This window comes from Rutidosis leptorrhynchoides, chromosome 8 (assembly GCF_046630445.1).
Source record: "Rutidosis leptorrhynchoides isolate AG116_Rl617_1_P2 chromosome 8, CSIRO_AGI_Rlap_v1, whole genome shotgun sequence".
Classification (NCBI taxonomy): domain Eukaryota; kingdom Viridiplantae; phylum Streptophyta; class Magnoliopsida; order Asterales; family Asteraceae; genus Rutidosis; species Rutidosis leptorrhynchoides.
This window is the reverse complement of record NC_092340.1, coordinates 75,868,451-75,940,539: the sequence shown is the minus strand read 5'-3', so window position 1 is coordinate 75,940,539 and position 72,089 is coordinate 75,868,451.

Genomic DNA, 72,089 nt, shown 5'->3' with positions numbered 1-72,089 from the left:
TTTTAAGGCATATTATTTCACTCGCAATGTAATTATGTGTAACGTATATAATTTTGAATCTAATATCACTTCATTAAACACACTTTTTTAAATCATTAATTTGCGCCGCCAGATGGAGTACCATTTGGCAGCGCATAACCTTCGGTTTCAGATTCTGCTGAAATTCTCAAGATCACCCTAAAACGGCCGAACGACCAAGACTCTCAGAACGTGCCTGCCATTTGAGGTCGTCTAGATTCCTAAAAAGACATATTTCCTCGTAAATTCGCACCACGCACCAAACACGACTGACGGTTCGTGGCGCTTGGTGTTTTGTGTCTTTGGCCAAAATGTTAGATCTATCGTATCTTTTGACTCGTAGCTCCGATTTAGTCACTGTTTTTTTAGATCGTGTATTTTTTCGGGATCAATCCATTGCCAAACTGCCGTAGGCAGTTTGTCCCAAATATTTTTCGAAACGGGACCTCGAAAGCCTTCAATTTTGCCTTTTTTTGATTTTGTCCGTTTTGAATTTCTTTCATATCCATTGTTTATGCATGGTTTAGCATGGTACATATTGTTTTAAGGCCTATTAATTCACCTACAATGTAATTATGTATAACACATATAATTTTGAATATAACGTCACTTCATTAAATACGCTTTTTAAATCACTAATATGCGCCGCCAAATGGAGTAACATTCCGTGGCCCATAACCTTTGGTTTCAGATTGTGCTGAAATTCTCGAGATCACCATAAATGACCATAACATTAAGACTCCTGGATAGTGTCTTGACATTCGAGGTTTTCAGGATGCCGAAAAAAGATATTTTACTCATTTTTAATGTTCTCTTTGAACGTTTTCAATTTATATCGTATTATTAGTTTTATGTATGCATGACTTAGCGTGGTATATATAGTTTTAAGGCCTATTATTTCACTCTCAATTTAATTATGTATAACGTATATAATTTTGAATCTAATGTCACTTCATTAAACACACTTTTTTAAATAATTAATTTGCGCCGCCAGATGGAGTACCATTTGGCGGCGCATAACCTTCGGTTTTAGATTGTGCTGAAATTCTCAAGATCACCCTAAAACGGCCGAACGACCAAGACTCTCAGAACGTGCTTGCCATTCGAGGTCGTCTAGATTCCTAAAATGACATATTTCCTCGCAAATTCGCACCACGCACCAAACAGGACTGACGGTTCATGGCGCTTGGTGTTTTGTGTCTTTGGCCAAAATGTTAGATATATCGTATCTTTTGACTCGTAGCTCTGATTTAGTCACCGTTTTTTTTAGATCGTGTATTTTTTCGGGATCAATCCATTGGCAAACTACGGTAGGCGGTTTGTCCCAAATATTTTTCGAACCGGGATCTCGAAAGCCTTCAACTTTGCCTTTTTTTGATTTTGTCCGTTTTGAATTTCTTTCATATCTTTTGTGTATGCATGACTTAGCACGGTACATATTGTTTTAAGGCCTATTATTTCACTTACAATGTAAATATGTATAACACATATAATTTTAAATATAACGTCACTTAATTAAACACGCTTTTTAAATCACCAATATGCGCCGCCAAATGGAGTTACATTTGGCGGCGCATAACCTTTGGTTTCAGATTGTGCTGAAATTCCCGAGATTACCCTAAAATGACCCTAACATCAAGACTCCTGGATAGTGTCTTGACATTCGAGGTCATCAGGATGCCGAAAAAAGACATTTTACTAATTTTTAATATTCTCTTTGAACGTTTTCAATTTATATCGTATTATTAGTTTTGTGTATGCATGACTTAACAAGGTATATATAGTTTTAAGGCCTATTATTTCACTCGCAATGTAATTATGTGTAACGTATATAATTTTGAATCTAATGTCACTTCATTAAACACACTTTTTTAAATCATTAATTTACGCCGCCAGATGGAGTACCATTTGGCGGCGGATAACCTTCGGTTTCAGATTGTGCTGAAATTCTCAAGATCACCCTAAAACGGCCGAACAACCAAGACTCTCAGAACGTGTTTGCCATTCGAGGTCGTCTAGATTTCTAAATAGACATATTTCCTCGCAAATTCGCACCACGCACTAAACACGACTGACGGTTCGTGGCGCTTGGTGTTTTGTGTCTTTGGCCAAAATGTTAGATCTATCGTATCTTTTGACTCGTAGCTCCGATTTAGTCACCATTTTTTTAGATCGTGTATTTTTTTAGGATCAATCCGTTGGCAAACTGCCGTAGGCGGTTTGTGTTGGGATTTAACAAGTTTCATGATACTTAAAACCATTTAAGAACCAATTAAAAGCGGAAGCATGTAATTACCATTTTAAAACATGTTAATCTTTAACCAATTAAAGTTAAATCCCAATTAGGATCAAGTTGAGAAATAAGCTTACAAACTACAAGCAAGAATAAGATGTTATACCTATTCCAAGCTAGTTGAAAGTGATGAAGATGATGATGTTGAATGGAGCTTCAAATGGATGAAACCTCAAGTTGTTATACCCCAAGCTTATCACCAACACCTTGTACTTTGGTTAGGATTTATTGACACTTGAATTTAGCTTCCAAAAACCAAATTAAGAACCCCTTGTTCTCCCTAATACCCCACGGCTTTTTCAGCAGAATTGGAGGAGAAGAATGCAGTTTTTTTGATTACTTTTGATGTGTATGTGCAAGAGTGTCTTGGAATAAATCAAGTCTTGCATGTTATAGAAGTATGGCCCTTGTAATTGACCAAGAAAAGGGATCTTAGCATGTGTACAAGAGTCCCAATGCCACTTCCATTCAAGTATTATTAATTAAGTTTTATAAAATGGGAGGATTAAATTTTATAAAACTTTTATAATACTTCCATATATATATTTGTTATGTACATTTATATTTTTATAAAACCAAACTTTATAAAATGTATCATAACAAAATCAATTTATTTACCTATAAATAATTTAAACTCTTGTTATATATATAAATTAATCCATAATTTATATATATATATACACATCAAGTAATATTTCAGAAAACCATTTTTCTTGAAGTTCAAGTGTCGCGTATTTGATCAATGAACCAATCGTTAAAATCAAAGACGAATAAGGTGTCGGTAAGTTTGTTATTGGGTATGACCCGACTTGGATCATAATATATTAGCCACATTAATTAAATATGTCTCTCGGGCATACGAAATACCTTCAATCTCCCACTTGCACGAGAAACATAAGAAATTAATGCAAGTGATGGATACAGCCTAACACACCGTCCATCACCCCTAATATGTTATGACTTTGTGCCATTCAATAACATCATCCCTTTCGAGTTCCCATCTCGAATATGATTAGGTGAATCTTTCATTATTTCCTTTCGTCCTAGATGTCATGTTAAATCCAAGAGATACAGAGTAATCACTCTCTTATAGATTTAACTTTTCAGGCCTTAGACATCTGACTCTCAACGAATAAGAGGGACAAATTCCATCTTGACTACATACGTCCTAGATATACACTTTGTAATATACCTGAGTTCTTCCTTATGTACTACCATGTTTCAGAATAGCGAAGGAAGGAATCAAGGCACAGTACTAGGTGAATATCCGAACCCAATATGTATCTCAGGTCAGAGGATACAATGATATTCGCCTTTACTCAAGATTACATGTGATCAACCACAAAGGCTCTATACAGTAATTCTTGAGAGCGGGTCTTCCAATATTTGTGTCCCACAAATATCTATGAACCTTGGTAGCAACCTTGCCCCACATTCACCATTTGAATGTTAACCAATCCAAGTTCATAATAGTCTAGACCTCACACTTGTTCCCATAAATGTGATCAACTACGGAATTTAGAATAATGGTTTATTCATGGATAAAATATGCAAAATTGGAACATGACTCATAAATAAATTAATACCATAATTATATTAATGAGCTTGAACTAATTCGTTCCGTTACAATACATAAATAGATCAATTCCAATCACTAGAATATCGAAGCCCTAATGCACAAACATGTCCCTCATGTTTTGGCCCATGTAAAAGCTTCGTGAGTGGATCCGCAACATTATGATCTGTATGAACTTTGCGAATACATATCTTTCCTTTTTCAACTTCATCCCTTATGTAGTTGAATCTCCGCTCAATGTGACGAGTCTTTTGATGGGCACGAGGTTCCTTGATTTGAGCAATCGCACCCTCGTTGTCACAAAAGATCTCAAGAGGGTCCTGAATGGAAGGGACCACTCCTAAGTCGTCGATGAATTTCTTCATCCATGCAGCTTCTTGAGCTGCCAGTGAGGCGGCAATGTACTCCGACTCTGTAGTGGATAACGCAACAACCTCCTGTTTCGAGCTCTTCCAAGAGACCGCACCACCATTTAACATGAAGACATAACCGGATTGTGATCGAGAGTCATCTCGATCAGTTTGGAAACTCGCGTCCACGTAACCTTTTACAGCGAGTTCCTCCTCACCAGACCCATATATTAGAAACATATCCTTAGTTCTCCTAAGGTATTTCAATATACTTTTAACAGCAATCCAATGACTGTTTCCTGGGTTGTTCTGGTATCTACTTGTCAAGCTTAGAGCGCATGACACATCCGGTCTAGTACATATCATTGCATACATGATAGACCCAATAGCAGATGCGTATGGGACTTTCTTCATTCTCTCTTGTTCATCTTTCGTGGTAGGACACTGAGATGAACTGAGAACGGTTCCCTTTTGAATAGGTACCAAACCTCTCTTAGAGTTTTCCATCTTGAACCTTTTCAAGATTTTATCAATGTATGTACTTTGACTTAAACCTATCAATCTCTTGGATCTATTCCTATAGATCCCTATCCCCAAAATGTATTGTGCATCTCCAAGATCCTTAATGGAGAAGCAACTCTTTAGCCAAGTTTTGACTCCTTGCATTGTGGTAATATCATTCCCAAATAATAATATATCATCCACATATAGTACAAGGAATATGATAGTGCTCCCACTAGCTTTCTTATATACACAAGCTTCATCACCATTTTTAATGAAGCCAAATTTCTCGGCTTCCTCATTAAAACGATGATTCCACATTCTCGATGCTTGTTTCAATCCGTAGATTGACTTCTTTAACTTGCATACACTTTTAGGATATTTTGGATCAACAAAACCTTCAGGCTGGACCATATAGACATCTTCCATAAGATATCCATTTAGGAAAGCGGTTTTGACATCCATTTGCCATATTTCATAGTCGTAGTGAGCAGCAATGGCAAATAATATCCTAATAGACTTTAGCATTGCCACAGGCGAGAAAGTTTCATCATAATCAACCCCTTGAGTTTGAGTGAAACCTTTTGCAACAAGTCTAGCTTTATATGTATCCAAGTTTCCATGTATGTCGGTTTTCTTCTTGAAAAGCCACTTGCAATCAACTAGCTTAAAGCTAGGAGGTTGCTCAACAAGTTCCCAAACTTGGTTTTCATACATGGATTGCATCTCGGCGTTCATGGCTTCCTGCCATTTATCTTTATCAATCCTTGATAAAGCATCTTTGTAGTTTGTCGGTTCATCCAAATCAACCGTATAGCAACCTTCCACGAGAAACCCATATCTCTCGGGAGGATTACTAATCCTACTAGATCTTCGAACGTCTTGTGTACCTTGATCATCTATTTGATCATTTTCAACATCCTCATGTTGAGTACTAGTGCCAACCAATTGTGTATCATCGGCTTGATCTTGTACCTCTACAAGATCTATCTTCCTTTCACCATCACCTTCCATAAGGAACTTGGTTTCAAGGAATTCCGCTTTCCGAGCAACAAATACGGTTTGCTCGGATGGATCATAGAAGTAATATCCCATGTCATCTTTGGGATATCCTATGAAGATACACTTTGTGGATCGAGTATGTAGCTTATTTGCTACATAACGCTTAGGATAAGCTTCACATCCCCATACTTTCAAGTATGAAAGAGAAGGAGGTTTTCTAAGCCACATCTCATGAGGAGTTCGTTCCACCTTCTTGGTTGGGGCCATATTTAAAATACGAGCCGCGGAGCTTAGACAATAACCCCAAAATGATAGAGGCAACGAGCTTCTTGCCATCATAGATCGAACCATATCCATTAGGGTTCGGTTCCTCCTTTCGGATACTCCATTAAGTTGGGGTGTTCCGGGTGGAGTAAGTTGTGAGATAATCCCACAACTCCTAAGATGATCTTGGAAGGCATCGCTTAGGTATTCACCTCCTCTATCGGTACGTAGTACCTTAATTGTCTTATTGAGTTGATTTTGTACTTCGTTTTGATATTCTTTGAATGCTTCAAACGTTTCGTCCTTGTGTCTTAATAAGTAGACATATCCGAAACGACTAAAGTCATCAATGAAAGTAACAAAGTATCTTTCACCTTTCCTAGTCATGGGTTTAAAGGGTCCACATACATCCGAATGTATTAATCCCAATAAATCTTTAGCCCTTTCATAGGTCCCTTTGAAAGGTGCTTTAGTCATCTTGCCTTGCAAACAAGATTCACATACTTCAAACGAATCCATTTCATTTGATTTCAAAAGTCCATTCTTTTGAAGTGTATGTATTCGGTTCTTGTTTATGTGACCAAGGCGACAATGCCATAAGTAGGAATCACTCAAATCCTTTTTGAGTTTCTTGGTGCTTGTATGGTACATTGAGCTACTAGATGATGTGTCATCATGAACCAATTCATAAATTCCATTTGAAGGCGAAGCCTTGAAATAGAATACATTATCTTTAGAAACATGAATATCATCATCAATAAAATTAACAACGTAACCACATTGTTTTAAGCGAGAAATAGAAATAATGTTTCTACACAAATCCGGAGCATACAAAACATTTTCTAAAATAAGTTCCAATCCACTTGGAAGCTTCAAAATAAAATCTCCTTGAGCTTTAACATGCACCTTTGCACCATTGCCCATATAGAGACTTGATGTTCCCGCCTTATGATCACTTCTTTTGAACCCCTGCAAAGAATTGCAAATATGAGTTCCACATCCAGTGTCTAATACCCATGTATTAGAAGAAGTAATACTTAGCTCTATATATACCATATATATTTTACCTGAGGTTTGCCCTGCATCCCTCTTGTCCTTCAACTCCTTAAGGTAGACCGGACAGTTTCGTTTCCAATGACCCATCTCACCGCAACCGAAACATGGGTCTTCTTTGGGGTTTGCCTTCTCGGCTACCTTTTGCTTCTTAGCCTTGTTGATGGTTGGGGTAACCATCTTCCCTTTCCCTTTGCCTTGATGGGCGGGTCCTTTTCTCTTGGCCACCTTTGGCTTAGAGGTGTTACCTTTTGACCCACCTTGATCGATTGCTAACACGGGTAAAGCCCTTTTACCCATGCTAGTTTCCGCCGTTCTAAGCATACCGTGAAGCTCACCTATGCTCTTATCCATCCCATTCATATTGTAATTAATTACAAATTGATCAAACCTTTTTGATAGGGAGTTAAGGATAAGATCGGTGGCTAACTCATTTGATATGTTTAGGTTAAGACGGTTAGCACGATCGATAAGGCTTTTCATCTTAAGTACATAAGATGAAACCGATTGGGTATCATCCATACGACAAGCATGTAGCGCCCGAACCGTTTCGAAGCGCTCGACACGCGCTTGTTGGAGGAACATCTCCTTCAATTGCGTTATCATGTCGTATGCACTATGATGTTCGAAATCCTTTTGGAGTTCGGGTATCATAGTCCCAAGCATTAAGCATGAGACTTGAAGGGAGTCGTGGCAATACTTATCGTAAGAGGCCATTGCCTCCACATCATTCTCATTCGGTTGATCGGGAATGGGGTCTTCAAGCACATACATTTTATCCTCTTGTTTGAGGACAATCCGAAGATTGCGGAACCAATCCATAAAGTTTGTATGGTTGAGTTTGTCTTTCTCGAGGAGAGACCGCAACGATAGGTTGTTTAGGTTAAGTGGTGCGTTTGGAATGTTGTTGTTGTTATTGGCGGCCATCTACAAAATTAACAAAGTTCGTTTAAGTATCGATTTTAATTTAACATTCAATACCCTTTTAAATTTTAATTGACTTATTAAATATTAGAATCCAACGGTAAATCAAATTTCGGTTAGGTGACCTTTATCCCGTTATTTGATTTAGCTAGGTAGTCATTATATGACAATTGCAATCCTTTTGCAACTTCTAAGTTATGGGATCATGCAATCCTTTTGCATGGCATATTTATCCCATCAACGCCTATTTGTTCATCATGCTTCGGTGACCCTAAGTTCATGATTCCCAAATCAAGTCGTCCTACTTGTGTAAACATGTAGACTTAACATACAAGTGGTTAGGTGACCTTTATCCCAAATGTATGCGAAGTGTACCTTATTCATATTAGTTCGCTCATGACGGTTAGGTGACCTTTATCCCATCAAGAGTTTCCTAATACGTCTAAGTGTTTCCACAAAAAGGAAGGCGTTTAACTTGTTTGCCTTGTAAGTAAGGGATTTTGAGTTTTCGTTAATTCTAGTTTGAGAAAACTTTTATACCATACACCAACATGCATTTAGTGCATGGTACTTATGAAAAACCATTTTCATGTCTTGTAATTAAGCCAATTACTTAATATAAACCATTTTATATTTATGATCCTTATCATGTCCTTAATAACCGTTTATTAATGTCCTTTTAGCCGTTTTTTAATTTAACCATTTAAATTGACGTTTTTGCATGTCGTTAATAATGTCAATTTTAACCAATTTAAATTGCCATTTTAGTTTGTTGTTAACTTGTGTGATTAACTTGTAGCATACAAACATACAATCCACATAATCATACAAAACAACCACGCATGCAAAATCATATGTTCACAATCAAGCCATTTTTGGTAGACATTTGTTTAGCCGAAAACAAATGCCACCGGTTAAGGGTAATAACACAAAGTAGGAGGTTTTAACCTCCCACTTAATCTTGCATCCAAATGCTTCTTCAAGTCTTCATCATCTTCATCATTTTACAAAATATATCCTAATACATTTTGTCTAGAAAATGAAAATACAACCTAATCTATTTTACATACCAAATATAAAAATAAATTACATAACCAAAATAATAAATATTACAACCAAATGAATAATTATTACATGCCTTTTGAATGAATGATAATACATACCAAATGAATCATAAATCAACCAAACAAACATTCATTCAACCACAAGGTCTTGGCTATGATTGTGAACATCAAAATATCACCAAATATTAACCAAATGGCAAACCCAAAACCATTTTGGAACACCCATAAATTCGGCCAAAAGACCAACCCACCCAAATCCATTAATTTTTGCATTTTATTGTCATGCATGTACATAAAATGCAAAGTTATGGTGAGTTCAAAAACCATCTCGAAGCATATTTCAACAACTTCGGCTCTAGATACCATTGTTGGGATTTAACAAGTTTCATGATACTTAAAACCATTTAAGAACCAATTAAAAGCGGAAGCATGTAATTACCATTTTAAAACATGTTAATCTTTAACCAATTAAAGTTAAATCCCAATTAGGATCAAGTTGAGAAATAAGCTTACAAACTACAAGCAAGAATAAGATGTTATACCTATTCCAAGCTAGTTGAAAGTGATGAAGATGATGATGTTGAATGGAGCTTCAAATGGATGAAACCTCAAGTTGTTATACCCCAAGCTTATCACCAACACCTTGTACTTTGGTTAGGATTTATTGACACTTGAATTTAGCTTCCAAAAACCAAATTAAGAACCCCTTGTTCTCCCTAATACCCCACGGCTTTTTCAGCAGAATTGGAGGAGAAGAATGCAGTTTTTTTGATTACTTTTGATGTGTATGTGCAAGAGTGTCTTGGAATAAATCAAGTCTTGCATGTTATAGAAGTATGGCCCTTGTAATTGACCAAGAAAAGGGATCTTAGCATGTGTACAAGAGTCCCAATGCCACTTCCATTCAAGTATTATTAATTAAGTTTTATAAAATGGGAGGATTAAATTTTATAAAACTTTTATAATACTTCCATATATATATATTTGTTATGTACATTTATATTTTTATAAAACCAAACTTTATAAAATGTATCATAACAAAATCAATTTATTTACCTATAAATAATTTAAACTCTTGTTATATATATAAATTAATCCATAATTTATATATATATATACACATCAAGTAATATTTCAGAAAACCATTTTTCTTGAAGTTCAAGTGTCGCGTATTTGATCAATGAACCAATCGTTAAAATCAAAGACGAATAAGGTGTCGGTAAGTTTGTTATTGGGTATGACCCGACTTGGATCATAATATATTAGCCACATTAATTAAATATGTCTCTCGGGCATACGAAATACCTTCAGTTTGTCCCAAATATTTTTCGAAACGGGACCTCGAAAGCCTTCAATTTTGCCTTTTTTCGATTTTGACGTTTTGAATTTCTTTCATATCTTTTGTGTATGCATGACTTAGCATGGTACATATTGTTTTAAGGCCTATTATTTCACTTACAATGTAAATATGTATAACACATATAATTTTAAATATAACGTCACTTCATTAAACACGCTTTTTAAATCACCAATATGCGCCGCCAAATGGAGTTACATTTGGCGGTGCATAACCTTTAGTTTTAGATTTGTGCTGAAATTCCCGAGATGACCCTAAAACGACCCTAACATCAAGACTCCTGGATAGTGTCTTGACATTCGAGGTCGTCAGGATGCCGAAAAAAGACATTTTACTAATTTTTAATATTCTCTTTGAACGTTTTCAATTTATATCGTATTATTAGTTTTATGTATGCATGACTTAACAAGGTATATATAGTTTTAAGGCCTATTATTTCACTCGCAATGTAATTATGTGTAACGTATATAATTTTGAATCTAATGTCACTTCATTAAACACACTTTTTTCAATCATTAATTTGCGCCGCCAGATGGAGTACCATTTGGCGGCGCATAACCTTCGGTTTCAGATTGTGCTGAAATTCTCAAGATCACCCAAAAACGGCCGAACGACCAAGAATCTCAGAACGTGCTTGCCATTCGAGGTCGTCTAGATTCCTAAAATGACATATTTCCTCGCAAATTCGCACCACGCACCAAACACAACTGACGGTTCGTGGCGCTTGGTGTTTTGTGTCTTTGGCCAAAATGTTAGATCTATCGTATCTTTTGACTCGTAGCTCTGATTTAGTCACCGTTTTTTTAGATCGTGTATTTTTTCGGGATCAATCCGTTGGCAAACTGCGGTAGGCGGTTTGTCCCAAATATTTTTCGAACCGGGATCTTGAAAGCCTTCAACTTTGCCTTTTTTTGATTTTGTCCGTTTTGAATTTCTTTCATATCTTTTGTGTATGCATGACTTAGCACGGTACATATTGTTTTAAGGCCTGTTATTTCACTTACAATGTAAATATGTATAACACATATAATTTTAAATATAACGTCACTTAATTAAACACGCTTTTTAAATCACCAATATGCGCCGCCAAATGGAGTTACATTTGGCGGCGCATAACCTTTGGTTTCAGATTGTGCTGAAATTCCCGAGATCACCCTAAAACGACCCTAACATTAAGACTCCTGGATAGTGTCTTGACATTCGAGGTCGTCAGGATGCCAAAAAAAGACATTTTACTAATTTTTAATATTCTCTTTGAACGTTTTCAATTTATATCGTATTATTAGTTTTATGTATGCATGACTTAACAAGGTATATATAGTTTTAAGGCCTATTATTTCACTCGCAATGTAATTATGTGTAACGTATATAATTTTGAATCTAATGTCACTTCATTAAACACACTTTTTTAAATCATTAATTTGCGCCGCCAGATGGAGTACCATTTGGCGGCGCATAACCTTCGGTTTCAGATTGTGCTGAAATTCTCAAGATCACCCTAAAACTGCCGAACGACCAAGACTCTCAGAACGTGCTTGCCATTAGAGGTCGTCTAGATTCCTAAAACGACATATTTCCTCGCAAATTCGCACCACGCACCAAACACTACTGACGGTTCGTGGCGCTTGGTGTTTTGTGTCTTTGGCGAAAATGTTTGATCTATCGTATCTTTTGACTCGTAGCTCCGATTTAGTCACCATTTTTTTAGATCGTGTATTTTTTCAGGATCAATCCGTTGGCAAACTGCCGTAGGCGGTTTGTCCCAAATATTTTTCGAAACGGGACCTCGAAAGCCTTCAATTTTGACTTTTTTCGATTTTGTCCGTTTTGAATTTCTTTCATATCTTTTGTGTATGCATGACTTAGCACGGTACATATTATTTTAAGGCCTATTATTTCACTTACAATGTAAATATGTATAACACATATAATTTTAAATATAACGTCACTTCATTAAACACGCTTTTTAAATCACCAATATGCGCCGCCAAATGGAGTTACATTTGGCGGCGCATAACCTTTGGTTTTAGATTTGTGCTGAAATTCCCGAGATCACCCTAAAACGACCCTAACATCAAGACTCCTGGATAGTGTCTTGACATTCAAGGTCGTCAGGATGCCGAGAAAAGACATTTTACTAATTTTTAATATTCTCTTTGAACGTTTTCAATTTATATCGTATTATTAGTTTTATGTATGCATGACTTAACAAGGTATATATAGTTTTAAGGCCTATTATTTCACTCGTAATGTAATTATGTGTAACGTATATAATTTTGAATCTAATGTCACTTCATTAAACACCCTTTTTTCAATCATTAATTTGCGCCGCCAGATGGAGTACCATTTGGCGGCGCATAACCTTCGGTTTCAGATTGTGCTGAAATTCTCAAGATCACCCAAAAACGGCCGAACGACCAAGACTCTCAGAACGTGCTTGCCATTCGAGGTCGTCTAGATTCCTAAAATGACATATTTCCTCGCAAATTCGCACCACGCACCAAACACGACTGACGGTTCGTGGCGCTTGGTGTTTTGTGTCTTTGGCCAAAATGTTAGATCTATCGTATCTTTTAACTCGTAGCTCCGATTTAGTCACCGTTTTGTTAGATAGTGTATTTTTTCGGGATCAATCCGTTGGCAAACTGCCGTAGGCGATTTGTCCCAAATATTTTTCGAACCGGGATCTCGAAAGCCTTCACTTTGCCTTTTTTTGAATTTTGTCCGTTTTGAATTTCTTTCATATCTTTTGTGTATGCATGACTTAGCACGGTACATATTGTTTTAAGGCCTATTATTTCACTTACAATGTAAATATGTATAACACATATAATTTTAAATATAACGTCACTTAATTAAACACGCTTTTTAAATCACCAATATGCGCCGCCAAATGGAATTACATTTGGCGGCGCATAACCTTTGGTTTCAGATTTGTGCTGAAATTCCCGAGATCACCCTAAAACGAACCTAACATCAAGACTCCTGGATAGTGTCTTGACATTCGAGGTCGTCAGGATGCCGAAAAAAGACATTTTACTAATTTTTAATATTCTCTTTGAACGTTTTCAATTTATATCGTATTATTAGTTTCGTGTATGCGTGACTTAACAAGGTATATATAGTTTTAAGGAATATTATTTCACTCGCAATGTAATTATGTGTAACGTATATAATTTTGAATCTAATATCACTTCAATAAACACACTTTTTTAAATCATTAATTTGCGCCGCCAGATGGAGTACCATTTGGCGGCGCATAACCTTCGGTTTCAGATTGTGCTGAAATTCTCAAGATCATCGTAAAACGGCCGAACGACCAAGACTCTCAGAACGTGCTTGCCATTCGAGGTCGTCTAGATTCCTAAAAAGACATATTTCCTCGCAAATTCGCACCACGCACCAAACACGACTGACGGTTCGTGGCCCTTGGTGTTTTGTGTCTTTGGCCAAAATGTTAGATCTATCGTATCTTTTGACTCGTAGCTCAGATTTAGTCACCGTTTTTTTTAGATATTGTATTTTTTCGGGTTCAATCCGTTGGCAAACTGCCGTAGGCGGTTTGTCCCAAATATTTTTCGAAACGGGACCTCGAAAGCCTTCAATTTTGCCTTTTTTCGATTTTGTTCATTTTGAATTTCTTTCATATCTTTTGTGTATGCATGACTTAGCACGGTACATATTATTTTAAGGCCTATTATTTCACTTACAATGTAAATATGTATAACACATATAATTTTAAATAATACGTCACTTCATTAAACACGCTTTTTAAATCACCAATATGCGCCGCCAAATGGAGTTATATTTGGCGGCGCATAACCTTTGGTTTCAGATTGTGCTGAAATTCCCGAGATCACCCTAAAACGACCCTAACATCAAGACTCCTGGATAGTGTCTTGACATTCGAGCTCGTCAGGATGCCGAAAAAAGACATTTTACTAATTTTTAATATTCTCTTTGAACGTTTTCAATTTATATCGTATTATTAGTTTTGTGTATGCATTACTTAGCAAGGTATATATAGTTTTAAGGCCTATTATTTCACTCGCAATGCAATTATGTGTAACGCATATAATTTTGAATCTAATGTCACTTCATTAAACACACTTTTTTAAATCATTGATTTGCGCCGCTAGATGGAGTACCATTTGGCGGCGGCGCATAACCTTCGGTTTCAGATTATGCTGAAATTCTCAAGATCACCCTAAAATGGCCGAACGACCAAGACTCTCAGAACGTGCTTGCCATTCGAGGTCGTCTAGATTCCTAAAAAGACATATTTCCTCGCAAATTCGCACCACGCACCAAACACGACTGACGGTTCGTGGCGCTTGGTGTTTTGTGTCTTTGGCCAAAATGTTAGATCTATCGTATCTTTTGACTCGTAGCTCCGATTTAGTCACCGTTTTTTTAGATCGTGTTTTTTTTTTGGGATCAATCCGTTGGCATAATGCCGTAGGCGGTTTGTCCCAAATATTATTCGAAACGGGACCTCGAAAGCCTTCAATTTTGCCTTTTTTTGATTTTGTTCGTTTTGAATTTCTTTCATATCTTTTGTGTATGCATGACTTAGCATGGTACATATTGTTTTAAATGCTATTATTTCACTTACAATGTAAATATGTATAACATATATAATTTTAAATATAACGTCATTTCATTAAACACGCTTTTTAAATCACCAATATGCACCGCCAAATGGAGTTACATTTGGCGGCGCATAACCTTTGGTTTCAGATTGTGCTGAAATTCCCGAGATCACCCTAAAACGACCCTAACATCAAGACTCCTGGATAGTGTCTTGACATTCGAGGTCATCAGGATGCCGAAAAAAGACATTTTACTAATTTTTAATATTCTCTTTGAACGTTTTCAATTTATATCTTATTATTAGTTTTGTGTATGCATGACTTAGCAAGGTCTATATAGTTTTAAGGCCTATTATTTCACTCGCAATGTAATTATGTGTAACGCATATAATTTTGAATCTAATGTCACTTCATTAAACACACTTTTTTAAATCATTAATTTGCGCCGCCAGATGGAATACCATTTGGCGGCGCATAACTTTCGGTTTCAGATTGTGCTGAAATTCTCAAGATCACCCTAAAATGGCCGAACGACCAAGAATCTCAGAACGTGCCTGCCATTCGAGGTCGTCTAGATTACTAAAAAGACATATTTCCTCGCAAATTCGCACCACGCACCAAACACGACTGACGGTTCGTGGCGCTTGGTGTTTTGTGTCTTTGGCCAAAATGTTAGATCTATCGTATCTTTTGACTCGTAGCTCCGATTTAGTCACTGTTTTTTTTAGATCGTGTATTTTTTCGGGATCAATCCATTGGCAAACTACCGTAGGGGGTTTGTCCCAAATATTTTTCGAAACGGGACCCCGAAAGCCTTCAATTTTGCCTTTTTTCGATTTTGTCCGTTTTGAATTTCTTTCATATCTTTTGTGTATGCATGACTTAGCACAGTACATATTGTTTTAAGGCCTATTATTTCACTTACAATGTAAATATGTATAACACATATAATTTTAAATATAACGTCACTTAATTAAACACGCTTTTAAAATCACCAATATGCGACGCCAAATGGAGATACATTTGGAGGCGCATAACCTTTGGTTTCAGATTGTGCTGAAATTCCCGAGATCACCCTAAAATGACCCTAACATCAAGACTCCTGTAGTGACCCGAACTTTTCCATGTTTATATATATTAATTGAGACTGATATTTACATGATTAAATGTTTCCAACATGTTAAGCAATCAAACTTGTTAAGACTTGATTAATTGAAATATGTTTCATATAGACAATTGACCACCCAAGTTGATCGGTAATTCACGAACGTTAAAACTTGTAAAAACTATATGATGACATATATATGGATATATATATATATATAGTTAACATGATACTATGATAAGAAAACATATCATAAAGTATATTAACAATGAACTACATATGTAAAAACAAGACTACTAACTTAATGATTTTTAAACGAGACATATATGTAACGATTATCGTTGTAAAGACATTTAATGTATATATATATCATATTAAGAGATATTCATACATGATAATATCATGATAATATAATAATTTAAAATCTCATTTGATATTATAAACATTGGGTTAACAACATTTAACAAGATCGTTAACCTAAAGGTTTCAAAACAACACTTACATGTAACGACTAACGATGACTTAACGACTCAGTTAAAATGTATATACATGTAGTGTTTTAATATGTATTTATACACTTTTGAAAGACTTCAATACACTTATCAAAATACTTCTACTTAACAAAAATGCTTACAATTACATCCTCGTTCAGTTTCATCAACAATTCTACTCGTATGCACCCGTATTCGTACTCGTACAATACACAGCTTTTAGATGTATGTACTATTGGTATATACACTCCAATGATCAGCTCTTAGCAGCCCATGTGAGTCACCTAACACATGTGGGAACCATCATTTGGCAACTAGCATGAAATATCTCATAAAATTACAAAAATATGAGTAATCATTCATGACTTATTTACATGAAAACAAAATTACATATCCTTTATATCTAATCCATACACCAACGACCAAAAACACCTACAAACACTTTCATTCTTCAATTTTCTTCATCTAATTGATCTCTCTCAAGTTCTATCTTAAAGTTCTAAGTGTTCTTCATAAATTCCAAAAGTTCTAGTTTCATAAAATCAAGAATACTTTCAAGTTTGCTAGCTCACTTCCAATCTTGTAAGGTGATCATCCAACCTCAAGAAATCTTTGTTTCTTACAGTAGGTTATCATTCTAATACAAGGTAATAATCATATTCAAACTTTGGTTCAATTTCTATAACTATAACAATCTTATTTCAAGTGATGATCTTACTTGAACTTGTTTTCGTGTCATGATTCTGCTTCAAGAACTTCGAGCCATCCAAGGATCCATTGAAGCTAGATCCATTTTTCTCTTTTCCAGTAGGTTTATCCAAGGAAATTAAGGTAGTAATGATGTTCATAACATCATTCGATTCATACATATAAAGCTATCTTATTCGAAGGTTTAAACTTGTAATCACTAGAACATAGTTTAGTTAATTCTAAACTTGTTCGCAAACAAAAGTTAATCCTTCTAACTTGACTTTTAAAATCAACTAAACACATGTTCTATATCTATATGATATGCTAACTTAATGATTTAAAACCTGGAAACACGAAAAACACCGTAAAACCGGATTTACGCCGTCGTAGTAACACCGCGGGCTGTTTTGGGTTAGTTAATTAAAAACTATGATAAACTTTGATTTAAAAGTTGTTATTCTGAGAAAATAATTTTTATTATGAACATGAAACTATATCCAAAAATTATGGTTAAACTCAAAGTGGAAGTATGTTTTCTAAAATGGTCATCTAGACGTCGTTCGTTCGACTGAAATGACTACCTTTACAAAAACGACTTGTAACTTATTTTTCCGACTATAAACCTATACTTTTTCTGTTTAGATTCATAAAATAGAGTTCAATATGAAACCATAGCAATTTGATTCACTCAAAACGGATTTAAAATGAAGAAGTTATGGGTAAAACAAGATTGGATAATTTTTCTCATTTTAGCTACGTGAAAATTGGTAACAAATCTATTCCAACCATAACTTAATCAACTTGTATTGTATATTATGTAATCTTGAGATACCATAGACACGTATACAATGTTTCGACCTATCATGTCGACACATCTATATATATTTCGGAACAACCATAGACACTCTATATGTGAATGTTGGAGTTAGCTATACAGGGTTGAGGTTGATTCCAAAATATATATAGTTTGAGTTGTGATCAATACTGAGATACGTATACACTGGGTCGTGGATTGATTCAAGATAATATTTATCGATTTATTTCTGTACATCTAACTGTGGACAACTAGTTATAGGTTACTAACGAGGACAGCTGACTTAATAAACTTAAAACATCAAAATATATTAAAAGTGTTGTAAATATATTTTGAACATACTTTAATATATATGTATATATTGTTATAGGTTCGTGAATCAACAGTGGCCAAGTCTTACTTCCCGACGAAGTAAAAATCTGTGAAAGTGAGTTATAGTCCCACTTTTAAAATCTAATATTTTTGGGATGAGAATACATGCAGGTTTTATAAATGATTTACAAAATAGACACAAGTACGTGAAACTACATTCTATGGTTGAATTATCGAAATCGAATATGCCCCTTTTCATTAAGTCTGGTAATCTAAGAATTAGGGAACAGACACCCTAATTGACGCGAATCCTAAAGATAGATCTATTGGGCCTAACAAACCCCATCCAAAGTACCGGATGCTTTAGTACTTCGAAATTTATATCATATCCGAAGGGTGTCCCGGAATGATGGGGATATTCTTATATATGCATCTTGTTATTGTCGGTTACCAGGTGTTCACCATATGAATGATTTTTATCTCTATGTATGGGATGTGTATTGAAATATGAAATCTTGTGGTCTATTGTTACGATTTGATATATATAGGTTAAACCTATAACTCACCAACATTTTTGTTGACGTTTAAAGCATGTTTATTCTCAGGTGAATATTAAGAGCTTCCGCTGTTGCATACTAAAATAAGGACAAGATTTGGAGTCCATGTTTGTATGATATTGTGTAAAAACTGCATTCAAGAAACTGATTTCGATGTAACATATTTGTATTGTAAACCATTATGTAATGGTCGTGTGTAAACAGGATATTTTAGATTATCATTATTTGATAATCTACGTAAAGCTTTTTAAACCTTTATTTATGAAATAAAGGTTATGGTTTGTTTTAAAAATGAATGCAGTCTTTGAAAAACGTCTCATATAGAGGTCAAAACCTCGCAACGAAATCAATTAATATGGAACGTTTTTAATCAATAAGAACGGGACATTTCAGTTGGTATCCGAGCGTTGGTCTTAGAGAACCAGAAAATTTGCATTAGTGTGTCTTATCGAGTTTGTTAGGATGCATTAGTGAGTCTGGACTTCGACCGTGTTTTCTTTAAAAATGATTGCTTAACATTTTTGTTGGAAACTATATATTTTTAACATATGAATATTATGTGATATATTAATCTCTTAACGTGTTTGATATTATGTGATAGATGTCTATCTCTAGAACAAGTCCCATTGACTCACCTAATAATAATGAAGAGTCAAATGTAAATTGGAAAGATTTGTGGACTGATTCACAAGTTCCCGAAGAGGAACCGGAAGAAGAGTCGGAACCGGAAGAAGAATCGGAACCGGAAGAAGAATCGGAACCGGATGAAGAAATAGAACCGGTGGGGGAAATAATACAACGGTTAAGTAAAAGAAAATCCTCAACCAACCGACCAAAGTTAATTATGGTCAATGGTGTTTCCGCCAAGGAAGCAAAATATTGGGAGGATTACCAATTCTCCGATGAATCGGATTCCGACGAGAATTCCGATGATGTTATAGAAATTACCCCAACTGAATTTAAAAAGGCAAAAGAAAATAATAAGGGAAAGGGCATAAAAATAGAGAAATCTAATTCCAACCCCGATGAACTTTATATGTATCGTCAACCCCCGAAGTCCTTAAGTTGTAACAATGACCCGGGAACCTCTAAACCACCAGGTTTTTCTAAACCAATGTGGACAACGACGGCTCGTATTAGGGGAACATTATATATCCCTAGAAACTTGGCAAAACGAACCAAAACCGAAGAAGAAGAAACGAGCGAGTCGGAATAAGATAGTTGTATTCGTGTGGTGTAATATATGTAATATAGTGTTCTTATGCTTTATGATATATGTAAAAATTTCTTGTATTAATAAGTATTTTTTTATGAATCTAACTCTTGTCTATTTTACAGTTTAAAAACACAAAATGGATAGACAACCCAATATTTTAAGAGACCTACCCGGAGACATGATTGATGAAATCTTGTCTAGAGTCGGCCAGAATTCTTCGGCACAACTATTTAAGGCGAGATCAGTTTGTAAGACATTCGAAGAACGTTCCAAGAATGTCTTGGTTTATAAGAGACTTTCGTTTGAAAGATGGGGAATATCACATTGGGAAACCCATAAGTTACGATGTGTTTACTTTGACGCATATATTGCGGGGAACCCAAATGCTATTTTACGCAACGGGTTAAGAAATTATTTTGACTCAATATATCCGAATATTGGACTTCGTGATTTAGAAAAAGCGGCTAACATGCAACATAAAGAAGCATGTTATGCTTACGGATTAGTAATGTTCGCTTCTCACCAAAGTGAGAACAAGAACATCGGACTACAACTATTAAACAAAACGTTTCCACAAGTGACGGAGTCGGTAATTGGGGTAAGAAATGAGGTTTTTAGATTATTACGGGACTGTTGGACATTACGTAACCCTCGTCCCTTTGATGACGTTACAACACGTTGTCTTATCAACGGCCATAACGGTTATGTTGCACAAGACCAAGGATGGGAAGTAGTCCTAGTAAAACCAGAATGCATGACTTGTTTCTGGACGTATGAATTACGTGTCTTTATTGCCTTTGCTGAACGACTTGTGTACTAGCTAGAATTGTCTTCACAACTATCTTGTATCAAAGTTATTGTGTGCTATATTTCATGCTTTATGTAAAATAAGCGGTATTGTAAGTTTGTAAAATATTGTATAAAAGTTTGAACGCGAAATATTATTATAATCAGTTTTTCATATAGAATTGTAGTAGTTGAATTGTATATTAGCTACTAAGTATGAACTTAACGGGTAGGTACTACCCGAATTTAAACTTATAAAACGCTAATATGAAGAAAAAGCTTTTATAAATGAGTTCATATTATGCTACGAAATACTATTAACTACTCTTAATATTCTGTATGATTAACTTGTTCCATTTAACTATTTTGAAGGAAATGGCACCGACTACTCGACACACCGTGAATATGAATGAAGAGGAATTCCGTACTTTTCTAGCTTCAAACATAGCCGCAGTACAGGCTGCGCTACATACCAACAATAACCTTGGATCTAGCAGTACAGGAAATCGTGTAGGATGCACCTACAAAGAATTCACTGCCTGCAAACCTTTGGAATTTGATGGAACCGAAGGACCGATCGGATTGAAACGGTGGACCGAGAAGGTTGAATCGGTGTTTGCCATAAGTAAGTGTACTGAAGAGGACAAAGTGAAGTACGCTACGCATACCTTCACAGGTTCTGCGTTAACATGGTGGAATACCTATCTAGAGCAAGTGGGACAAGATGATGCGTACGCACTACCGTGGTCAGCATTCAAGCACTTGATGAACGAGAAGTACCGTCCCAGAACCGAGGTCAATAAGCTCAAGACAGAACTTAGAGGGTTACGAACCCAAGGATTTGATATTACCACGTACGAAAGACGATTCACAGAATTGTGCCTATTGTGTCCGGGAGCATTCGAAGATGAGGAAGAGAAGATCGACGCGTTTGTGAAAGGATTACCGGAAAGAATCCAAGAAGATATAAGTTCACACGAGCCCGCCTCCATACAACAGGCATGTAGAATGGCTCACAAACTAGTGAACCAGATTGAAGAAAGAATTAAAGAACAGACTGTTGAAGAGGCCAATGTGAAGCAAGTCAAAAGAAAGTGGGAGGAAAACGGTGATAAGAATCACCAATACAACAACAACAGCAATTACAACAATAATCGCAACAATTATCCCAACAATCGCAACATCAATCGCAACTACAACAAACGGCCCAACAACAACAACAACAACAACAACAACAACAACAGCAACTATAACAATCATCCCAACAACAATAATAACCGCAACAACAACAACAATCAGAAGCAGCTATGCCAAAGGTGTGAAAAGAATCACTCGGGGTTCTGCACCAAATTTTGCAACAAGTGTAAAAGAAATGGTCATAGCGCGGCGAAGTGTGAGGTCTACGGACCAGGGGTTAATAGAACGAAAGGAACAAATGGTGTCGGAACGAGTAATGGCGGAGCAAGTAGTGTCGGAGCAAGTTATGCCAATGTAGTTTGTTATAAATGTGGAAAACCAGGCCACATTATTAGAAATTGCCCGAACCAGGAGAACACGAATGGACAAGGCCGTGGAAGAGTTTTCAATATTAATGCGGTAGAGGCACAGGAAGACCCGGAGCTTGTTACGGGTACGTTTCTTATTGACAATAAATCTGCTTACGTTTTATTTGATTCGGGTGCGGATAGAAGCTATATGAGTAGAGATTTTTGTGCTAAATTAAGTTGTCCATTGACGCCTTTGGATAGTAAATTTTTACTCGAATTAGCAAATGGTAAATTAATTTCAGCAGATAATATATGTCGGAATCGAGAAATTAAACTGGTTAGCGAAACATTTAAGATTGATTTGATACCAGTAGAGTTAGGGAGTTTTGATGTGATAATCGGTATGGACTGGTTGAAAGAAGTGAAAGCGGAGATCGTTTGTTACAAAAATGCAATTCGCATTATACGAGAAAAAGGAAAACCCTTAATGGTGTACGGAGAAAAGGGCAACACGAAGCTACATCTTATTAGTAATTTGAAGGCACAAAAACTAATAAGAAAAGGTTGCTATGCTGTTCTAGCACACGTCGAGAAAGTACAAACTGAAGAAAAGAGCATCAATGATGTTCCCATTGCAAAAGAATTTCCCGATGTATTTCCGAAAGAATTACCGGGATTACCCCCACATCGATCCGTTGAATTTCAAATAGATCTTGTACCAGGAGCTGCACCAATAGCTCGTGCTCCTTACAGACTCGCACCCAGCGAGATGAAAGAACTGCAAAGCCAATTACAAGAACTTTTAGAGCGTGGTTTCATTCGACCAAGCACATCACCGTGGGGAGCTCCTGTTTTGTTTGTCAAGAAGAAAGATGGTACATTCAGGTTGTGTATCGACTACCGAGAGTTGAACAAACTTACCATCAAGAACCGCTACCCACTACCGAGAATCGACGACTTATTTGATCAACTACAAGGCTCGTCTGTTTATTCAAAGATTGACTTACGTTCCGGGTATCATCAAATGCGGGTGAAAGAAGATGATATTCTAAAGACTGCTTTCAGAACACGTTACGGTCATTACGAGTTTATGGTCATGCCGTTTGGTTTAACTAATGCACCAGCTGTGTTCATGGACCTTATGAACCGAGTGTGTGGACCATACCTTGACAAGTTTGTCATTGTTTTCATTGATGACATACTTATTTACTCAAAGAATGACCAAGAACACGGTGAACATTTGAGAAAGGTGTTAGAAGTATTGAGGAAGGAAGAATTGTACGCTAAGTTTTCAAAGTGTGCATTTTGGTTGGAAGAAGTTCAATTCCTCGGTCACATAGTGAACAAAGAAGGTATTAAGGTGGATCCGGCAAAGATAGAAACTGTTGAAAAGTGGGAAACCCCGAAAACTCCGAAACACATACGCCAGTTTTTAGGACTAGCTGGTTACTACAGAAGGTTCATCCAAGACTTTTCCAGAATAGCAAAACCCTTGACTGCATTAACGCATAAAGGGAAGAAATTTGAATGGAATGATGAACAAGAGAAAGCGTTTCAGTTATTGAAGAAAAAGCTAACTACGGCACCTATATTGTCATTGCCTGAAGGGAATGATGATTTTGTGATTTATTGTGATGCATCAAAGCAAGGTCTCGGTTGTGTATTAATGCAACGAACGAAGGTGATTGCTTATGCGTCTAGACAATTGAAGATTCACGAACAAAATTATACGACGCATGATTTGGAATTACGCCCGGTTGTTTTTGCATTAAAGACTTGGAGGCACTACTTATATGGGGTCAAAAGTATTATATATACCGACCACAAAAGTCTTCAACACATATTTAATCAGAAACAACTGAATATGAGGCAGCGTAGGTGGATTGAATTATTGAATGATTACGACTTTGAGATTCGTTACCACCCGGGGAAGGCAAATGTGGTAGCCGATGCCTTGAGCAGGAAGGACAGAGAACCCATTCGAGTAAAATCTATGAATATAATGATTCATAATAACATTACTACTCAAATAAAGGAGGCGCAACAAGGAGTTTTAAAAGAGGGAAATTTAAAGGATGAAATACCCAAAGGATCGGAGAAGCATCTTAATATTCGGGAAGACGGAACCCGGTATAGGGCTGAAAGGATTTGGGTACCAAAATTTGGAGATATGAGAGAAATGGTACTTAGAGAAGCTCATAAAACCAGATACTCAATACATCCTGGAATGGGGAAGATGTACAAGGATCTCAAGAAACATTTTTGGTGGCCGGGTATGAAAGCCGATGTTGCTAAATACGTAGGAGAATGTTTGACGTGTTCTAAGGTCAAAGCTGAGCATCAGAAACCATCAGGTCTACTTCAACAACCCGAAATCCCGGAATGGAAATGGGAAAACATTACCATGGATTTCATCACTAAATTGCCAAGGACTGCAAGTGGTTTTGATACTATTTGGGTAATAGTTGATCGTCTCACCAAATCAGCACACTTCCTACCAATAAGAGAAGATGACAAGATGGAGAAGTTAGCACGACTGTATTTGAAGGAAGTCGTCTCCAGACATGGAATACCAATCTCTATTATCTCTGATAGGGATGACAGATTTATTTCAAGATTCTGGCAGACATTACAGCAAGCATTAGGAACTCGTCTAGACATGAGTACTGCCTATCATCCACAAACTGATGGGCAGAGCGAAAGGACGATACAAACGCTTGAAGACATGCTACGAGCATGTGTTATTGATTTCGGAAACAGTTGGGATCGACATCTACCGTTAGCAGAATTTTCCTACAACAACAGCTACCATTCAAGCATTGAGATGGCGCCGTTTGAAGCACTTTATGGTAGAAAGTGCAGGTCTCCGATTTGTTGGAGTGAAGTGGGGGATAGACAGATTACGGGTCCGGAAATTATACAAGAAACTACCGAGAAGATCATCCAAATTCAACAACGGTTGAAAACCGCCCAAAGTCGACAAAAGAGCTACGCTGACATTAAAAGAAAAGATATAGAATTTGAAATTGGAGAGATGGTCATGCTTAAAGTTGCACCTTGGAAAGGCGTTGTTCGATTTGGTAAACGACGGGAAATTAAATCCAAGGTATATTGGACCATTCAAGATTATTGATCGTGTCGGACCAGTAGCTTACCGACTAGAGTTACCTCAACAACTCGCGGCTGTACATAACACTTTCCACGTCTCGAATTTAAAGAAATGTTTTTCTAAAGAAGATCTCACTATTCCGTTAGATGAAATCCAAATCAACGAAAAACTTCAATTCATCGAAGAACCCGTCGAAATAATGGATCGTGAGGTTAAAAGACTTAAGCAAAACAAGATACCAATTGTTAAGGTTCGATGGAATGCTCGTAGAGGACCCGAGTTCACCTGGGAGCGTGAAGATCAGATGAAGAAGAAATACCCGCATTTATTTCCAGAAGATTCGTCAACACCTTCAACAGCTTAAAATTTCGGGACGAAATTTATTTAACGGGTAGGTACTGTAGTGACCCGAACTTTTCCATGTTTATATATATTAATTGAGACTGATATTTACATGATTAAATGTTTCCAACATGTTAAGCAATCAAACTTGTTAAGACTTGATTAATTGAAATATGTTTCATATAGACAATTGACCACCCAAGTTGATCGGTAATTCACGAACGTTAAAACTTGTAAAAACTATATGATGACATATATATGGATATATATATATATAGTTAACATGATACTATGATAAGAAAACATATCATAAAGTATATTAACAATGAACTACATATGTAAAAACAAGACTACTAACTTAATGATTTTTAAACGAGACATATATGTAACGATTATCGTTGTAAAGACATTTAATGTATATATATATCATATTAAGAGATATTCATACATGATAATATCATGATAATATAATAATTTAAAATCTCATTTGATATTATAAACATTGGGTTAACAACATTTAACAAGATCGTTAACCTAAAGGTTTCAAAACAACACTTACATGTAACGACTAACGATGACTTAACGACTCAGTTAAAATGTATATACATGTAGTGTTTTAATATGTATTTATACACTTTTGAAAGACTTCAATACACTTATCAAAATACTTCTACTTAACAAAAATGCTTACAATTACATCCTCGTTCAGTTTCATCAACAATTCTACTCGTATGCACCCGTATTCGTACTCGTACAATACACAGCTTTTAGATGTATGTACTATTGGTATATACACTCCAATGATCAGCTCTTAGCAGCCCATGTGAGTCACCTAACACATGTGGGAACCATCATTTGGCAACTAGCATGAAATATCTCATAAAATTACAAAAATATGAGTAATCATTCATGACTTATTTACATGAAAACAAAATTACATATCCTTTATATCTAATCCATACACCAACGACCAAAAACACCTACAAACACTTTCATTCTTCAATTTTCTTCATCTAATTGATCTCTCTCAAGTTCTATCTTAAAGTTCTAAGTGTTCTTCATAAATTCCAAAAGTTCTAGTTTCATAAAATCAAGAATACTTTCAAGTTTGCTAGCTCACTTCCAATCTTGTAAGGTGATCATCCAACCTCAAGAAATCTTTGTTTCTTACAGTAGGTTATCATTCTAATACAAGGTAATAATCATATTCAAACTTTGGTTCAATTTCTATAACTATAACAATCTTATTTCAAGTGATGATCTTACTTGAACTTGTTTTCGTGTCATGATTCTGCTTCAAGAACTTCGAGCCATCCAAGGATCCATTGAAGCTAGATCCATTTTTCTCTTTTCCAGTAGGTTTATCCAAGGAAATTAAGGTAGTAATGATGTTCATAACATCATTCGATTCATACATATAAAGCTATCTTATTCGAAGGTTTAAACTTGTAATCACTAGAACATAGTTTAGTTAATTCTAAACTTGTTCGCAAACAAAAGTTAATCCTTCTAACTTGACTTTTAAAATCAACTAAACACATGTTCTATATCTATATGATATGCTAACTTAATGATTTAAAACCTGGAAACACGAAAAACACCGTAAAACCGGATTTACGCCGTCGTAGTAACACCGCGGGCTGTTTTGGGTTAGTTAATTAAAAACTATGATAAACTTTGATTTAAAAGTTGTTATTCTGAGAAAATAATTTTTATTATGAACATGAAACTATATCCAAAAATTATGGTTAAACTCAAAGTGGAAGTATGTTTTCTAAAATGGTCATCTAGACGTCGTTCGTTCGACTGAAATGACTACCTTTACAAAAACGACTTGTAACTTATTTTTCCGACTATAAACCTATACTTTTTCTGTTTAGATTCATAAAATAGAGTTCAATATGAAACCATAGCAATTTGATTCACTCAAAACGGATTTAAAATGAAGAAGTTATGGGTAAAACAAGATTGGATAATTTTTCTCATTTTAGCTACGTGAAAATTGGTAACAAATCTATTCCAACCATAACTTAATCAACTTGTATTGTATATTATGTAATCTTGAGATACCATAGACACGTATACAATGTTTCGACCTATCATGTCGACACATCTATATATATTTCGGAACAACCATAGACACTCTATATGTGAATGTTGGAGTTAGCTATACAGGGTTGAGGTTGATTCCAAAATATATATAGTTGAGTTGTGATCAATACTGAGATACGTATACACTGGGTCGTGGATTGATTCAAGATAATATTTATCGATTTATTTCTGTACATCTAACTGTGGACAACTAGTTATAGGTTACTAACGAGGACAGCTGACTTAATAAACTTAAAACATCAAAATATATTAAAAGTGTTGTAAATATATTTTGAACATACTTTAATATATATGTATATATTGTTATAGGTTCGTGAATCAACAGTGGCCAAGTCTTACTTCCCGACGAAGTAAAAATCTGTGAAAGTGAGTTATAGTCCCACTTTTAAAATCTAATATTTTTGGGATGAGAATACATGCAGGTTTTATAAATGATTTACAAAATAGACACAAGTACGTGAAACTACATTCTATGGTTGAATTATCGAAATCGAATATGCCCCTTTTCATTAAGTCTGGTAATCTAAGAATTAGGGAACAGACACCCTAATTGACGCGAATCCTAAAGATAGATCTATTGGGCCTAACAAACCCCATCCAAAGTACCGGATGCTTTAGTACTTCGAAATTTATATCATATCCGAAGGGTGTCCCGGAATGATGGGGATATTCTTATATATGCATCTTGTTATTGTCGGTTACCAGGTGTTCACCATATGAATGATTTTTATCTCTATGTATGGGATGTGTATTGAAATATGAAATCTTGTGGTCTATTGTTACGATTTGATATATATAGGTTAAACCTATAACTCACCAACATTTTTGTTGACGTTTAAAGCATGTTTATTCTCAGGTGAATATTAAGAGCTTCCGCTGTTGCATACTAAAATAAGGACAAGATTTGGAGTCCATGTTTGTATGATATTGTGTAAAAACTGCATTCAAGAAACTGATTTCGATGTAACATATTTGTATTGTAAACCATTATGTAATGGTCGTGTGTAAACAGGATATTTTAGATTATCATTATTTGATAATCTACGTAAAGCTTTTTAAACCTTTATTTATGAAATAAAGGTTATGGTTTGTTTTAAAAATGAATGCAGTCTTTGAAAAACATCTCATATAGAGGTCAAAACCTCGCAACGAAATCAATTAATATGGAACGTTTTTAATCAATAAGAACGGGACATTTCAACTCCTAGATAGTGTCTTGACGTTCGAGGTCGTCAGGATGCTGAAAAAAGACATTTTACTAATTTTTAATATTCTCTTTGAACGTTTTCAATTTATATCGTATTATTAGTTTTGTGTATGCATGACTTAACAAGGTATATATAGTTTTAAGGCCTATTATTTCACTTGCAATGTAATTATGTTTAACGTATATAATTTTGTATCTAATGTCGCTTCATTAAACACACTTTTTTAAATCATTAATTTGCGCCGCCAGATGGAGTACCATTTGGCGGCGCATAATCTTCGGTTTCAGATTGTGCTGAAATTCTCAAGATCACCCTAAAATGGCCGAACGACCAAGACTCTCAGAACGTGCTTGCCATTCGAGGTTGTCTAGATTCCTAAAAAGACATATTTCCTCGCAAATTCGCACCACGCACCAAACACGACTGACGGTTCGTGGCACTTGGTGTTTTGTGTCTTTGGCCAAAATGTTAGATCTATCGTATCTTTTGACTCGTTGCTCCGATTTAGTCACCGTTTTTTTAGATAGTGTATTTTTTCGGGATCAATCCGTTGGCAAACTGCCGTAGGCAGTTTGTCCCAAATATTTTTCGAACCGGGATCTCGAAAGCCTTCACTTTGCCTTTTTTTGAATTTTGTCCATTTTGAATTTCTTTCATATCTTTTGTGTATGCATAACTTAGCACGGTACATATTGTTTTAAGGCCTATTATTTCACTTACAATGTAAATATGTATAACACATATAATTTTAAATATAACGTCACTTAATTAAACACGCTTTTTAAATCACCAATATGCGCCGCCAAATGGAATTACATTTGGCCGCGCATAACCTTTGGTTTCAGATTTGTGCTGAAATTCCCGAGATCACCCTAAAACGAACCTAACATCAAGACTCCTGGATAGTGTCTTGACATTCGAGGTCGTCAGGATGCCGAAAAAAGACATTTTACTAATTTTTAATATTCTCTTTGAACGTTTTCAATTTATATCGTATTATTATTTTCGTGTATGCGTGACTTAACAAGGTATATATAGTTTTAAGGCATATTATTTCACTCGCAATGTAATTATGTGTAACGTATATAATTTTGAATCTAATATCACTTCATTAAACACACTTTTTTAAATCATTAATTTGCGCTGCCAGATGGAGTACCATTTGGCGGCGCATAACCTTCGGTTTCAGATTGTGCTGAAATTCTCAAGATCATCGTAAAATGGCCGAACGACCAAGACTCTCAGAACGTGCTTGCCATTCGAGGTCGTCTAGATTCCTAAAAAGACATATTTCCTCGCAAATTCGCACCACGCACCAAACACGACTGACGGTTCGTGGCCCTTGGTGTTTTGTGTCTTTGGCCAAACTGTTAGATCTATCGTATCTTTTGACTTGTAGCTCCGATTTAGTCACCGTTTTTTTAGATCGTGTATTTTTTCAGGATCAATCCGTTGGCAAACTGCCGTAGGCGGTTTGTCCCAAATATTTTTCGAACCGGGATCTCGAAAGCCTTCAACTTTGCCTTTTTTCAATTTTGTCCGTTTTGAATTTCTTTCATATCTTTTGTGTATGCATGACTTAGCACGGTACATATTGTTTTAAGGCCTATTATTTCACTTACAATGTAAATATGTATAACACATATAATTTTAAATATAACGTCACTTAATTAAACTCGCTTTTTAAATCACCAATATGCGCCGCCAAATGGAGTTAGATTTGGCGGCGCATAACCTTTGGTTTCAGATTGTGCTGAAATTCCCGAGATCACTCTAAAACGAACCTAACATCAAGACTCCTGGATAGTGTCTTGACATTCGAGGTCGTCAGGATGCCGAAAAAAGACATTTTACTAATTTTTAATATTCTCTTTGAACGTTTTCAATTTATATCGTATTATTAGTTTTGTGTATGCATGACTTAACAAGGTATATATAGTTTTAAGGCCTATTATTTCACTCGCAATGTAATTATGTGTAACGTATATAATTTTGAATCTAATGTCACTTCATTAAACACACTTTTTTAAATCATTAATTTGCGCCGCCAGATGGAGTACCATTTGGCGGCGCATAACCTTCGGTTTTAGATTGTGCTGAAATTCTCAAGATCACCCTAAAACGGCCGAACGACCAAGACTCTCAGAACGTGCTTGCCATTCGAGGTCGTCTAGATTCCTAAAATGACATATTTCCTCGCAAATTCGCACCACGCACCAAACACGACTGACGGTTCGTGGCGCTTGGTGTTTTGTGTCTTTGGCCAAAATGTTAGATCTATCGTATCTTTTGACTCGTAGCTCTGATTAAGTCACCATTTTTTTAGATCGTGTATTTTTTCGGGATCAATCCGTTGGCAAACTACGGTAGGCGGTTTGTGAAAGGACCCGTTCATATACATTATAAACGATTCACAATAGTTGATTACATCGCGAGGTATTTGACCTCTATATGATACGTTTTACAAACATTGCATTCGGTTTTAAAAGACAAACTTTCTTTACATCAAAAATTAACGGCATGCATACCATTTCATATTAAATCCAACTATAATTGACTTAATATTAATCTTGATGAACTCAACGACTCGAATGCAACGTCTTTCAAAGTATGTCTTGAATGACTCCAAGTAATATCCTTAAAATGAGCTAATGCACAGCGGAAGATATCTTTAATACCTGAGAATAAACATGCTTTAAAGTGTCAACCAAAAGGTTGGTGAGTTCATTAGTTTATCATAATCCATCATTTCCGTAATAGTAATAGACCACAAGATTTCAGTTTCTATAAATATCCGTACACTCGCAAATGTATAAAAGTATTCTATAAGTTGTAGGCACCCGGTAACAAGCCTTAACGTTCATGTTTTACCCTCTGAAGTACACCAGATCAGGTGTGTTTAATATAACTTCGAAGTACTAAAGCATCCCATAGTCAGGATGGGGTTTGTCAGGCCCAATAGATCTATCTTTAGGATTCGCGCCTACCGTACATAGACAAGTAGTTTAATGTTACCAAGCTAAGGGTATATTTCTGGTTTAAACCCACATAGAATTAGTTTTAGTACTTGTGCCTATTTCGTAAAACATTTATAAAACAGCGCATGTATTCTCAGCCCAAAAATATATATTGCAAAAACAATTAAAAAGGGAGCAAATGAAACTCACAATACTGTATTTTGTAGGAATTATGTATATGACGACACTGAACAAGTGCAGGGTTTGTCTCAGATTCACGAACCTATATTAAGTATATATATATTTATATGTTGGTCAATATCTGTCTAACAATTTAGGTCAAGTCGTAGTGTATCACAATCCTAATGCTCGAGACCGACATGCAAAAGTCAACAAAAGTCAACTTGACCCAAAATGACTTTCAAAATCTATACATGTTTATTATATAACTTATATATAGTAGTTTTATATATTTAAATATATTTATCAGATCTTATTATACTAAATAATACAAGTCATTTATTAATAAATAAAAATTTATATTAAAATTCATATATGATAAAAATATACTTTTATATATCTCAAGTAATAAAATTTATAAAATTCACTTAATATCATAAAAATATAGTGGTATGTATTATTAATGTAATTACATTACGTGTGGTAAAAATATCTTTGTACGCATATTTATTTGATAAAATAATATTGATAATAATAATAATGATAAAAATAATAAAATGATAGTTTCAATAAAAATATTAATTTTTAGTAATAAAGATAATTTTAGTAATAACATCAACTGATAACAGTTATAATAAGCGTTTTAAGAATAATATTAAAATTAATGATAATTCAGTTGATCATATCTTTTAATCCGTTCATCGAAACCACACAATTTCTAAATGAAAAGTTATTATTTTTTTTCTTCAGCTTTTCAACGACATGCATATCATATAACTTATCTCAGTAGCATATGTATCAAATTCGTGATTTATCATAAACTATTTAACGACGAAACTAAGCATACAAACATGCATAATCATATATACTCGAGCACTAGTCAGGGATACACTATTAATATATAAAAGATAAGATATGAATGCTCACGTATCAATATTGTGATTCAATATTGCAGAAAAGTACGTAGACGCAACGAAAATGATAAACGTTAGGTTGACCTCACGAGCAATACCCTCGATCAATACCCATAACCTTCATAGCTATAACCCATAATTTCCTTAACTATATCCCATTTGAAAACTTATTTTGAAATCGTCTGAATATAACTCCGTCGTAGTATTTTATGTATACTAATAATATCTTGAAATAGTACTAAGTAAATATATATATATATATATATGTAATTCGATTGAGAGAGTTTAGAGAAATATATTTTCAAGTTTCTATGAAATAATGAAACCTTTTGAATTCTATTTATAATAGATTTTTGAATTATTAAAGTGAATTATTAAAGTATGAATTATTAAAGTGAATTATTAAAGTGAATTATTAAAGTATGAATTATTAAAGTGAATTATTAAAGTATGAATTATTAAAGTGAATTATTAAAGTATGAATTATTAAAGTGAATTATTAAAGTATGAATTATTAAAGTGAATTATTAAAGTTAAAGTAAAGTAAAAGTAAAGTAAAAGTAAAGTAAAGGTAAAGTTAAAGTATAGTAAAAGTATAAAACTATGTACGTATAATACATGTATAAATATATTTAATATTAATTTAAATCGTTATATCATAAAACATTTTAGAAAAGTAGAATTATATATATTCATAATAGGTTTCAAGTTTTTAAATTACAGTCTGTTGGTGAAGCATGGGATAAAGTCCAAAGGTTTAATAAACGTATGAAATCATCTTAATGAAAAATGTCGAGTTACTTAACTTGTCGATATCCAACATCTAAGTTATTTACACTCCACATTCTTACTTATAGATCACTTTACCATTTTCCGAATATTGTCAAAAAGAATAGATTTCTTAAATCACAGTGGACCTCATAACATTGGCCCATAATCATATCATCATGTATCTGATAATTCAATCATTTGATATTATCTCTTAATTCTGTCGATAAATATATCGAAACAAATACGTTCATGTAAAGTATCATATATATCAAATACTTTGTTAATGTTTTCAGTTATTATATATTATATATACATATCTATATACACATAATTGTTCGTGAATCGTCAAACACGGTCAAAGGGTAATTGATTACATGAATGTAGTTCCAAACTTTTTGAGATTCAACATTACAAATTCTGCTTATCGTGTCGGAAACATATAAAGGCTAGGTTTAAATTTGGTCAGAAATTTCCGGGTCGTCACAGTACCTACCCGTTAAAGAAATTTCGTCCCGAAATTTGATCGAGGTCGTCTTGGCTAACTTTAAAAATGTTTTCATGACGAATATGAGTTGATAAATAGAGTTTTATCATCATTGAGTAATATAGATAAAACAATTTGATTACACAAATAGTATAAGTGAAGCTATCGCAAGAGAGTGAAATGAGTAAACGTATATTCGTTTTAACCGATGACGTAGTTATGATTGATTTCCGGAATTCATGGAATTTAAGGAAAATCTTTGCTATAAGATTTGGTTCTTCGGCGATTAAGGAAATCATGATCTTATTTGATTAAATGCGATAATCTGTCTCGATTTCTCTGTCTGATATTTTACTATAAATCCACCCCCTTCGTTTCTTTATTTCCACAGCTCACACCTTCTAGTCTTTCTCCCCAATTCACACTTTAAAGCATTCGTTAATATGCTTCATCCAGTATTGATTCTTGATATACTCTTAACTTTCATATCTGTCATTCTTCTTTTTCATGTACCACCGGAGGAAGTTATTTTCTTCTACCATTACCTTGGGGTTATTGTGTTTTTCATTCTCCCGTATCTTTATATTGCTATACGCATTGATATACAAGGTTTATAATTTCGGGGTTGTTATCGGGCTTTATATTCTCCATTATATTTCGGAGCTTCATGCTTTCGTTTTCTCTTCCTGACCTTAAGTCAAGCGGATAATGGTCCAGAATTTGTAGATATGAATTTTTGGATGAACATAGTTAATGTTCCAAGAAGAAAATCGTAATGGCACGATCTTGATTTGGCAAATTACCAGAATATCCAAAAATATAGAGCTATCAAGATGATATGTTCTTAATATGTTTGGAAATTGGGTAGAATGTAAGAGTCGTGTAAATAGTACATGATGACGGTATGTTCTGTGAATCATCACGTTCCATTAGAAACTCAGTATGACTTACTGTAATATAATCACATTGATCAAGTGTCATTATATTATACTAACTCATGCTTCAGTTCCCAACACTACTTCAAAAACATTCCTATTTTAAATTCGAATTTTTTTTTTCTTCAGAATTTAGAAACTAACACAGTTTCTTTTTATGTTGTAACGCAGATATTGCGAATAGATAGAAGATTTTGGATAAGAATAGTTGTGAAAATATCTTCAGGAATATCGAAGATATTTATAATAAAAGATACGATGATATCTTAGAATTCTTAACATAGATGGATGATGAAGAAGATTTGTCTGTGAAGATTTAGAATAAGAAGTAAGGTGTTTGCTAACGATTTCAGTAGACACTGAATCATTTGGATCCTTTGAAGGCTGGATTAGTCTTTGTGATTTGTCCACAGCCTCCTTCATGGTCTGCTCAATCCGTTTTCCAGTTTCAAACCTTCTCTTTTTCTCAACTTTACCACCATACTATTCTTTATCATCAAACTTTTGACTGTTAAAATCGTTTACAGTTTTTGCTGCTTCATCAGCATTTTTCCAATTTCGGAGAACTAGTTCATAGTTTGGGATGTTTTTCAGAAAATTCACATTCGAAGTATGTAAGTCTAGGAGATAGACGTTATATGTATACATATAAATTTTGACGTAAAATTGTAGCGAAATTCAAAATACTGATTGCTAATTCCCAGTAGTTGGTGTGACAATTATTGTTACAGGATGTAGGTAAGTACATAATGGGGTTTTAATGAATAAGTATAGTGGCTTTTCGGAGAGGCTTAAGTCGAAGGTTAATGAAGTTGTTGATAAGTTTACTGCTAATGTGGCGAGATATGAAAGGTTCCCCGGTAACAATGATGAAGGGGTAATTGTTATAATAAGGTTTATTCGTATAAACAAATGAAGGTGATTTGCTGGAGCTGTAACAAAACTGTCTATTTTGGAAAGAGATTGAAAAATTATATTTGGTAATAAATATCAAAGGATCTGACATGGATACGTGTTAAACTATAACTTTGGTTTCGAGAGCTTTTCAGATGCATGACAGTGGGTAATATGTGGTTGGATCATCATCTCGCATGTCTTTAGGAATTTCGAAGTGTTTGAACACATATTGTAATTGTTAATATACATAAGATTTTGAATGATACAAATATTTTTGTGAGTTCCATGAATAGAAATGAGGTTCTAGGACAGTTTTGAAGTCAAAGTATAGTTTTGAAAGATGTAGGAATCTAAGAGTGACGATTTCGGTTATATCTTGAATCGAATTCTGAGATTTCAAAATCAGAATATGTAATTAGATTTTGAATGAGTATGGTTGTTTTGATTTTTATAAAAGAATGTATATTGTTGTGAAAGTAGGGAGTATAATGGATGATTTGCTGAATCAGATTTGAAGAATGTAACATATTAATTGTGAATTTATATATCTCTCGGGTATTACCTACCCGTTAAAAAAAAATTTACAATTAATATTTTGTACAAAAGAATTTTATTACAGTCTTTATGGAAATATATATGTGTATATTTCTTCAGATGTAATATTGATTTAATGAGTTAATATTAAATTAAACTCATTTGATTTATGGTTAAGGCTAGGATAGATAATTTCTAAACTTTAGAAATTACATAATCGTCGTAGAATGTTTCCCCAATGAAGTTATGAATCAATAATTCATCATTGTGGTATTCCTTGGTATCTACATGGCGTATGACGTCGATGCTCGTGGGACAGATTGTGAAGTTGAGGTTTGCAAAGCGGTTGTTGTTGGTGGTGGTAATGGTAATGTTGATGTTGTTGATGGTGGTACTGGTTATGCTGCTGGTGTTTGTAACCTTTGCACCATATTCTCCAAAGCCACTACCCGAGCGCGAAGCTCGTTGACTTCTTCTATTACACCGGGGTGATTGTCGGTTCGGACGAGCGGATAGATAAGATCTAGAATTTGGTGTAGTATATAATCATGACGAGATACTCTGGAAATGAGAGAGAAAATGGTGTTTCGGACAGGTTCGCCGGTAAATGCTTCAGGTTCATTGACAAGAGGGCAATGTGGTGGATGAAAGGGATCACCTTCTTCTTGTCTCCAATGATTAAGTAGATTACGAACTCATCCCCAATTCATCCAAAATAGATGATGGCTAATTGGTTGATCCATTTCGGTCACGCTGCTTTCGGAGCTCATGTGAAAATCCATATCGGCATAGCTGTCGGAATCCGAGGAACTCGAACTGGTTGAGGGATCCATCTTGTATGATCAGGGAAAGCATTTTTTGGTATGAAATAGATTGTAGAATTTAGATTTGGTATTCTTCAATACGTAATTTACATATGTATATATAATACCAAAATCCCATAAATTACGGAGGAATCTTTGAAAGATGTCAGTCAACGTTCACAGTAACAGATATGCTAAGATAAGAATTCGTCTATACACTATTATGCAATAAATATAGGAAAACGCGTCTAGACTTAAGAATGATAAGCAGGTAATTTCCTAAGGATGGTAAGTAGATGATTTCCGACTAAAAATGATAAGCAAAAATTTTGACATGCAGACACGGTCGAAGTCCAGACTCACTAATGCATCTTAACAACTATCAGTTAGACACACTAATACAAGACCTGGTTCGCTAAGACCACCGCTCTGATACCAACTGAAAGGACCCGTTCATATACATTATAAACGATTCACAATAGTTGATTACATCGCGAGGTATTTGACCTCTATATGATACGTTTTACAAACATTGCATTCGGTTTTAAAAGACAAACTTTCTTTACATCAAAAATTAACGGCATGCATACCATTTCATATTAAATCCAACTATAATTGACTTAATATTAATCTTGATGAACTCAACGACTCGAATGCAACGTCTTTCAAAGTATGTCTTGAATGACTCCAAGTAATATCCTTAAAATGAGCTAATGCACAGCGGAAGATATCTTTAATACCTGAGAATAAACATGCTTTAAAGTGTCAACCAAAAGGTTGGTGAGTTCATTAGTTTATCATAAACCATCATTTCCGTAATAGTAATAGACCACAAGATTTCAGTTTCTATAAATATCCGTACACTCGCAAGTGTATAAAAGTATTCTATAAGTTGTAGGCACCCGGTAACAAGCCTTAACGTTCATGTTTTACCCTCTGAAGTACACCAGATCAGGTGTGTTTAATATAACTTTGAAGTACTAAAGCATCCCATAGTCAGGATGGGGTTTGTCAGGCCCAATAGATCTATCTTTAGGATTCGCGCCTACCGTACATAGACAAGTAGTTTAATGTTACCAAGCTAAGGGTATATTTCTGGTTTAAACCCACATAGAATTAGTTTTAGTACTTGTGCCTATTTCGTAAAACATTTATAAAACAGCGCATGTATTCTCAGCCCAAAAATATATATTGCAAAAACAATTAAAAAGGGAGCAAATGAAACTCACAATACTGTATTTTGTAGGAATTATGTATATGACGACACTGAACAAGTGCAGGGTTTGTCTCGGATTCACGAACCTATATTAAGTATATATATATTTATATGTTGGTCAATATCTGTCTAACAATTTAGGTCAAGTCGTAGTGTATTGCAATCCTAATGCTCGAGACCGACATGCAAAAGTCAACAAAAGTCAACTTGACCCAAAATGACTTTCAAAATCTATACATGTTTATTATATAACTTATATATAGTAGTTTTATATATTTAAATATATTTATCAGATCTTATTATACTAAATAATACAAGTCATTTATTAATAAATAAAAATTTATATTAAAATTCATATATGATAAAAATATACTTTTATATATCTCAAGTAATAAAATTTATAAAATTCACTTAATATCATAAAAAATAGTGGTATGTATTATTAATGTAATTACATTACGTGTGGTAAAAATATCTTTATACGCATATTTATTTGATAAAATAATATTGATAATAATAATAATGATAAAAATAATAAAATGATAGTTTCAATAAAAATATTAATTTTTAGTAATAAAGATAATTTTAGTAATAACATCAACTGATAACAGTTATAATAATCGTTTTAAGAATAATATTAAAATTAATGATAATTCAGTTGATCATATCTTTTAATCCGTTCATCGAAACCACACAATTTCTAAATGAAAAGTTATTATTTTTTTTCTTCAGCTTTTCAACGACATGCATATCATATAACTTATCTCAGTAGCATATGTATCAAATTCGTGATTTATCATAAACTATTTAACGACGAAACTAAGCATACAAACATGCATAATCATATATACTCGAGCACTAGTCAGGGATACACTATTAATATATAAAAGATAAGATATGAATGCTCACGTATCAATATTGTGATTCAATATTGCAGGAAAGTACGTAGACGCAACGAAAATGATAAATGTTAGGTTGACCTCACGAGCAATACCCTCGATCAATACCCATAACCTTCATAGCTATAACCCATAATTTCCTTAACTATATCCCATTTGAAAACTTATTTTGAAATCGTCTGAATATAACTCCGTCGTAGTATTTTATGTATACTAATAATATCTTGAAATAGTACTAAGTAAATATATATATATATATATATGTAATTCGATTGAGAGAGTTTAGAGAAATATATTTTCAAGTTTCTATGAAATAATGAAACCTTTTGAATTCTATTTATAATAGATTTTTGAATTATTAAAGTGAATTATTAAAGTATGAATTATTAAAGTGAATTATTAAAGTATGAATTATTAAAGTGAATTATTAAAGTATGAATTATTAAAGTGAATTATTAAAGTATGAATTATTAAAGTGAATTATTAAAGTATGAATTATTAAAGTGAATTATTAAAGTATGAATTATTAAAGTGAATTATTAAAGTTAAAGTAAAGTAAAAGTAAAGTAAAAGTAAAGTAAAGGTAAAGTTAAAGTATAGTAAAAGTATAAAACTATGTACGTATAATACGCGTATAAATATATTTAATATTAATTTAAATCGTTATATCATAAAACATTTTAGAAAAGTAGAATTATATATATTCATAATAGGTTTCAAGTTTTTAAATTACAGTCTGTTGGTGAAGCATGGGATAAAGTCCAAAGGTTTAATAAACGTATGAAATCATCTTAATGAAAAATGTCGAGTTACTTAACTTGTCGATATCCAACATCTAAGTTATTTACACTCCACATTCTTACTTATAGATCACTTTACCATTTTCCGAATATTGTCAAAAAGAATAGATTTCTTAAATCACAGTGGACCTCATAACATTGGCCCATAATCATATCATCATGTATCTGATAATTCAATCATTTGATATTTTCTCTTAATTCTGTCGATAAATATATCGAAACAAATACGTTCATGTAAAGTATCATATATATCAAATACTTTGTTAATGTTTTCAGTTATTATATATTATATATACATATCTATATACACATAATTGTTCGTGAATCGTCAAACACGGTCAAAGGGTAATTGATTACATGAATGTAGTTCCAAACTTTTTGAGATTCAACATTACAAATTCTGCTTATCGTGTCGGAAACATATAAAGGCTAGGTTTAAATTTGGTCGGAAATTTCCGGGTCGTCACAGTTTGTCCCAAATATTTTTCGAACCGGGATCTCGAAAGCCTTCAACTTTGCCTTTTTTTGATTTTGTCCGTTTTGAATTTCTTTCATATCTTTTGTGTATGCATGACTTAGCACGGTACATATTGTTTTAAGGCCTATTATTTCACTTACAATGTAAATATGTATAACACATATAATTTTAAATATAACGTCACTTAATTAAACACGCTTTTTAAATCACCAATATGCGCCGCCAAATGGAGTTACATTTGGCGTCGCATAACCTTTGGTTTCAGATTGTGCTGAAATTCCCGAGATCACCCTAAAATGACCCTAACATCAAGACTCCTGGATAGTGTCTTGACATTCGAGGTCGTCAGGATGCCGAAAAAAGACATTTTACTAATTTTTAATATTCTCTTTGAACGTTTTCAATTTATATCGTATTATTAGTTTTGTGTATGCATGACTTAACAAGGTATATATAGTTTTAAGGCCTATTATTTCACTCGCAATGTAATTATGTGTAACGTATATAATTTTGAATCTAATGTCACTTCATTAAACACACTTTTTTAAATCATTAATTTGCGCCGCCAGATAGAGTACCATTTGGCGGCGCATAACCTTCGGTTTCAGATTGTGCTGAAATTCTCAAGATCACCCTAAAACGGCCGAACGACCAAGACTCTCAGAACGTGTTTGCCATTCGAGGTCGTCTAGATTTCTAAATAGACATATTTCCTCACAAATTCGCACCACGCACTAAACACGACTGACGGTTCGTGGCGCTTGGTGTTTTGTGTCTTTGACAAAAATGTTAGATCTATCGTATCTTTTGACTCGTAGCTCCGATTTAGTCACCATTTTTTTAGATCGTGTATTTTTTTAGGATCAATCCGTTGGCAAACTGCCGTAGGCGGTTTGTCCCAAATATTTTTCGAAACGGGACCTCGAAAGCCTTCAATTTTGCCTTTTTTCGATTTTGTCCGTTTTGAATTTCTTTCATATCTTTTGTGTATGCATGACTTAGCACGGTACATATTGTTTTAAGGCCTATTATTTCACTTACAATGTAAATATGTATAACACATATAATTTTAAATATAACGTCACTTCATTAAACACGCTTTTTAAATCACCAATATGCGCCGCCAAATGGAGTTACATTTGGCGGCGCATAACCTTTGGTTTCAGATTGTGCTGAAATTCCCGAGATTACCCTAAAACGACCCTAACATCAAGACTCCTGGATAGTGTCTTGACATTCGAGGTCGTCAGGATGCCGAAAAAAGACATTTTACTAATTTTTAATATTCTCTTTGAACGTTTTCAATTTATATCGTATTATTAGTTTTATGTATGCATGACTTAACAAGGTATATATAGTTTTAAGGCCTATTATTTCACTCGCAATGTAATTATGTGTAACGTATATAATTTTGAATCTAATGTCACTTCATTAAACACTCTTTTTTAAATCATTAATTTGCGCCGCCAGATGGAGTACCATTTGGCGGCGCATAACCTTCGGTTTCAGATTGTGCTGAAATTCTCAAGATCACCCTAAAACGGCCGAACGACCATGACTCTCAGAACGTGCTTGCCATTCGGGGTCATCTAGATTCCTAAAACGACATATTTCCTCGCAAATTCGCACCACGCACCAAACACTACTGACGGTTTGTGGCGCTTGGTGTTTTGTGTCTTTGGCAAAAATGTTTGATCTATCGTATCTTTTGACTCGTAGCTCCGATTTAGTCACCATTTTTTTTAGATCGTGTATTTTTTCAGGATCAATCCGTTGGCAAACTACCGTAAGCGGTTTGTCCCAAATATTTTTCGAAACGGGACCTCGAAAGCCTTCAATTTTACCTTTTTTCTATTTTGTCCGTTTTGAATTTCTTTCATATCTTTTGTGTATGCATGACTTAGCACGGTACATATTATTTTAAGGCCTATTATTTCACTTACAATGTAAATATATATAACACATATAATTTTAAATATAACGTCACTTCATTAAACACGCTTTTTAAATCACCAATATGCGCCGCCAAATGGAGTTACATTTGGCGGCGCATAACCTTTGGTTTTAGATTTGTGCTGAAATTCCCGAGATCACCCTAAAACGACCCTAACATCAAGACTCCTGGATAGTGTCTTGACATTCGAGGTCGTCAGGATGCCGAAAAAAGACATTTTACTAATTTTTAATATTCTCTTTGAACGTTTTCAATTTATATCGTATTATTAGTTTTATGTATGCTTGACTTAACAAGGTATATATAGTTTTAAGGCCTATTATTTCACTCGCAATGTAATTATGTGTAACGTATATAATTTTGAATCTAATGTCACTTCATTAAACACACTTTTTTCAATCATTAATTTGCGCCGCCAGATGGAGTACCATTTGGCGGCGCTTAACCTTCGGTTTCAGATAGTGCTGAAATTCTCAAGATCACCCAAAAACGGCCGAACGACCAAGAATCTCAGAACGTGCTTGCCATTCGAGGTCGTCTAGATTCCTAAAATGACATATTTCCTTGCAAATTCGCACCACGCACCAAACACAACTGACGGTTCGTGGCGCTTGGTGTTTTGTGTCTTTGGCCAAAATGTTATATCTATCGTATCTTTTGACTCGTAGCTCTGATTTAGTCACCATTTTTTTTAGATCGTGTATTTTTTTCAGGATCAATCCGTTGGCAAACTGCGGTAGGCGGTTTGTCCCAAATATTTTTCGAACCGGGATCTTGAAAGCCTTCAACTTTGCCTTTTTTTGATTTTGTCCGTTTTGAATTTCTTTCATATCTTTTGTGTATGCATGACTTAGCACGGTACATATTGTTTTAAGGCCTATTATTTCACTTACAATGTAAATATGTATAACACATATAATTTTAAATATAACGTCACTTAATTAAACACGCTTTTTAAATCACCAATATGCGCCGCCAAATGGAGTTACATTTGGCGGCGCATAACCTTTGGTTTCAGATTGTGCTGAAATTCCCGAGATCACCCTAAAACAACCCTAACATCAAGACTCCTGGATAGTGTCTTGACATTCGAGGTCGTCAGGATGCCAAAAAAAGACATTTTACTAATTTTTAATATTCTCTTTGAATGTTTTCAATTTATATCGTATTATTAGTTTTATGTATGCATGACTTAACAAAGTATATATAGTTTTAAGGCCTATTATTTCACTCGCAATGTAATTATGTGTAATGTATATAATTTTGAATCTAATGTCACTTCATTAAACACACTTTTTTAAATCATTAATTTGCGCCGCCAGATGGAGTACCATTTGGCGGCGCATAACCTTCGGTTTCAGATTGTGCTGAAATTCTCAAGATCACCCTAAAACTGCCGAACGACCAAGACTCTCAGAACGTGCTTGCCATTCGAGGTCGTCTAGATTCCTAAAACAACATATTTCCTCGCAAATTCGCACCACGCACCAAACACTACTGACGGTTCGTGGCGCTTGGTGTTTTGTGTCTTTGGCGAAAATGTTTGATCTATCGTATCTTTTGACTCGTAGCTCCGATTTAGTCACCATTTTTTTTAGATCGTGTATTTTTTCAGGATCAATCCGTTGGCAAACTGCCGTAGGCGGTTTGTCCCAAATATTTTTCGAAACGGGACCTCGAAAGCCTTCAATTTTGCCTTTTTTCAATTTTGTCCGTTTTGAATTTCTTTCATATCTTTTGTGTATGCATGACTTAGCACGCTACATATTGTTTTAAGGCCTATTATTTCACTTACAATGTAAATATGTATAACACATATAATTTTAAATATAACGTCACTTCATTAAACACGCTTTTTAAATCACCAATATGCGCCGCCAAATGGAGTTACATTTGGCGGCGCATAACCTTTGGTTTTAGATTTGTGCTGAAATTCCCGAGATCACCCTAAAATGACCCTAACATCAAGACTCCTGGATAGTGTCTTGACATTCAAGGTCGTCAGGATGCCGAAAAAAGACATTTTACTAATTTTTAATATTCTCTTTGAACGTTTTCAATTTATATCGTATTATTAGTATTATGTATGCATGACTTAACAAGGTATATATAGTTTTAAGGCCTATTATTTCACTCGTAATGTAATTATGTGTAACGTATATAATTTTGAATCTAATGTCACTTCATTAAACACCCTTTTTTCAATCATTAATTTGCGCCGCCAGATGGAGTACCATTTGGCGGCGCATAACCTTCGGTTTCAGATTGTGCTGAAATTCTCAAGATCACCCAAAAACGGCCGAACGACCAAGACTCTCAGAACGTGCTTGCCATTCGAGGTCGTCTAGATTCCTAAAATGACATATTTCCTCGCAAATTCGCACCACGCACCAAACACGACTGACGGTTCGTGGCGCTTGGTGTTTTGTGTCTTTGGCCAAAATGTTAGATCTATCGTATCTTTTGACTCGTAGCTCTGATTTAGTCGCCGTTTTTTTTAGATCGTGTATTTTTTCGGGATCAATCCGTTGGCAAACTGCGGAAGGCGGTTTGTCCCAAATATTTTTCGAACCGGGATCTCGAAAGCCTTCAACTTTGCCTTTTTTTGATTTTGTCCGTTTTGAATTTCTTTCATATCTTTTGTGTATGCATGACTTAGCACGGTACATATTGTTTTAAGGCCTATTATTTCACTTACAATGTAAATATGTATAACACATATAATTTTAAATATAACGTCACTTAATTAAACACGCTTTTTAAATCACCAATATGCGCCGCCAAATGGAGTTACATTTGGCGGCGCATAACATTTGGTTTCAGATTGTGCTGAAATTCCCGAGATCACCCTAAAACGACCCTAACATCAAGACTCCTGGATAGTGTCTTGACATTCGAGGTCGTCAGGATGCCAAAAAAAGACATTTTACTAATTTTTAATATTCTCTTTGAACGTTTTCAATTTATATCGTATTATTAGTTTTGTGTATGCATGACTTAACAAGGTATATATAGTTTTAAGGCCTATTATTTCACTCGCAATGTAATTATGTGCAACGTATATAATTTTGAATCTAATGTCACTTCATTAAACGCACTTTTTAAATCATTAATTTGCGCCGCCAGATGGAGTACCATTTGGCGGCGCATAACTTTTGGTTTCAGATTGTGCTGAAATTCTCAAGTTCACCCTAAAACGGCCGAACGACCAAGACTCTCAGAACGTGTTTGCCATTCGAGGTCGTCTAGATTCCTAAATAGACATATTTCCTCGCAAATTCGCACTACGCACTAAACACGACTGACGGTTCGTGGCGCTTGGTGTTTTGTGTCTTTGGCCAAAATGTTAGATCTATCGTATCTTTTGACTCGTAGCTCCGATTTAGTCACCGTTTTTTTAGATCGTGTATTTTTTCAGGATCAATCCGTTGGCAAACTGGCGTAGGCGGTTTGTCCCAAATATTTTTCGAAACGGGACCTCGAAAGCCTTCAATTTTGCCTTTTTTCGATTTTGTCCGTTTTGAATTTCTTTCATATCTTTTGTGTATGCATGACTTAGCACGGTACATATTGTTTTAAGGCCTATTATTTCACTTACAATGTAAATATATATAACACATATAATTTTAAATATAACGTCACTTCATTAAACACGCTTTTTAAATCACCAATATGCGCCGCCAAATAGAGTTACATTTGGCGGCGCATAACCTTTGGTTTCAGATTATGCTGAAATTCCCGAGATCACCCTAAAACGACCCTAACATCAAGACTCCTGGATAGTGTCTTGACATTCGAGGTCGTCAGGATGCCAAAAAAGACATTTTACTAATTTTTAATATTCTCTTTGAACGTTTTCAATTTATATCATTTTATTAGTTTTGTGTATGCATGACTTAGTAAGGTATAATAGTTTTAAGGCCTATTATTTCACTCGCAATGTAATTATGTGTAACGTATATAATTTTGAATCTAATGTCACTTCATTAAACACACTTTTTTAAATCATTAATTAGCGTCGCCAGATGGAGTACCATTTGGCGGCGCATAACCTTCCGTTTTAGATTGTGCTGAAATTCTCAAGATCAGCCTAAAACGGCCAAAAGACCAAGACTCTCAGAACGTGCTTTCCATTCGAGGTCTTCTAGATTCCTAAAAAGACATATTTCCTCGCAAATTCGCACCACGCACCAAACACGACTGACGGTTCGTGGCGCTTGGTGTTTTGTGTCTTTGGCCAAAATATTAGATCTGTCGTATCTTTTGACTCGTAGCTGCGATTTAGTCACCGTTTTTTTTAGATTGTGTATTTTTTCAGGATCAATCCGTTGGCAAACTTCCATAGGCGGTTTGTCGCAAATATTTTTTGAAACGGGACCACGAAATGGAGTTTTTTGAAACGGTTTCTCTTTGAATGTTTTCAATTTATATCGTATTATTAGTTTTGTGTATGCATGACTTAGCAAGGTACATATTGTTTTAAGGCCTATTATTTCACTTACAATGTAAATATGTATAACGCATATAATTTTGAATCTAACGTCACTTCATTAAACACGCTTTTTAAATTACCAATATGCGCCGCCAAATGGAGTTACATTTGGCGGCGCATAACCTTTGGTTTCATATTGTGCTGAAATTTCCGAGATCACCCTAAAACGACCCTAACATCAAGACTCCTGGATAGTTTCTTGACATTCGAGGTCGTCAGGATGCCGAAAAAAGACATTTTACTAATTTTTAATATTCTCTTTGAACGTTTTCAATTTATATCGTATTATTAGTTTTGTGTATGCATGACTTAGTAAGGTATATATAGTTTTAAGGCCTATTATTTCACTCGCAATGTAATTATGTGTAACGTATATAATTTTGAATCTAATGTCACTTCATTAAACACACATTTTTAAATCATTAATTAGCGCTGCCAGATGGAGTACCATTTGGCGGCGCATAACCTTCGGTTTCATATTGTGCTGAAATTCTCAAGATCACCCTAAAACGGCCGAACGACTAAGACTCTCAAAACGTGCTTGCCATTCGAGGTCATCTAGATTCCTAAAAAGACATATTTCCTCGCAAATTCGCACCACGCACCAAACACGACTGACGGTTCGTGGCGCTTGGTGTTTTGTGTCTTTGGCCAATATGTTAGATCTATCGTATCTTTTGACTCGTAGCTCCGATTTAGTCACCTATTTTTTTAAATCGTGTATATTTTCGGGGTCAATCCGTTGGCAAACTGCCGTAGGCGGTTTGTCCCAAATATTTTTCGAAACGGGACCTCGAAAGCCTTCAATTTTGCCTTTTTTCGATTTTGTCCGTTTTAAATTTCTTTCATATCTTTTGTGTATGCATGACTTAGCACGGTACATATTATTTTAAGGCCTATTATTTCACTTACAATCTAAATATGTATAACACATATAATTTTAAATATAACGCCACTTCATTAAACACGCTTTTTAAATCACCAATATGCGCCGCCAAATGGAGTTACATTTCCTTTGGTTTCAGATTTTGCTGAAATTCCCGAGATCACCCTAAAACGACCCTAACATCAAGACTCCTGGATAGTGTCTTGACATTCGAGCTCGTCAGGATGCCGAAAAAAGATATTTTACTAATTTTTAATATTCTCTTTGAGCATTTTCAATCTATATCGTATTATTAGTTTTGTGTATGCATGACTTAGCAAGGTATATATAGTTTTAAGGCCTATTATTTCACTCGCAATGTAATTATGTGTAACGCATATAATTTTAAATCTAATATCACTTCATTAAACACACTTTTTTAAATCATTAATTTGTGCCGCCAGATGGAGTACTATTTGGCGGCGCATAACCTTCCGTTTCAGATTGTATTTAAATTCTCAAGATCACCCAAAAACGGCCGAACGACCAAGACTCTCAGAACGTGCTTGCCATTCGAGGTCATCTAGATTCCTAAAAAGACATATTTCCTCGCAAATTCTCACTACGCACCAAACACGACTGACGGTTCGTGGCGCTTGGTGTTTTGTGTCTTTGGCCAAAATGTTAGATCTATCGTATCTTTTGACTCGTATATCCGATTTAGTCATCGTTTTTTTAGATCGTGTATTTTTTCGGGATCAATCCGTTGGCAAACTGCCGTAGGCGGTTTGTCCCAAATATTTTTTGAAATGGGACCTCGAAAGCCTTCAATTTTTCCTTTTTTCGATTTTGTCCGTTTTGAATTTCTTTCATATCCTTTGTGTATGCATGATTTAGCACGGTACATATTGTTTTAAGGCCTATTATTTCACTTACAATGTAAATATGTATAACACATATAATTTTAAATATAACGTCACTTCATTAAACACGCTTTTTAAATCACCAATATGCGCCGCCAAATGGAGTTACATTTGGCGGCGCATAACCTTTGGTTTCAAATTGTGCTGAAATTCCCGAGATCACCCTAAAACGACCCTAACATCAAGACTCCTGGATAATGTCTTGACATTCGAGGTCCTCAGGATGCCGAAAAAAGACATTTTACTAATCTTTAATATTCTCTTTGAACGTTTTCAATTTATATCGTTTTATTAGTTTTGTGTATGCATGACTTAGTAAGGTATAATAGTTTTAAGGCCTATTATTTCACTCGCAATGTAATTATGTGTAACGTATATAATTTTGAATCTAATGTCACTTCATTAAACACACTTTTTTAAATCATTAATTAGCGCCGCCAGATGGAGTACCATTTGGCGGCGCATAACCTTCCGTTTTTGATTGTGTTGAAATTCTCAAGTTCAGCCTAAAACGGCCGAACGACCAAGACTCTCAAAACGTGCTTGCCATTCGAGGTCGTCTAGATTCCTAAAAAGACATATTTCCTCGCAAATTCGCACCACGCACCAAACACGACTGACGGTTCGTGGTGCTTGGTGTTTTGTTCTTTGGCCAAAATGTTAGATCTATCGTATCTTTTGACTCGTAGCTGCGATTTAGTCACCATTTTTTTTAGATCGTGTATTTTTTCAGGATTAATCCGTTGGCAAACTTCCATAGGCGGTTTGTCCCAAATATTTTTCGAAACGGGACCTCGAAAGCCTTCAATTTTGCCTTTTTTCAATTTTGTCCGTTTTGAATTTCTTTCATATCTTTTGTGTATGCATGATTTAGCACGGTACATATTGTTTTAAGGCCTATTATTTCACTTACAATGTAAATATGTATAACACATATAATTTTAAATATAACGCCACTTCATTAAACACGCTTTTTAAATCACCAATATGCGCCGCCAAATGGAGTTACATTTGGCGGCGCATAACCTTTGGTTTCAGATTGTGCTGAAATTCCCGAGATCACCCTAAAACGACCCTAACATCAAGACTCCTGGATAGTGTCTTGACATTCGAGGTCGTCAGGATGCCAAAAAAGACATTTTACTAATTTTTAATATTCTCTTTGAACATTTTCAATTTATATCGTATTATTTGTTTTGTGTATGCATGACTTAGCACGGTACATATTGTTTTAAGGCCTATTATTTCACTTACAATGTAAATATGTATAACGCATATAATTTTGAATCTAACGTCACTTCATTAAACACGCTTTTTAAATCACCAATATGCGCCGCCAAATGGAGTTACATTTGGCGGCGCATTACCTTTGGTTTCAGATTGTGCTGAAATTCCCGAGATCACCCTAAAACGACCCTAACATCAAGACTTCTGGATAGTGTCTTGACATTCGAGGTCGTCAGGATGCCGAAAAAGACATTTTACTAATTTTTAATATTCTCTTTGAACGTTTTCAATTTATATCGTATTATTAGTTTTGTGTACGCATGACTTAGTAAGGTATATATAGTTTTAAGGCCTATTATTTCACTCGCAATGTAATTATGTGTAACGTATATAATTTTGAATCTAATGTCACTTCATTAAACACACATTTTTAAATCATTAATTAGCGCTGCCAGATGGAGTACCATTTGGCGGCGCATAACCTTCGGTTTCATATTGTGCTGAAATTCTCAAGATCACCCTAAAACGGCCGAACGACTAAGACTCTCAGAACGTGCTTGCCATTCGAGGTCATCTAGATTCCTAAAAAGACATATTTCCTCGCAAATTCGCACCACGCACCAAACACGACTGACGGTTCGTGGCGCTTGGTGTTTTGTGTCTTTGGCCAAAATGTTAGATCTATCGTATCTTTTGACTCGTAGCTCCGATTTAGTCACCGATTTTTTTAGATCGTGTATATTTTCGGGGTCAATCCGTTGGCAAACTGCCGTAGGCGGTTTGTCCCAAATATTTTTCGAAACGGGACCTCGAAAGCCTTCAATTTTGCCTTTTTTCGATTTTGTCCGTTTTAAATTTCTTTCATATCTTTTGTGTATGCATGACTTAGCACGGTACATATTATTTTAAGGCCTATTATTTCACTTACAATCTAAATACGTATAACACATATAGTTTTAAATATAACGCCACTTCATTAAACACGCTTTTTAAATCACCAATATGCGCCGCCAAATGGAGTTACATTTCCTTTGGTTTCAGATTGTGCTGAAATTCCCGAGATCACCCTAAAACGACCCTAACATCAAGACTCCTGGATAGTGTCTTGACATTCGAGCTCTTCTGGATGCCGAAAAAAGATATTTTACTAATTTTTAATATTCTCTTTGAGCGTTTTCAATTTATATCATATTATTAGTTTTGTGTATGCATGACTTAGCAAGGTATATATAGTTTTAAGGCCTATTATTTTACTCGCAATGTAATTATGTGTAGCGCATATAATTTTGAATCTAATATCACTTCATTAAACACACTTTTTTAAATCATTAATTTGCGCCGCTAGATGGAGTACCATTTGGCGGCGCATAACCTTCGGTTTCAGATTGTGCTGAAATTCTCAAGATCACCCTAAAACGGCCGAACGACCAAGACTCTCAGAACGTGCTTGCCATTCGAGGTCATCGAGATTCTTAAAAAGACATATTTCCTCGCAAATTCGCACCACGCACCAAACACGACTGACGGTTCGTGGCGCTTGGTGTTTTGTTCTTTAGCCAAAATGTTAGATCTATCGAATCTTTTGACTCGTAGCTGCGATTTAGTCACCATTTTTTTTAGATTGTGTATTTTTTCAGGATCAATCCGTTGGCAAACTTCCATAGGCGGTCTGTCCCAAATATTTTTCGAAACGGGACCTCGAAAGCCTTCAATTTTGCCTTTTTTCAATTTTGTCCGTTTTGAATTTCTTTCATATCTTTTGTATATGCATGATTTAGCACGATACATATTGTTTTAAGGCCTATTATTTCACTTACAATGTAAATATGTATAACACATATAATTTTAAATATAACGCCACTTCATTAAACACGCTTTTTATATCACCAATATGAGCCGCCAAATGGAGTTACATTTGGCGGCGCATAACCTTTGGTTTCAGATTGTGCTGAAATTCCCGAGATCACCCTAAAACGACCCTAACATCAAGACTCCTGGATAGTGTCTTGACATTCGAGGTCGTCAGGATGCCGAAAAAGACATTTTACTAATTTTTAATATTCTCTTTGAACATTTTCAATTTATATCGTATTATTTGTTTTGTGTATGCATGACTTAGCACGGTACATATTGTTTTAAGGCCTATTATTTCACTTACAATGTAAATATGTTTAACGCATATAATTTTGAATCTAACGTCACTTCATTAAACACGCTTTTTAAATCACCAATATGCGCCGCCAAATGGAGTTACATTTGGCGGCGCATAACCTTTGGTTTCAGATTGTGCTGAAATTCCCGAGATCACCCTAAAACGACCCTAACATCAAGACTCCTGGATAGTGTCTTGACATTCTAGCTCGTCAGGATGCCGAAAAAAGACATTTTACTAATTTTTAATATTCTCTTTGAACGTTTTCAATTTATATCGTATTATTAGTTTTGTGTACGCATGACTTAGTAAGGTATATATAGTTTTAAGGCCTATTATTTCACTCGCAATGTAATTATGTGTAACGTATATAATTTTGAATCTAATGTCACTTCATTAAACACACATTTTTAAATCATTAATTAGCGCTGCCAGATGGAGTACCATTTGGCGGCGCATAACCTTCGGTTTCATATTGTGCTGAAATTCTCAAGATCACCCTAAAACGGCCGAACGACTAAGACTCTCAGAACGTGCTTGCCATTCGAAGTCATCTAGATTCCTAAAAAGACATATTTCCTGGCAAATTCGCACCACGCACCAAACACGACTGACGGTTCGTGGCGCTTGGTGTTTTGTATCTTTGGCCAAAATGTTAGATCTATCGTATCTTTTGACTCGTAGCTCCGATTTAGTCACCGATTTTTTTAGATCGTGTATATTTTCGGGGTCAATCCGTTGGCAAACTGCCGTAGGCGGTTTGTCCCAAATATTTTTCGAAACGGGACCTCGAAAGCCTTCAATTTTGCCTTTTTTCGATTTTGTCCGTTTTAAATTTCTTTCATATCTTTTGTGTATGCATGACTTAGCACGGTACATATTATTTTAAGGCCTATTATTTCACTTACAATCTAAATATGTATAACACATATAATTTTAAATATAACGCCACTTCATTAAACACGCTTTTTAAATCACCAATATGCGCCGCCAAATGGAGTTACATTTCCTTTGGTTTCAGATTGTGCTGAAATTCCCGAGATCACCCTAAAACGACCCTAACATCAAGACTCCTGGATAGTGTCTTGACATTCGAGCTCGTCAGGATGCCGAAAAAAGATATTTTACTAATTTTTAATATTCTCTTTGAGCGTTTTCAATTTATATCGTATTATTAGTTTTGTGTATGCATGACTTAGCAAGGTATATATAGTTTTAAGGCCTATTATTTCACTCGCAATGTAATTATGTGTAACGCATATAATTTTGAATCTAATATCACTTCATTAAACACACTTTTTAAATCATTAATTTGCGCCGCTAGATGGAGTACCATTTGGCGGCGCATAACCTTCGGTTTCAGATTATGCTGAAATTCTCAAGATCACCCTAAAACGGCCGAACGACCAAGACTCTCAGAACGTGCTTGCCATTCGAGGTCATCTAGATTCTTAAAAAGACATATTTCCTCGCAAATTCGCACCACGCACTAAACACGACTGATGGTTCGTGGCGCTTGGTGTTTTGTGTCTTTGGCCAAAATGTTAGATCGATCGTATCTTTTGACTCGTAGCTCCGATTGAGTCACTGTTTTTTTTAGATCGTGTATTTTTTCGGGATCAATCCGTTGGCAAACTGCCGTAGGCAGTTTGTCCCAAATATATTTCGAAACGGGACCTCGAAAGCCTTCAATTTTGCCTTTTTTCGATTTTGTCCGTTTTGAATTTCTTTCATATCCTTTGTGTATGCATGATTTAGCACGGTACATATTGTTTTAAGGCCTATTATTTCACTTACAATGTAAATATGTATAACACATATAATTTTAAATATAACGTCACTTCATTAAACACGCTTTTTAAATCACCAATATGCGCCGCCAAATGGAGTTACATTTGGCGGCGCATAACCTTTGCTTTCAGATTGTGCTGAAATTCCCGAGATCACCCTAAACGACCCTAACATCAAGACTCTTGGATAGTGTCTTGACATTCGAGGTCGTCAGGATGCCGAAAAAAGGCATTTTACTAATTTTTAATATTTTCTTTGAACGTTTTCAATTTATATCGTATTATTAGTTTTGTGTATGCATGACTTAGCAAGGTATATATAGTTTTAAGGCCTATTATTTCACACGCAATGTAATTATATGTAATGTATATAATTTTGAATCTAATGTCACTTCATTAAACAAACTTTTTTAAATCATTAATTAGCGCCGCCAGATGGAGAAACATTTGCGGCGCATAACCTTCGGTTTTAGATTGTGCTGAAATTCTCAAGATCACCCTAAAACAGCTGAACGACTAAGACTCTCAGAACGTGCTTGCCATTCGAGGTCGTCTAGATTCCTATAAATTCATATTTCCTCGCAAATTCGCACCACGCACCAAACACGACTGACGGTTCGTGGCACTTGGTGTTTTGTGTCTTTGGCCAAAATGTTAGATCTATCGTATCTTTTGACTCGTAGCTCCAATTTAGTCACCGTTTTTTGAGATCGTGTATTTTTTCGGGATCAATCCGTTGGCAAACTGCCGTAGGCGGTTTGTCCCAAATATATTTCAAAACGGGACCTTGAAAGCCTTCAATTTTAACTTTTTTCGATTTTGTCTGTTTTGAATTTCTTTCATATCTTTTGTGTATGCATGACTTAACACGGTACATATTGTTTTAAGGCCTATTATTTGACTTACAATGTAAATATGTATAACACATATAATTTTAAATATAACGTCACTTCATTAAACACGCTTTTTAAATCACCAATATGCGCCGCCAAATGGAGTTACATTTGGCGGCGCATAACCTTTGGTTTCAAATTGTTCTGAAATTCCCGAGATCACCCTAAAACGACCCTAACATGAAGACTCCTGGATAGTGTCTTGACATTCGAGGTCGTCAGGATGCTGAAAAAAGACATTTTACTAATTTTTAATATTCTCTTTGAACGTTTTCAATTTATATCGTATTATTAGTTTTGTGTATGCATGACTTAGCAATGTATATATAGTTTTAAGGCCTATTATTTCACTTGCAATGTAATTATGTGTAACGTATATAATTTTGAATCTAATGTCACTTCATTAAACACACTTTTTTAAATCATTAATTTGTGCTGCCAGATGGAGTACCATTTGGCGGCGCATAACCTTCCGTTTTAGATTGTGCTGAAATTCTCAAGATCACCCTAAAATGGCCGAACGACCAAGATCTAAGAACGTGCTTGCCATTCGAGGTCATCTAGATTCCTAAAAAGACATATTTCCTCGCAAATTCTCACTACGCACCAAACACGACTGACGGTTCGTGGCGCTTGGTGTTTTGTGTCTTTGGCCAAAATGTTAGATCTATCGTATCTTTTGACTCGTATATCCGATTTAGTCATCATTTTTTTAGATCGTGTATTTTTTCAGGATCAATCCGTTGGCAAACTGCCGTAGGCGGTTTGTCCCAAATATTTTTCGAAACGGGACCTCGAAAGCCTTCAATTTTGCCTTTTTTCGATTTTGTCCGTTTTGAATTTCTTTCATATCCTTTGTGTATGCATGATTTAGCACGGTACATATTGTTTTAAGGCCTATTATTTCACTTACAATGTAAATATGTATAACACATATAATTTTAAATATAACGTCACTTCATTAAACACGCTTTTTAAATCACCAATATGCGCCGCCAAATGGAGTTACCTTTGGCGGCGCATAACCTTTGCTTTCAGATTGTGCTGAAATTCCCGAGATCACCCTAAAACGACCCTAACATCAAGACTCCTGGATAGTGTCTTGACATTCGAGGTCGTCAGGATGCCGAAAAACGCATTTTACTAATTTTTAATATTTTCGTTGAACGTTTTCAATTTATATCGTATTATTAGTTTTGTGTATGCATGACTTAGCAAGGTATATATAGTTTTAAGGCCTATTATTTCACACGCAATGTAATTATATGTAACGTATATAATTTTGAATCTAATGTCACTTCATTAAACAAACTTTTTTAAATCATTAATTAGCGCCGCCAGATGGAGTACCATTTGGCGTCGCATAACCTTCGGTTTCAGATTGTGCTGAAATTCTCAAGATCACCCTAAAACAGCTGAACAACCAAGACTCTCAGAACGTGCTTGCCATTCGAGGTCATCTAGATTCCTAAAAAGACATATTTCCTCGCAAATTCGCACCACACACCAAACACGACTGACGGTTCGTGGCGCTTGGTGTTTTGTGTCTTTGTTCAAAATGTTAGATCTATCGTATCTTTTGACTCGTAGCTCTGATTTAGTCACCGTTTTTTTAGATCGTGTATTTTTTCGGGATCAATCCGTTGGCAAACTGCCGTAGGCGGTTTGTCCCAAATATTTTTCGAAACGGGACCTCGAAAGCCTTCAATTTTGCCTTTTTTCGATTTTGTCCGTTTTGAATTTCTTTCATATCCTTTGTGTATGCATGATTTAGCACGGTACATATTGTTTTAAGGCCTATTATTTCACTTACAATGTAAATATGTATAACACATATAATTTTAAATATAACGTCACTTCATTAAACAAGCTTTTTAAATCACCAATATGCGCCGCCAAATGGAGTTACATTTGGCGGCGCATAACCTTTGCTTTCAGATTGTGCTGAAATTCCCGAGATCACCCTAAAACGACCCTAACATCAAGACTCCTGGATAGTGTCTTGACATTCGAGGTCATCAGGATGCCGAAAAAAGGCATTTTACTAATTTTTAATATTCTCTTTGAACGTTTTCAATTTATATCGTATTATTAGTTTTGTGTATGCATGACTTAGCAAGGTATATATAGTTTTAAGGCCTATTATTTCACATGCAATGTAATTATATGTAACGTATATAATTTTGAATCTAATGTCACTTCATTAAACAAACTTTTTTAAATCATTAATTAGCGCCGCCAGATGGAGTACCATTTGGCGGCGCATAACCTTCGGTTTCAGATTGTGCTGAAATTCTCAAGATCACCCTAAAATAGCCGAACGACCAAGACTCTCAGAACGTGCTTGCCATTCGAGGTCGTATAGATTCCTAAAAAGACATATTTCCTCGCAAATTCGCACCACGCACCAAACACGACTGACGGTTCGTGGCGCTTGGTGTTTTGTGTCTTTGGCCAAAATGTTAGATCTATCGTATCTTTTGACTCGTAGCTGCGATTTAGTCACCGTTTTTTTAGATCGTGTATTTTTTCAGGATCAATCCGTTGGCAAACTTCCATAGGCGGTTTGTCCCAAATATTTTTTGAAACGGGACCTCGAAAGCCTTCAATTTTGCCTTTTTTCGATTTTGTCCGTTTTGAATTTCTTTCATATCTTTTGTGTATGCATGATTTAGCACGGTACATATTGTTTTAAGCCCTATTATTTCACTTACAATGTAAATATGTATAACACATATAATTTTAAATATAACGCCACTTCATTAAACACGCTTTTTAAATCACCAATATGCGCCGCCAAATGGAGTTACATTTGGCGGCGCATAACCTTTGGTTTCAGATTGTGCTGAAATTCCCGAGATCACCCTAAAACGACCCTAAAATCAAGACTCCTGGATAGTGTCTTGACATTCGAGGTAATCAGGATGCCGAAAAAGACATTTTACTATTTTTTAATATTCTCTTTGAACGTTTTCAATTTATATCGTATTATTAGTTTTGTGTATGCATGACTTAGCACGGTACAAATTGTTTTAAGGCCTATTATTTCACTTACAATGTAAATATGTATAACGCATATAATTTTGAATCTAACGTCACTTCATTAAACACGCTTTTTAAATCACCAATATGCGCCGCCAAATGGAGTTACATTTGGCGGCGCATAACCTTTGCTTTCAGATTGTGCTGAAATTCCCGAGATCACCCTAAAACGACCCTAACATCAAGACTCCTGGATAGTGTCTTGACATTCGAGGTCATCAGGATGCCGAAAAAAGACATTTTACTAATTTTTAATATTCTCTTTGAACGTTTTCAATTTATATCGTATTATTAGTTTTGTGTATGCATGACTTAGTAAGGTATATATAGTTTTAAGGCCTATTATTTCACTCGCAATGTAATTATGTGTAACGTATATAATTTTGAATCTAATGTCACTTCATTAAACACACATTTTTAAATCATTAATTAGCGCTGCCAGATGGAGTACCATTTGGCGGCGCATAACCTTCGGTTTCATATTGTGCTGAAATTCTTAAGATCACCCTAAAACGGTAGAACGACTAAGACTCTCAGAACGTGCTTGCCATTCGAGGTCATCTAGATTCCTAAAAAGACATATTTCCTCGCAAATTCGCACCACGCACCAAACACGACTGACGGTTCGTGGCGCTTGGTGTTTTGTGTCTTTGGCTAAAATATTAGATCTATCGTATCTTTTGACTCGTAGCTGCGATTTAGTCACCGTTTTTTTTAGATCGTGTATTTTTTTAGGATCAATCCGTTGGCAAACTTCCATAGGCGGTTTGTCCCAAATATTTTTCGAAACGGGACCTCGAAAGCCTTCAATTTTGCCTTATTTCAATTTTGTCCGTTTTGAATTTCTTTCATATCTTTTGTGTATGCATGATTTAGCACGGTACATATTGTTTTAAGCCCTATTATTTCACTTACAATGTAAATATGTATAACACATATAATTTTAAATATAACGCCACTTCATTAAACACGCTTTTTAAATCACCAATATGCGCCGCCAAATGGAGTTACATTTGGCGGCGCATAACCTTTGGTTTCAGATTGTGCTGAAATTCCCGAGATCACCCTAAAACGACCCTAAAATCAAGACTCCTGGATAGTATCTTGGCATTCGAGGTCGTCAGGATGCCGAAAAAGACATTTTACTAATTTTTAATATTCTCTTTGAACGTTTTCAATTTATATCGTATTATTAGTTTTGTGTATGCATGACTTAGCACGGTACATATTGTTTTAAGGCCTATTATTTCACTTACAATGTAAATATGTATAACGCATATAATTTTGAATCTAACGTCACTTCATTAAACACGCTTTTTAAATCACCAATATGCGCCGCCAAATGGAGTTACATTTGGCGGCGCATAACCTTTGCTTTCAGATTGTGCTGAAATTCCCGAGATTACCCTAAAACGACCCTAACATCAAGACTCCTGGATAGTGTCTTGACATTCGAGGTCATCAGGATGCCGAAAAAAGACATTTTACTAATTTTTAATATTCTCTTTGAACGTTTTCAATTTATATCGTATTATTAGTTTTGTGTATGCATGACTTAGTAAGGTATATATAGTTTTAAGGCCTATTATTTCACTCGCAATGTAATTATGTGTAACGTATATAATTTTGAATCTAATGTCACTTCATTAAACACACATTTTTAAATCATTAATTAGCGCTGCCAGATGGAGTACCATTTGGCGGCGCATAACCTTCGGTTTCATATTGTGCTGAAATTCTTAAGATCACCCTAAAACGGTCGAACGACTAAGACTCTCAGAACGTGCTTGCCATTCGAGGTCATCTAGATTCCTAAAAAGACATATTTCCTCGCAAATTCGCACCACGCACCAAACACGACTGACGGTTCGTGGCGCTTGGTGTTTTGTGTCTTTGGCCAAAATATTAGATCTATCGTATCTTTTGACTCGTAGCTGCGATTTAGTCACCGTTTTTTTTAGATCGTGTATTTTTTTAGGATCAATCCGTTGGCAAACTTCCATAGGCGGTTTGTCCCAAATATTTTTCGAAACGGGACCTCGAAAGCCTTCAATTTTGCCTTATTTCAATTTTGTCCGTTTTGAATTTCTTTCATATCTTTTGTGTATGCATGATTTAGCACGGTACATATTGTTTTAAGCCCTATTATTTCACTTACAATGTAAATATGTATAACACATATAATTTTAAATATAACGCCACTTCATTAAACACGCTTTTTAAATCACCAATATGCGCCGCCAAATGGAGTTACATTTGGCGGCGCATAACCTTTGGTTTCAGATTGTGCTGAAATTCCCGAGATCACCCTAAAACGACCCTAAAATCAAGACTCCTGGATAGTGTCTTGACATTCGAGGTCGTCAGGATGCCGAAAAAGACATTTTACTAATTTTTAATATTCTCTTTGAACGTTTTCAATTTATATCGTATTATTAGTTTTGTGTATGCATGACTTAGCACGGTACATATTGTTTTAAGGCCTATTATTTCACTTACAATGTAAATATGTATAACGCATATAATTTTGAATCTAACGTCACTTCATTAAACACGCTTTTTAAATCACCAATATGCGCCGCCAAATGGAGTTACATTTGGCGGCGCATAACCTTTGCTTTCAGATTGTGCTGAAATTCCCGAGATCACCCTAAAACGACCCTAACATCAAGACTCCTGGATAGTGTCTTGACATTCGAGGTCATCAGGATGCCGAAAAAAGACATTTTACTAATTTTTAATATTCTCTTTGAACGTTTTCAATTTATATCGTATTATTAGTTTTGTGTATGCATGACTTAGTAAGGTATATATAGTTTTAAGGCCTATTATTTCACTCTCAATGTAATTATGTGTAACGTATATAATTTTGAATCTAATGTCACTTCATTAAACACACATTTTTAAATCATTAATTAGCGCTGCCAGATGGAGTACCATTTGGCGGCGCATGACCTTCGGTTTCATATTGTGCTGAAATTCTTAAGATCACCCTAAAACGGTAGAACGACTAAGACTCTCAGAACGTGCTTGCCATTCGAGGTCATCTAGATTCCTAAAAAGACATATTTCCTCGCAAATTCGCACCACGCACCAAACACGACTGACGGTTCGTGGCGCTTGGTGTTTTGTGTCTTTGGCTAAAATATTAGATCTATCGTATCTTTTGACTCGTAGCTGCGATTTAGTCACCGTTTTTTTTAGATCGTGTATTTTTTTAGGATCAATCCGTTGGCAAACTTCCATAGGCGGTTTGTCCCAAATATTTTTCGAAACGGGACCTCGAAAGCCTTCAATTTTGCCTTATTTCAATTTTGTCCGTTTTGAATTTCTTTCATATCTTTTGTGTATGCATGATTTAGCACGGTACATATTGTTTTAAGCCCTATTATTTCACTTACAATGTAAATATGTATAACACATATAATTTTAAATATAACGCCACTTCATTAAACACGCTTTTTAAATCACCAATATGCGCCGCCAAATGGAGTTACATTTGGCGGCGCATAACCTTTGGTTTCAGATTGTGCTGAAATTCCCGAGATCACCCTAAAACGACCCTAAAATCAAGACTCCTGGATAGTATCTTGGCATTCGAGGTCGTCAGGATGCCGAAAAAGACATTTTACTAATTTTTAATATTCTCTTTGAACGTTTTCAATTTATATCGTATTATTAGTTTTGTGTATGCATGACTTAGCACGGTACATATTGTTTTAAGGCCTATTATTTCACTTACAATGTAAATATGTATAACGCATATAATTTTGAATCTAACTTCACTTCATTAAACACGCTTTTTAAATCACCAATATGCGCCGCCAAATGGAGTTACATTTGGCGGCGCATAACCTTTGCTTTCAGATTGTGCTGAAATTCCCGAGATCACCCTAAAATGACCCTAACATCAAGACTCCTGGATAGTGTCTTGACATTCGAGGTCATCAGGATGCCGAAAAAAGATATTTTACTAATTTTTAATATTCTCTTTGAACGTTTTCAATTTATATCGTATTATTAGTTTTGTGTATGCATGACTTAGTAAGGTATATATAGTTTTAAGGCCTATTATTTCACTCGCAATGTAATTATGTGTAACGTATATAATTTTGAATCTAATGTCACTTCATTAAACACACATTTTTAAATCATTAATTAGCGCTGCCAGATGGAGTACCATTTGGCGGCGCATAACCTTCGGTTTCATATTGTGCTGAAATTCTTAAGATCACCCTAAAACGGTCGAACGACTAAGACTCTCAGAACGTGCTTGCCATTCGAGGTCATCTAGATTCCTAAAAAGACATATTTCCTCGCAAATTCGCACCACGCACCAAACACGACTGACGGTTCGTGGCGCTTGGTGTTTTGTGTCTTTGGCCAAAATGTTAGATCTATCGTATCTTTTGACTCGTAGCTCCGATTTAGTCACCGATTTTTTTAGATCGTGTATTTTTTCAGGATCAATCCGTTGGCAAACTGCCGTAGGCGGTTTGTCCCAAATATTTTTCGAAACGGGACCTCGAAAGCCTTCAATTTTGCCTTATTTCAATTTTGTCCGTTTTGAATTTCTTTCATATCTTTTGTGTATGCATGATTTAGCACGGTACATATTGTTTTAAGCCCTATTATTTCACTTACAATGTAAATATGTATAACACATATAATTTTAAATATAACGCCACTTCATTAAACACGCTTTTTAAATCACCAATATGCGCCGCCAAATGGAGTTACATTTGGCGGCGCATAACCTTTGGTTTCAGATTGTGCTGAAATTCCCGAGATCACCCTAAAACGACCCTAAAATCAAGACTCCTGGATAGTATCTTGGCATTCGAGGTCGTCAGGATACCGAAAAAGACATTTTACTAATTTTTAATATTCTCTTTGAACGTTTTCAATTTATATCGTATTATTAGTTTTGTGTATGCATGACTTAGCACGGTACATATTGTTTTAAGGCCTATTATTTCACTTACAATGTAAATATGTATAACGCATATAATTTTGAATCTAACGTCACTTCATTAAACACGCTTTTTAAATCACCAATATGCGCCGCCAAATGGAGTTACATTTGGCGGCGCATAACCTTTGGTTTCAGATTATGCTAAAATTCCCGAGATCACCCTAAAACGACCCTAACATCAAGACTCCTGGATAGTGTCTTGACATTCGAGGTCATCAGGATGCCGAAAAAAGACATTTTACTAATTTTTAATATTCTCTTTGAACGTTTTCAATTTATATCGTATTATTAGTTTTGTGTATGCATGACTTAGTAAGGTATATATAGTTTTAAGGCCTATTATTTCACTCGCAATGTAATTATGTGTAACGTATATAATTTTGAATCTAATGTCACTTCATTAAACACACATTTTTAAATCATTAATTAGCGCTGCCAGATGGAGTACCATTTGGCGGCGCATAACCTTCAGTTTCATATTGTGCTGAAATTCTTACGATCACCCTAAAACGGCCGAACGACTAATACTCTCAGAACGTGCTTGCCATTCGAGGTCATCTAGATTCCTAAAAAGACATATTTCCTCGCAAATTCGCACCACGCACCAAACACGACTGACGGTTCGTGGCGCTTGGTGTTTTGTGTCTTTGGCCAAAATGTTAGATCTATCGTATCTTTTGACTCGTAGCTCCGATTTAGTCACCGATTTTTTTAGATCGTGTATTTTTTCAGGATCAATCCGTTGGCAAACTGCCGTAGGCGGTTTGTCCCAAATATTTTTCGAAACGGGACCTCGAAAGCCTTCAATTTTGCCTTTTTTCGATTTTGTCCGTTTTAAATTTCTTTCATATCTTTTGTGTATGCATGACTTAGCACGGTACATATTATTTTAAGGCCTATTATTTCACTTACAATCTAAATATGTATAACACATATAATTTTAAATATAACGCCACTTCATTAAACACGCTTTTTAAATCACCAATATGCGCTGCCAAATGGAGTTACATTTCCTTTGGTTTCAGATTGTGCTGAAATTCCCGAGATCACCCTAAAACGACCCTAACATCAAGACTCCTGGATAGTGTCTTGACATTCGAGCTCGTCAGGATGCCGAAAAAAGATATTTTACTAATTTTTAATATTCTCTTTGAACGTTTTCAATTTATATCGTATTATTAGTTTTGTGTATGCATGACTTAGCAATGTATATATAGTTTTAAGGCCTATTATTTCACTCGCAATGTAATTATGTGTAACGTATATAATTTTGAATCTAATGTCACTTCATTAAACACACTTTTTTAAATCATTAATTTGTGCCGCCAGATGGAGTACCATTTGGCGGCGCATAACCTTCCGTTTTAGATTGTGCTGAAATTCTCAAGATCACCCTAAAACGGCCTAACGACCAAGACTCTCAGAACGTGCTTGCCATTCGAGGTCATCTAGATTCCTAAAAAGACATATTTCCTCGCAAATTCTCACTACGCACCAAACACGACTGACGGTTAGTGGCGCTTGGTGTTTTGTGTCTTTGGCCAAAATGTTAGATCTATCGTATCTTTTGACTCGTATATCCGATTTAGTCACCGTTTTTTTTAGATCGTGTATTTTTTCGGGATCAATCCGTTGGCAAACTGCCGTAGGCGGTTTGTCCCAAATATATTTCGAAACGGGACCTCGAAAGCCTTCAATTTTGCCTTTTTTCGATTTTGTCCGTTTTGAATTTCTTTCATATCCTTTGTGTATGCATGATTTAGCACGGTACATATTGTTTTAAGGCCTATTATTTCACTTACAATGTAAATATGTATAACACATATAATTTTAAATATAACGTCACTTCATTAAACACGCTTTTTAAATCACCAATATGCGCCGCCAAATGGAGTTACCTTTGGCGGCGCATAACCTTTGCTTTCAGATTGTGCTGAAATTCCCGAGATCACCCTAAACGACCCTAACATCAAGACTCCTGGATAGTGTCTTGACATTCGAGGTCGTCAGGATGCCGAAAAAAGGCATTTTACTAATTTTTAATATTTTCTTTGAACGTTTTCAATTTATATCGTATTATTAGTTTTGTGTATGCATGACTTAGCAAGGTATATATAGTTTTAAGGCCTATTATTTCACACGCAATGTAATTATATGTAACGTATATAATTTTGAATCTAATGTCACTTCATTAAACAAACTTTTTTAAATCATTAATTAGCGCCGCCAGATGGAGTACCATTTGCGGCGCATAACCTTCGGTTTCAGATTGTGCTGAAATTCTCAAGATCACCCTAAAACAGCTGAACGACCAAGACTCTCAGAACGTGCTTGCCATTCGAGGTCGTCTAGATTCCTAAAAAGACATATTTCCTCGCAAATTCGCACCACGCACCAAACACGACTGACGGTTCGTGGCACTTGGTGTTTTGTGTCTTTAGCCAAAATGTTAGATCTATCGTATCTTTTGACTGGTAGCTCCGATTTAGTCACCGTTTTTTTAGATCGTGTATTTTTTCTGGATCAATCCGTTGGCAAACTGCCGTAGGCGGTTTGTCCCAAATATATTTCGAAACGGGACCTTGAAAGCCTTCAATTTTAACTTTTTTCGATTTTGTCCGTTTTGAATTTCTTTCATATCTTTTGTGTATGCATGACTTAGCACGGTACCTATTGTTTTAAGGCCTATTATTTGACTTACAATGTAAATATGTATAACACATATAATTTTAAATATAACGTCACTTCATTAAACACGCTTTTTAAATCACCAATATGCGCCGCCAAATGGAGTTACATTTGGCGGCGCATAACCTTTGGTTTCAAATTGTTCTGAAATTCCCGAGATCACCCTAAAACGACCCTAACATGAAGACTCCTGGATAGTGTCTTGACATTCGAGGTCGTCAGGATGCTGAAAAAAGACATTTTACTAATTTTTAATATTCTCTTTGAACGTTTTCAATTTATATCGTATTATTAGTTTTGTGTATGCATGACTTAGCAATGTATATATAGTTTTAAGGCATATTATTTCACTTGCAATGTAATTATGTGTAACGTATGTAATTTTGAATCTAATGTCACTTCATTAAACACACTTTTTTAAATCATTAATTTGTGCCGCCAAATGGAGTACCATTTGGCGGCGCATAACCTTCCGTTTTAGATTGTGCTGAAATTCTCAAGATCACCCTAAAACGGCCGAACGACCAAGATCTCAGAACGTGCTTTCCATTCGAGGTCATCTAGATTCCTAAAAAGACATATTTCCTCGCAAATTCTCACTACGCACCAAACACGATTGACGGTTCGTGGCGCTTGGTGTTTTGTGTCTTTGGCTAAAATGTTAGATCTATCGTATCTTTTGACTCGTATATCCGATTTAGTCATCGTTTTTTTAGATCGTGTATTTTTTTGGGATCAATCCGTTGGAAACTGCCGTAGGCGGTTTGTCCCAAATATTTTTCGAAACGGGACCTCGAAAGCCTTCAATTTTGCCTTTTTTCAATTTTGTCCGTTTTGAATTTCTTTCATATCCTTTGTGTATGCATGATTTAGCACGGTACATATTGTTTTAAGGCCTATTATTTCACTTACAATGTAAATATGTATAACACATATAATTTTAAATATAACGTCACTTCATTAAACACGCTTTTTAAATCACCAATATGCGCCGCCAAATGGAGTTACCTTTGGCGGCGCATAACCTTTGCTTTCAGATTGTGCTGAAATTCCCGAGATCACCCTAAAATGACCCTAACATCAAGACTCCTGGATAGTGTCTTGACATTCGAGGTCGTCAGGATGCCGAAAAACGCATTTTACTAATTTTTAATATTTTCGTTGAACGTTTTCAATTTATATCGTATTATTAGTTTTGTGTATGCATGACTTAGCAAGGTATATATAGTTTTAAGGCCTATTATTTCACACGCAATGTAATTATACGTAACGTATATAATTTTGAATCTAATGTCACTTCATTAAACAAACTTTTTTAAATCATTAATTAGCGCCGCCAGATGGAGTACCAATTGGCGGCGCATAACCTTCGGTTTCAGATTGTGCTGAAATTCTCAAGATCACCCTAAAACAGCTGAACAACCAAGACTCTCAGAACGTGCTTGCCATTCGAGGTCATCTAGATTCCTAAAAATACATATTTCCTCACAAATTCGCACCACGCACCAAACACGACTGACGGTTCGTGGCGCTTGGTGTTTTGTGTCTTTGGCCAAAATGTTAGATCTATCGTATCTTTTGACTCGTAGCTCCGATTTAGTCACCGTTTTTTTAGATCGTGTATTTTTTCGGGATCAATCCGTTGGCAAACTGCCGTAGGCGGTTTGTCCCAAATATTTTTCGAAACGGGACCTCGAAAGCCTTCAATTTTGCCTTTTTTCGATTTTGTTCGTTTTGAATTTCTTTCATATCCTTTGTGTATGCATGATTTAGCACGGTACATATTGTTTTAAGGCCTATTATTTCACTTACAATGTAAATATGTATAACACATATAATTTTAAATATAACGTCACTTCATTAAACACGCTTTTTAAATCACCAATATGCGCCGCCAAATGGAGTTACCTTTGGCGGCGCATAACCTTTGCTTTCAGATTGTGCTGAAATTCCTGAGATCACCCTAAACGACCCTAACATCAAGACTCCTGGATAGTGTCTTGACATTCGAGGTCGTCAGGATGCCGAAAAAAGGCATTTTACTAATTTTTAATATTTTCTTTGAACGTTTTCAATTTATATCGTATTATTAGTTTTGTGTATGCATGACTTAGCAAGGTATATATAGTTTTAAGGCCTATTATTTCACACGCAATGTAATTATATGTAACGTATATAATTTTGAATCTAATGTCACTTCATTAAACAAACTTTTTTAAATCATTAATTAGCGCCGCCAGATGGAGTACCATTTGCGGCGCATAACCTTCGGTTTCAGATTGTGCTGAAATTCTCAAGATCACCCTAAAATAGCTGAACGATCAAGACTCTCAGAACGTGCTTACCATTCGAGGTCGTCTAGATTCCTAAAAAGACATATTTCCTCGCAAATTCGCACCACGCACCAAACACGACTGACGGTTCGTGGCACTTGGTGTTTTGTGTCTTTGGCCAAAATGTTAGATCTATCGTATCTTTTGACTCTTAGCTCCGATTTAGTCACCGTTTTTTTAGATCGTGTATTTTTTCGGGATCAATCCGTTGGCAAACTGCCGTAGGCGGTTTGTCCCAAATATATTTCGAAACGGGACCTTGAAAGCCTTCAATTTTAACTTTTTTTGATTTTGTCCGTTTTGAATTTCTTTCATATCTTTTGTGTATGCATGACTTAGCACGGTACATATTGTTTTAAGGCCTATTATTTGACTTACAATGTAAATATGTATAACACATATAATTTTAAATATAACGTCACTTCATTAAACACGCTTTTTAAATCACCAATATGCGCCGCCAAATGGAGTTACATTTGGCGGCGCATAACCTTTGGTTTCAAATTGTTCTGAAATTCCCGAGATCACCCTAAAACGACCCTAACATGAAGACTCCTGGATAGTGTCTTGACATTCGAGGTCGTCAGGATGCTGAAAAAAGACATTTTACTAATTTTTAATATTCTCTTTGAACGTTTTCAATTTATACCGTATTATTAGTATTGTGTATGCATGACTTAGCAATGTATATATAGTTTTAAGGCCTATTATTTCACTTGCAATGTAATTATGTGTAACGTATATAATTTTGAATCTAATGTCACTTCATTAAACACACTTTTTTAAATCATTAATTTGTGCCGCCAGATGGAGTACCATTTGGCGGCGCATAACCTTCCGTTTTAGATTGTGCTGAAATTCTCAAGATCACCCTAAAACGGCCGAATGACCAAGATCTCAGAACGTGCTTTCCATTCGAGGTCATCTAGATTCCTAAAAAGACATATTTCCTCGCAAATTCTCACTACGCACCAAACACGATTGACGGTTCGTGGCGCTTGGTGTTTTGTGTCTTTGGCCAAAATGTTAGATCTATCGTATCTTTTGACTCGTATATCCGATTTAGTCATCGTTTTTTTAGATCGTGTATTTTTTCGGGATCAATCCGTTGGCAAACTGCCGTAGGCGGTTTGTCCCAAATATTTTTCGAAACGGGACCTCGAAAGCCTTCAATTTTGCCTTTTTTCGATTTTGTCCATTTTGAATTTCTTTCATATCCTTTGTGTATGCATGATTTAGCACGGTACATATTGTTTTAAGGCCTATTATTTCACTTACAATGTAAATATGTATAACACATATAATTTTAAATATAACGTCACTTCATTAAACACGCTTTTTAAATCACCAATATGCGCCGCCAAATGGAGTTACCTTTGGCGGCGCATAACCTTTGCTTTCAGATTGTGCTGAAATTCCCGAGATCACCCTAAAACGACCCTAACATCAAGACTCCTGGATAGTGTCTTGACATTCGAGGTCGTCAGGATGCCGAAAAACGCATTTTACTAATTTTTAATATTTTCGTTGAACGTTTTCAATTTATATCGTATTATTAGTTTTGTGTATGCATGACTTAGCAAGGTATATATAGTTTTAAGGCCTATTATTTCACACGCAATGTAATTATATGTAACGTATATAATTTTGAATCTAATGTCACTTCATTAAACAAACTTTTTTAAATCATTAATTAGCGCCGCCAGATGGAGTACCAATTTGTAATGTCCCGTTCTTATTGATTAAAAACGTTCCATATTAATTGATTTCGTTGCGAGGTTTTGACCTCTATATGAGACGTTTTTCAAAGACTGCATTCATTTTAAAACAAACCATAACCTTTATTTCATGTAATGTCCCGTTCTTATTGATTAAAAACGTTCCATATTAATTGATTTCGTTGCGAGGTTTTGACCTCTATATGAGACGTTTTTCAAAGACTGCATTCATTTTAAAACAAACCATAACCTTTATTTCATCAATAAAGGTTTAAAAAGCTTTACGTAGATTATCAAATAATGATAATTTAAAATATCCTGTTTACACACGACCATTACATAATGGTTTACAATACAAATATGTTACAACAAAATAAGTTTCTTGAATGCAGTTTTTACACAATATCATACAAGCATGGACTCCAAATCTTGTCCTTATTTAAGTATGCGACAGCGGAAGCTCTTAATAATCACCTGAGAATAAACATGCTTAAAACGTCAACAAAAATGTTGGTGAGTTATAGGTTTAACCTATATATATCAAATCATAATAATAAACCACAAGATTTCATATTTCAATACACATCCCATACATAGAGATAAAAATCATTCATATGGTGAACACCTGGTAACCGACATTAACAAGATGCATATATAAGAATATCCCCATCATTCCGGGACACCCTTCGGATATGATATAAATTTCGAAGTACTAAAGCATCCGGTACTTTGGATGGGGTTTGTTAGGCCTAATAGATCTATCTTTAGGATTCGCGTCAATTAGGGTGTCTGTTCCCTAATTCTTAGATTACCAGACTTAATAAAAAGGGGCATATTCGATTTCGATAATTCAACCATAGAATGTAGTTTCACGTACTTGTGTCTATTTTGTAAATCATTTATAAAACCTGCATGTATTCTCATCCCAAAAATATTAGATTTTAAAAGTGGGACTATAACTCACTTTCACAGATTTTTACTTCGTCGGGAAGTAAGACTTGGCCACTGTTGATTCACGAACCTATAACAATATATACATATATATTAAAGTATGTTCAAAATATATTTACAACACTTTTAATATATTTTGATGTTTTAAGTTTATTAAGTCAGCTGTCCTCGTTAGTAACCTATAACTAGTTGTCCACAGTTAGATGTACAGAAATAAATCGATAAATATTATCTTGAATCAATCCACGACCCAGTGTATACGTATCTCAGTATTGATCACAACTCAAACTATATATATTTTGGAATCAACCTCAACCCTGTATAGCTAACTCCAACATTCACATATAGAGTGTCTATGGTTGTTCCGAAATATATATAGATGTGTCGACATGATAGGTCGAAACATTGTATACGTGTCTATGGTATCTCAAGATTACATAATATACAATACAAGTTGATTAAGTTATGGTTGGAATAGATTTGTTACCAATTTTCACGTAGCTAAAATGAGAAAAATTATCCAATCTTGTTTTACCCATAACTTCTTCATTTTAAATCCGTTTTGAGTGAATAAAATTGCTATGGTTTCATATTGAACTCTATTTTATGAATCTAAACAGAAAAAGTATAGGTTTATAGTCAGAAAAATAAGTTACAAGTCGTTTTTGTAAAGGTAGTCATTTCAGTCGAAAGAACGACGTCTAGATGACCATTTTAGAAAACATACTTCCACTTTGAGTTTAACCATAATTTTTGGATATAGTTTCATGTTCATAATAAAAATCATTTTCTCAGAATAACAACTTTTAAATCAAAGTTTATCATAGTTTTTAATTAACTAACCCAAAACAGCCCGCGGTGTTACTACGACGGCGTAAATCCGGTTTTACGGTGTTTTTCGTGTTTCCAGGTTTTAAATCATTAAGTTAGCATATCATATAGATATAGAACATGTGTTTAGTTGATTTTAAAAGTCAAGTTAGAAGGATTAACTT